The 72,089-nt window shown below is 41.5% G+C and overlaps 1 protein-coding gene across 2 annotated transcripts; it reads right to left on the bottom strand.

Annotated features, from left to right (window-relative positions):
* Nucleotides 1-36,438: 36,438 nt before the first annotated feature.
* Nucleotides 36,439-70,542, bottom strand: LOC147893561 (uncharacterized protein At2g24330-like). 2 transcript variants are annotated; one of them, XM_087386240.1, is made up of 6 exons: nt 70,227-70,311; nt 58,573-58,968; nt 43,785-43,929; nt 38,049-38,158; nt 37,396-37,816; nt 36,439-37,212 (listed from the first exon to the last, which is right to left on the bottom strand). In XM_087386240.1, exons 2-6 carry the CDS (start codon nt 58,963-58,965, stop codon nt 36,980-36,982), a joined length of 1,302 nt encoding a protein of 433 aa, XP_087242366.1. In that variant the 5' UTR covers nt 58,966-58,968; nt 70,227-70,311; the 3' UTR covers nt 36,439-36,979. The 2 variants fall into 2 exon arrangements, with proteins under 2 accessions (XP_087242366.1, XP_087242365.1); XM_087386239.1 differs by lacking the exon at nt 70,227-70,311 and adding an exon at nt 70,324-70,542 and having other exon boundaries at nt 36,440-37,212.
* Nucleotides 70,543-72,089: the final 1,547 nt, after the last annotated feature.

Here is a 72,089-nt window from a genome sequence, read left to right as displayed (position 1 = left end):
TTTGTCTATTTGGGCTTTAACTTCTATGTTTCTGTGTACTCAACCCGACTCTTGTTTATCCATATTACTACAAATGCACTCTCAATATGTTAACACTGAGCTATTGATCTTCTAAGGGACCTTCTAGGGCAATGCTTGTTGTTCTTCATCAATTTTCTTTGGATGTAGCTGAGTTGTCAATGAAGTTATCCCATGTGTATTTGATGACTTCCATTTTGATTCTTCATCAAATACTCAACAGTTGGAGATGATTTTTTGGGTGATGGGCTCATATAATTTGTATGCTTTTCTCTCTTGACTTTAGCCAATCATGATGCGCTTGTATGACAATAGTGGTCATCATGTGTGTGAGCATATGCTATGCACTCAAAAATGGGAAGTTCCCTAATCCCTCATAAGGTGTCATATCTTTGAATGGGTTTGGTGGAAAGTTGAGTACGTAATTAAATCTCTTCAATTCTTCTTCCCAATACTAATTTGGAAGATGATTCTCATTTGCCATTGCTCTAGCACTTTCTACCAAAGTCCTATTCTCCCTTTTCACTTTTGTGTTCTATCAATAAGGAGAATCTGCATGTGTGAGCTACCTTTGGATTCCATCATCTTTGCAAAATTTCATGAATGTGGAAGACTTGTATTCACCCTCATCGATCTTATCTAAAAAACTTCCACATGTCTTCCTATTTGGTTCTCTACCATGAATTTTTAGTCTAGAAACATGGCCGAAACTTCATATTTCTCTTTGAGAAATAGACCCAACAATATCTATTGTCATCATTGAAGTTAGATAGTATATTTAAATCACTTATGTTGTGGGCATGTGCATAACCCAAAACATCTAAATGAATCAAATCAAGAGTCCCTCTTGCCCTAGAATTTCTTCTTGCAAGTCTAGTTCTTGATTCTTTGTTGAAGTAGCATGCTTTGCAAAATTTATTGAAGCTACATACATTTTGGGATGTTGATTACCATATTTTAATAGGATTTTGACATCCAATCTCATTAAAACTTTAAAATGGACATGTCCATATCTCTTGTGCCATATTTCACAAAGTGGCATAAGGTGATACTCAACTTATGGCAATGCAAGTTTTGTATTAAAGCTAGCATCCTTAAAAAAACATCATTCTTTCACTACTCTTCCCACTATCTAACCTCCTTTAGATTTGTCTCAAATTGTACACTCATCCCCATCAAAGGTGATTCAATAATCATGTTCTATTATTTGTCCCATAATAAGAGATTTTTGCTAAGCTTAACAAAATAGCATACATCATCAACCAATCCTTTCGTTCTTGTGAGATTATTTGTAGAGGTTGTACCTTTTGATTTAATAAGATTCATTATCTATTCATAGTGTGGATAGCATTCTCACATTCTGCTAATGGTTTGACCTCTCTAAACCATTCTTCTAATGGTTTGATCTCTATAAACCATTCTTGGTGGCCTGAGCTCTCATATTAGATGAAGCATCAATATTGATGTACCATGGATCTTGATTAAATGATAATCACACTTGGCTATGGAACCACGGCCATCTCAATTTTATTTTCACTATGAAGTTGCATAATCTTGATCACAAGACACATTGTATTAGATTAATGGCATAATGACTATGACTATGTTGTCCTCCACGATGATTTCTCTTCCATGGAATTATTGAACTTCTTGGTCATATTGCTTCTTGCAAAAATCACTCTCATAATGTCCAAAATTATGATGATACTTGCAATATATGTTTGACATTTTGCTAGATGAACTTCCTCCTCCTTGAACATTGACAAAATATGAAGAGGGGAGAGGAGAAGAGTGGAGATGAGGAGAGAGGGCACAGCTAGAGAGCACACCACAAATGACTAACGGTACACTAGATTTAGTTGAAAATGTAGAATACATACAAACCCATTTAGGGTTATGGTTAGGGCATCTAACCCTTTCCTTTATAGCACTCTATAAGTGTTAATGCTATGCACATATAATCAGATGATGTTGAGCGTGATCTCTCAACACCTTCCCTCAAGATCAATATCATGAAGTAGGCTTTCCCTCAAGATGATGATTATGGGGAATCGAAGAAGGACTGAGCATTACATTCCATAATACCGCTTTTGTGGGAATGTCCTTCCTCTTCATCAAACCAAGATCTTGTCAATGTTTCTCAAAAATCTCTTTCCCGACTGGTTTGGTAAAGATGTCTACAACATTCTCTTTGCTATCACAATGCTGCAGTGTGATGTCACTAAGTAATACTCTTTCTCTAATGAAGTAATCTCTGACATCAATGTGCTTTGTCTTGGAGTGATATACAAGATTCTTGGCCAATGCTTGAGCCAATTTATTATCACAGTATATTGTTGTTGGCTTTGATTCATCAAAGTAATCTATTTTTGGCAATAATCTTCTGAGCCATATAGCCTCACATGCACTTGTAGTGAGTGCCCTATATTTTGCTTCAGCCTAAGACAAAGAAACAGTTGGTTGTTTGTTTGACAACCATGATATAGCACCTTGACCAAGAAAAAATGCATTTCCCTATCTGGATCTCCTAGTCTCATGATCTCTGGCTAGTCACTGCTATCACAGTATCCATGCAATCATCGATGACTTCCTCTGTATTCTATTCCAAACTATCTTGTACCTCTAATGTATCTCAGGACTCCTCTTTTGGCTGCATTCCAATGAGACTATTTTGGATTTGCCATAAACTGTGCAAGTGAACTTACTACATAACAAATATCTGACCGTGTGATAGTTAGATATATAAGAGATTTGATGAGTTGCCTGTAGTACCTGTCATTGACTATAGGCTTTTCTAAATCTTTAGTAAGTTTCAAACTCTGTTCCATGGGAATGGCTACAATATTGCAATCTTCCATATGAAACTTCTTCAAGAGACTGTCAACATATTTCAACTGACTCATGAAGGTGCTGTCTAAATCTCTCCAGAATTCAATTCCAAGACAATAGTGCATAAGTCCAAGATCTTTCATGTTGAACTCTGCAGATAAGTTTTGTTTTAGCTTTTTGATGAATCTATCCTTGCTTCTGATCACAATCAGATCATCTATATACAAAAGTGCAATAGTAATGTCTTCCCCTTGAACTTTGTAGTAGAGAGTATGATTTGCATTGGACTTCATGTATTTTAGATCAAAAAAATACTTGTCAATTCTACTGTACCAACTTGTGGGTGCTTGTTTTAAGCCATAGAGACTTTCTTGAGATGGCAAACCTGATTCTCTTTTCCTAGTTCAACATAACCTGCTGGTTGTTGCATGTAGACTCCCTTGTCTAGGTAACCATTGAGAAATGCATTCTTGACATCGAGTTGGTACACATTTCATCTAATGAGTGTCGCTAGTGATATCAAAGCCATATGGAATCCATCTTTGCTACTGGAGCATAAGTCTCATCATAGTCTTGACCATATTGCTATGCAAATCCTTTTTGCAACAACTAGTCTGGCTTTGTATCTTTGAATACTTCCATCTGGATTGTACTTCACTTTGTATACCCATTTGTTTGCTATGGCCTTCTTTTCTGGTGGAAGGTTGTATAATTCCCAACTATTATTCTTATACAACGCATCCATTTCTTCATTCATAGTAGTTTGCCATCCTAGCTTGTCTACTACATCTTTAAAGTACATTGGCTCTTCTGTAGCCATGATGGTAGCCATAAGAGCATAATTGATGGTTTCAACCTGAATTGCTTTGCCTTTCTAAGCATATGACAATCTTGTTGGTGGTCTGCTTTCCCTAGTAGACCATCTGAGCTATTGTGGCTCTGCTTGGGGTGTTTCTGGCAGTTGCTCTTCTTCATTAATCTTTTTTGTAAATGACTGAGTAATCGGTGAGTCTATCTCCTGTGTGACTGAGTAATCGATGAGTCTATCTCCTGTGTGTTTGAGGTTTTCCATTCTGATTTCCTCATCAAAGATTACACCTTTGGAGATAATGACCTTTTGGTTGATGGGATCATACAACTTGTATGCTTTGCTTTCTTCACTATAACCAACCATGATGCATTTGCGTGACTTTGCATCCAATTTCCTACGATGATCATCTTGTATGTGGGCATATGCTATGCAACCAAATATGCGTAGATGCCCAATGTGTGGCTTATGTCTAGTGAATGCTTCATAAGGTGTCATACCCTGAATCAGTTTGGTAGGAAGCCGATTAAGCAAGTAGTTTGTAGTGGCTATTGCTTCTGTCCCCGATACTAATTCGGAAGATTCTTCTCACTAAGCATTGCTCTAGCACTGTGTCCACTAAGGTACCATTCTTCCTTTTAGCTCTAGCATTCTGCTGAGGAATATCTGCATATGTGAATTGTCTTCGAATGCTGTGACTTCTGCAAAAGTTCATGAATGCTAAAGATGTGTATTCACCTCTCTATCTGATCTCATGACTTTGATCTTTTTGCCTGTCTGGTTCATGGCTTTGAATTCTTAAAATCTGGAAAACACTTTAGATTTCTCTTTCAGAAAGTAGACCCAACGATATCTATTGTAGTTGTCAATGAAAGTCAAGTAATAATGCGAACCATTAATGTTGTAGGTCTAGGCATAACCCCATACATCTGTATGTATCAAATCAAGAATACCTCATGTTGGAGAGGTGCTTTAGTTCACTTTTGTTTGCCGAAGCAACATGCTTTGCAAACTTTTCCAAGAAACTGTAGCTTAGGAATCCTAATTGCCATATTCTGATTCCTAAGATCTAGTAAGCTCTTGAAATTGACATGACCATATCTCTTGTACTATTTTGCAGATAGTGGCATCGGATGTGGTTAAGCTGACATGGCATGCAAATTTGGTATTGTAGCTAGCATTCTATACAAGCATCTTTTCTTTACTCCTTTTCCTACTAGTAGCTGAAATCCTTGACTCCTTTTCCGCGGAAATTCCCTTGATTACTGCTAGATTGACTGCCTTGGTCACATATTGCTTCTTGCGGCAATCTCTTTCATAGTGTCCAAACTTATGAGAGTGGTTGCACTGGATGTTTGACATGTTGGTGGATGCATTCCCTTGTCCTTGGAATCTTCCTGGATTGGAATGATTTCCTCTTTGCTGATTCTAATGTTGCTGAGGATGATGATGATGTTGATTCTGACTTTGATGCTGATTTTCTTGCTGATGATGACCACTTCATTGGAATAATCTACCTCTGCCTTTTCCTCTGCCTCTGCTTCTGTCTGAAGCTATGAATGCCTGATCATTAGAATGACCTTTGCGTGCATGAATGGCCTGAGTCCTAAGTCCTTCACTAAGCAAATTGACTGGAGTTCTTCCATTGTCGAAATTTGCTGTTGGATGGCAATACTCTGGACTAGATTCTCATATCCCTCTCCTAGTCCATTCAGGATGACTTGAACCATTTTTGTTGGGTCCATAGTCTCTTCTGCTGCTATGAATTGATTATTATAGTCTTTGATCCTGAATACATAAGCATGACCGGTTTCACTACTGCTATTGCAGAAACTCCGGGTGATTTGTTTTCTCAGTGTGGGAATCCTGGAAGTATTCTTGGACTTGTAGAGAGCTACAAACATATCCCATGCTTCTTTTGATGTCTTGACGGTGTTGAGCTGTCCCAGGATGACATCTTGCACATTCTACTTGATCACATGATATGCATACTTATCTTTCTTATCCCATGAAAAGTTTGGGATAGTCGTTGTTGATAGGCATTGTAGGCTATAGAGTTTTTCTATGCTTTAGTGTTGAGGGACGGCTTCTGGAGTCCTTTTGCTTGTAGTTGCAAGTGAGCTGCAAAAAAGAATCCGCTAAGGTAAAAAGCTTGCTTGCTATAGCTAGTGGACCCTTCTGTTGATGCTTGGCCATCCATCCCTTCTTCGTAGATAGTCTCTCTCTTAATAGAAACCTCTAAATCTTTCTAAATGAGGATCTCACTCTTTTTCTCTCACAAACTTTAGATAATTAGAAACTCTCTTTCTCATAGAATGAACACTCCTAACGACTCTCTCTCTCAAGCAAGGACAAAGGGATCTCTCTTAAAGATCTCACTCTTTTTCTTTCTAAATGAGGATCTCACTCTTTTTCTCTCACAGACTTTAGATAATTAGAAACTCTCTTTCTCACAGAATGAACACTACTAACAACTGTCTATCTCAAGCAAGGACAAAGGGAGCTCTCTTGAAGAAACTCTCACAAATCTAAATGAACACTCAATAGAAATCACTCATGAATCTCTCATGAAATGGATGGACGGATTCATGAATGGACGGAATTCCCTCAATGCAATGGAAGGAATCAATGGACATAAATTTTATCAAAGTGGACATAAATTTTCTCTCATCAACGGAATGAAAGAGTGAAAAAACTCGATCGATCAATCTCTCAATCACTTAATCTCTCTCACAAGGATGGCACCTTAGTGGAAGGTGGAACCATGCTCTGATACCATGACAAAATATGAAGAGGGGAGAGGAGAGGAGTGGAGATGAGGAGAGAGGGCACAGCTAGAGAGCACATCACAAATGACTAACTATACACTAGATTTAGTTGAAAATGTAGAATATATACAAACCCATTTAGGGTTAGGGTTAGGGCTAGGGCATCTAACCCTTTCCTTTATAGCACTCTGTAAGTGTTAGTGCTATGCACATATAATCACAAGATGTTGAGCGTGATCTCTCAACAAAAGTTTCTCTATTTTGGAAGATCTACCTCTATTTTGATAGTTCTCTCACCAAATTGTATGCTTCTATTGACTTGGATTTTTATGTTGATTCCCATACCTTTAAGATGATGGTCCACCTTTTCCTCTACCTCTATGGTCGAATCCTTTCTTTGCTGGAATGGATTTTGTCTTGAGTTGTTATCAAGTAAGACTAATTGTAGTTCTTCATGTGATGGAACTTACTTTGAACTAGATTTTCAAAGTCCTTCACCAAGTCCATGAAGGGTTACTTGGACTATCTCTATTTAAAACTTCATAGTTTCTCATGCAATAGCTACAAGTAGACTACTAATACCATTAACTTTGTGTACATAGGCATGAGTAGATTCATTTCTAATTGAAAAACTCTATTCAATCAAACTTTTAAGTGTAAAATTCTTGGAGTTGTTCTTGGATTCATAAAGAGTGCAAAAAAATATCCCATGCTTCTTTGATTCTTTTGACTGTTTTTAGTTGTCCAAGTGTGACATCCTGAGAAATGTTTTTTGGGCAATGGCAAGATTTGATGTGGGATTCCCAAATGATCTAATGGCATACCTATCCACATACTACCATTTGTCTTGTAGAATAAGAAGGGTCTCCATCCAATACTTCCAAATACCATAGTTGGAACTATATATCTTAGTTGATGCCTCAAGATTGAGGTTGCTAGATGTAGACATGATGCAAAAGTACTTTGAATATTAGTTAAAATGCTTCCTTTGTAAATTGTAGATTGTTTGTGAAGATAAAAACTATAGTTTAATCCAAATTTTTGAAAAGGCTTCATGTGGAGAAGGATGCTAGAAATAGCCTAGAAGGCTTTACATGCCCAAAAATGTGCTCAACATGATTGAAAAATAGCCAATTAGGATCTACAATGAATGCATGTGTATTGCAAGATGAACAACTTCCAATTTTCCCATTGATGCTATGTTTAAAAAAAATTCTAGCATGAAGTCTGGTCAATATCCTATAGGTGCTCGAGTGTCAGGACATGTGATGAGCGTGAAACTGCATGTGAGTGAAAGGAATAACTTTGATAGGGGTGAGTTCAAAGCAAGTGCTCACTTGGATTTCTTCTTCTATAGATATTCTGGTCCATGCTACAATGTCCACATATTGATAAAAGTAACAAACCTTTTTTTCTTGATTCTTTTGAAAGTGCTCTGGTCAAATAGGTCAATGAACACGGTTCGATATGTAAAAGATGTGGGAGATCAAAACAATATATGAAAATTTTAAAATTTATGTGTGACAAAATAAGCAAGCAGAGCTTAAGAAGTCATTGATCACTTTTCCTTTTTAGATTACCTAAAAATTCCTCCCATATCAAAAGTTCAAGCATGCCAAATTTTGATGAAGAAGAATGTCCAAAAGGATGATGTGGTAGTAGAGTGAAGGGGCGTGCCTGTGAGCACAATGCTAGCATGGCAAGTGTGCATATCAAAAGTTAAAACTATGCATATTCAGGTGCATTCATGTGATGATGTGGTTGTGTTTGCCTTGTGGACTACCATGTGTCTGTGTCTAGATGTCATAGCCTTGTCCTACCACTTATCACCTACAAGTTGCACTTATTTGCCATGTGTCATATTCTTCATGTCAAAATTTGAGATTTGTCTTAATTTGCCTATTTACAAGAATGTGGCCTTCTCCTTTACCACATGGCATCATCTTCTCTATCTCTTGTTTGTCATTATGGATGTGGAGCTTTATGCTGCTATGTCATGTCATCATCTATTGCATGCTATAAGTGCTGCATAGTTTCTTGTATGAGTTTCTTCTTGTCTTGTAGGTCCATACTTTCTTTTGTTGTTGAAAATAATCCACATATATTGTCTTGTCTAGCTTAGCCTTGCATATATCTTGCTTGATGCTGAATTGATGTAGAACACATCATCTTGGTTCACTTTGCTGAAGCTCGGGAGTGAGTGTTGTAAAAAAGGTGTACCATGAACAAATATAATGAGGGAGAGTATTATATTGATGAGGAGAGAGGGCATATCTAGAAATCATACCATCAATGACTAACTATACACCAAAGTAGTTGTGAAATATGAATATATAAATAATTTAGGGTTAGGGTTAGGGGTTTTGACTCTTTCTTCTTTTTAGTATTCTTATTTGTTATATATTTTTTCCACCATAAACATGATGTTGAGACGAATCCTCTACAAGACACACACACGCACGTGCATGTGCATGTACTCACACACACACACACATAGAGAGAGAGAGAGAGAGAGAAGGAGGGACAAAGAGATAGAGAGAAATAGAGAGATACTTACTTACTTACATATACATGCATGCATCCATACATACATACATATTATGTACATATGTGCATGAGTGCGTATGTATGTACGTATATACATACATACAAGGGTGGCCCTCTTTTGAGTGAAAACCTTTGAGCATCTGAGCAAATTACCTCAATACATCTTGATTGAGATTCTCTAGGGTGAGAATCTATGTATCGTACATCCAAAGTCTAGTATCTAAATTATATAAGATGGTACAAAGTACAAGGGTTTCAAAATTACCACAATGTGTTTAAGGTTCATAGAATATTTAAATTATTTGCAATTTGGTACTTTGCTATCAATATACCCTATATGGGTGTTCTAGGATGTGAGGTCTTCACACATCAAACATTGAACAACAAACAGACATTGACTGAAAACCTTTAAGCATCTAAGCAAATTAAGGTTTAAGCATCTGAGCAAATTACCCCAATACATCTTAATTGAGATTCTCTTGGGTGAGAATCTATGTATTCTATATCCAAAGTTCTGTAGCTAAACTATACAAGATGATACAAAATACAAGAGTTTCAAAATTACCGCAATGTGTTTGAGGTTCATAGAATACTTAAATTATTTGCAATTTGGTACTTTGCTATCAATATACCCTAAATTGGTGTTCTAGGATGTGAGGTTTCACACATCAGACATGGGGCAGCAAACATGTGGCTACTTTGCTTCCAAGGGTAGCTAACTTTGATTTCCACACTACCTTAGTTACATATCATGTCATCCCCTTTGTATCTCACAAAATCACATGAGGACCTCGTCAAAATCAAAGGAACCCATGAACACTCAAAAGGCCTCATGGAAGACTTATTGAGAATCAAAAAACCTCATGAAATTGAAAAACTTTGTGAGAATTGTTCAAGGATCTTGTTGGGAGTTGAGAGGATTCATAGGCTCTTGAAATCACAACCCTGCATGAGGGGCTTAGATAGAATCTAGTGGTTCATCTACAAGCAACCACCTCAAGGAAATGAGAGGTAATGACTGTGCATCTATTAAACACCTCATGCATGCTGTGTTGAGATAGCTATGGTGCTTCATCCTATAAGCATAAGGAGCTTAGATAGCTTTTTGTGCTTCATCTATAAGCAACCACCTAAGGAAAGGAGAGGCCATGACTGTGTTTATGTTCAGCTAAAATATCCCTCATTTTTCCCTTCTTCATTCATTGAAGATAATTTGGCATGCCCTATTGTTTTGGTTCCCTAAATACATGTGTGAGAAAGAGAGTTTTGTGGCCACATTTGTGTGTTTCTTCACTAGCCCATATGTATGTTATTATAATATTTAACGTGACAACGCTTTTTAATGTACTAACAAGCATTGGAAGTTTGATTATGGGCTATAGTGAAAGAGTCTGTAATGTCTCTTGAGTGATAGGTGACAATGTGTTCTAATGTCCCAATAGGAATTGGAAGGAACGTTTTTTGCTTAAGGGCTATAGTGAAATCATCTCGATTAAGGATTTACACAAACCAAGGATACTAATTGGAGTGAGAAAAAACAAGTAGTTACTAAGTTGCCAAAGAGTTCAAGGGGAAGGCACCTACACAGCCCACTAATAACCGGGCCCACCCATGGTTCTATAGTTGACTTACAATCGACTGAGGCTTCAACAAACCTACATCCTAGTTTGATCCAAGTACCACTGAGTGGCCAAGTCTGAAAGTCATACAAGTATGGGAGACATTCTACAAGCATGGGAAATGTAGATCTGACCCATGGGAGGAATACATTTTCCAAGTGGCACAGCTAACCTTAAACAAAGATCAAGGAAGAAAATTCAATGGAACAATGGAATCTATATCCCAACCATTTTACTGAGGATACGATTGGAGAATAAGAACTCAATAAGTCCAAGATCATTGTTAATTGGCTAAGCATGGAGCACCTAGCTCCCTTGCCAAGTCAAGAACTTAATCTAGGCACGATTGAGGAGACATGTATAGTTATGATAAGTGCACATTTACTTGATGATTAACTCCAAGCATTCAAAACCTTATTTTTGTAGCCTAAATATGTATTAGCGTGGATTTACATCTATAGCTTTTTTCTTAGTGGTGGACAATATGTACTCTTAACATAAGAGCTCATTAAAGTTCATCTTCCACTGGTCCAAAGAGTCCACCTCTCCGCAGTAATGAAGAGTGCAACAACCTTTTTGAGCAAGGAGCTACTCTTCATCATAGGATACCATAAAATTATTATTTTTTAGCTCTAGAAATAGTAGAAGGGAAAGAATCGGTGGACTGGCTAAGCATTTTTGTTAAACATTTTGAAACACAAATGTACAAGATTGATAAGAGATAGGTCCACTACAAATTAGATCCCCATCTCTACATGCTATTATATCACCTTGCCTTTGGCCAAGCCCCTTGGCCTACTCTCCCTCCTTAGGTGTTTGCTTGTCCCTTTGCCTCTAGTACTAGTTCTTCTAGTATCCGTAGCTATAGACAAACCTTCTATATCTATGCCTCATATCGTGCCAATTGACAAAACCATCCCCATATCTACTCCATTGGCCCCATCCCCAAACCTATTCAATGTGTAGACCCTCATTTATATAGTGTTTGAAGCCCCACAACCCAATTCAAGGCATCAACCTAGCTTGCCATGCTAGCCTAGCCCTCCCAGGTCCTGCTCGCCTTCGTACTTGCCTACCAAGCCCCTACAAGGATCCTAAAAGGAAGAAGGTGAACCAAAAGTGACATCTAGACAGCCAACTATAGAGATTACTACCACTATTGAGTAGCCATAACAAGAAGATGGCACTATCACCATGTAGTTGCCCAACAAGAACAAGGGCAAGAGTATTTCCAAGCACACCTAGTGACCAAGCATAGCAATCCCCCTATGAACTAGCCTTGCTCTCCACCCGGCACTCCATAGTTTGTGGGAGTCATAGATGCATTCTATTTTGAGGAATTCGAGCTATCTATATGGCAGATATACAGTACATCCAATATGCCCTATGCACTAAAGGAGGTAATGAATTGAGGGTGCTTCATCATATAGTAAAGCATTGTTTCCCTCTGCAAGTGTTCAAATGTGCCCGTATGCAATATGGAACTTATTAAATATTAAGCCAGATGGCCCTAAGCTAGCTTCAAGTGGAGCAAGATGCCCTGAAGGTGGCCTTTATGTCTCTCATAGAGACCTAAGAGAAGCTTCAAGCAAACAATGTAGCTAGCTCTCCAAGTCTAAGGTCATTAATCATCTCTCTCTACAAGCCACAGAGGCAAAACTTGCAAAGGCCTACCAAGTGAGGGAGTTGACAAAAAAAAGCAATGACCTCAACTATGAATGTTTCCCTTGCCTTCTCAAAAGATCATGCTCGGCTCCAAGTCAAGAATTCAAGATTAATGTCCAAGAATGAAGTGCTCCAAGATGGGTTGTGCACCCTCAAATAGATTCAATGATTGATGCAAATATGCTAGCATTGGATGAACACCATATCCAAAGGCAACACTACCATAAGAAAGAGACCCTATGGGTTAAGGATGCCACTAATCTACTATGCCAACCCCATCAACTATACACACCCAAGCTGCATCCAGAAAGACAAAGGACTCAGCAACTCTCAAGCAAGGAACCAAGCTTGTAGCAGGCACCCTACCCATTTCCAATTTAGCACTGGCTTTCAACAATAGATTAAGTGCCAAAGCATTACTCATGATGGAGTACAAGCCAAGGAACCAAGTATGCATGCACCTAAACCATTGCCAATCTAGCACCAATCTAATTCATTGACCAATCATTTCTCATGATGGAGGCTGAGCCTCACCCAACAGAGGATGTGTCTGGCCCAAGTGCTTCTCCCACTAGTTCCTCATCACTAGGTTCACCTTAATCTTTCCTACCCTTTGTCAATCCATTATCTACTACTACTGGCATCCTTCCCATGTCCATGTTCACTCCAACAAACATGTTACGAGTTATCCCAAGAAGAGAAGACTTTAGAGTTACCCAGTGTACTAGGACACAACACTACAAAATGTTCCAAATGTTTTATCTATTTCTTGGCCTTCAATTGTCAGCCACCCACAGAAGCCATCTCTCTAGATTATCTCTAAGTAAAGGTTTCTTTCTATGACTATGCCACACATGAGTTCAACCTTAATGGTCAAGGCCAAAGTAGAGCATCAGAGGGCCATTTACAAGGTAGAGAAACAAGCATTGATGATTCAAGGTTGTGGACTCTCTCGACAAGTGCTTAGACCTTGTCGCATTTTTTTTTATCTACTTTGGTTAGTTGAATGGTTGTTGGTGGTTGTAGATATACCAAAACCATCACAATGTGGTTTAATCTCTTAGAGGTGTGCCAGAGTCCAATCACCAAGTGGACAGAACCATAAGTGCACCATAAGAGATATAAGGATAAATTTGCACATTTGTGTATGTAGTCTAGGTTGATTGAGCAGTGGAAGGAAGAGTGGTGAATACATCTTGGTAAATTTTGGTAGGTGTCAATGCCTTATATCCTAAGTCACTGGTACCTAGTCATGCCACTCAAGATCTATTGGCCTTGTACCTCTTAGGCTCAGATTATGGAGCTTCTACAAATCCTCCACCCCATCTGCCACCTATTTCTCTATGGTGACAATGATTTGCCACTCAACCTACCAAGGTCTCTTCATCCTGCCAGTGTTATAGCAAAATCTAGCCTCCCAATTTTGAAGAAGTCCTTGTCCAAGCCAGTCCATGATTCTGCTACCACATCTATGTGGACACAAATGAATTTAAGTTGAGGCAAAATGTTGACTTTAGGTCAACAAGTACATAATTCAAGTTCTGATGACAGATCACCAAGGTTGGATCACTAAGGGCCAAGCGACAAACACCCAAGCTATGTAAAAACAAGATAGCAGATGGTCCAATGCATGTCTACAATTGTAGTAGATTCTAAAAACATTTAACGAGATCAATCCACCAAACCACCGAGTCAAATAAGAGGTCTTGGATTACTAATGTGCAATTCCTATAAAATGGAATCACATTGTCACTCACTCTTTTTCTCAGTTGTTGTTGCGAGTTAAGTCTTGTTCCTCAAATAGAAGTCTTAGTCTTAGATCGAGGCAAGCACCCACACTAGTTATTGCATGAGCACCATATTGTAGCTACAGCTAATTGCCATAGGCCAAGGTTCTTTTACTTGATATAATATAGAGTTGTGCTCAGCTTACATATATTCCAAGGTGCTTTGCTTGTTGTTTTGGTTATACTCTTCCACCCATCTTTATATGGCTTCTTGTTGATTACAATAGGTTATTATGACTTTTCACTAGTCTTAAATATCGATCAATTTTATAATCTTTTGGAGCCATTAATGAGAACTATTTTTATAACTTTTACAAAATAAGCATAGTTTCAAACTTTTAAAAAATGTACACATTGCTAATTTAAAGATTTCTACTTTTCACATCAAATGATAGATTGAAAAAAACAAGATCAATGAAATGATCTAATTTTCTTTAAAATTATTAATAATTCATATATCTCTAAGTGTAATACATGATTTACTTAGAATTACAAAAATGTGCTTTTTCTTCTACAAAAACTTCATCCCAATCAATAAAGCTCATCCCAGTTATTGGATTAAAGCATCTATTTGGAAGATAAGTAGGTATATGTAGTCCGTAGCCAAAGAAGAGGCTTGTTGAAATAAAACATTTTGATAGATGTAGAAATAAAATCAAATATCTGAATGGTCAAATTTTAGATGATTGTGAGTAGTACAATTTAGTGGGTTACTTTATTTTGATCTAAAGATGAATCATGAAGATGAAACAATTATCATTTTTAAAAATCATGTAAATTTGGATTCTAGATTCCACTTTGTTGAGATGAAGTTGAATGGATAAAAATTATGTTGATGAAACAAACTTTTCATTCGAAAAAGGAAATTTTCAAACATGAATGAGTGCAAATTTCATTCCATTACAAGGCAAAAAAAATCATCACGTAAAACTTTCATCGACAAAAAATTCTTTTTGATGGATTCTCTTTCCATCGATGAAAATTTCAATCCATCGATGGAAATTTATTCCGTCAATAAAATTCATGATTCCAAAATCTGGCAGGATTCCAAAATCCCAAATTCGATAGAAAAGAAATTCATCGATTGAAATTTTATTCTACTGATGAAATTTGGGATTCGAGAACCTCGTTGGATTTTGGAATCCCAAATTTCATCGATGGAATAAATTTCCATCGACAGATTGAAATTTCGATCGAACGGAAAAAAAAAATCCATCGATGAAATTTTAACATGATAAAGTTTTTTGCCCGATATTTTGTTCATTCATGAATCAAAATTCATCTTTTTTTGGATAACAATTTTGTTTTTGTTAACAAAAGTTCCCTTTTTTAATGCAAAAAATTTATTCGTTTATCAACAAAGTGGATTCCAAAACCCAAAATTTCATCAATTTTTCAAAATGACAGCTACTATCATATTTACCCTTCCAAATCTAGCCTTTTTAAACTAAAAACTATTTTTTTGCAAAGACTAGAGATCCCAATCGAACCAATATATTGAAATAGATTAAATGATAAACTTTAGTAATCATGACCACTTATAATTTGACCAATTCAATTGTTGAGTTTCTATCTAAATCTAGAGAATGTTTGCATTGAAAAAACCTCTTCTATGGTCATGGACTCCATATATACCTACCCATCTTAATATGAAAATGAGTTAAAATTTAATCATTTGATCAACTTTGTATAAAAAGAAAAGTTGTTTTTTAAGATAATGCTCTAGCCCATGCTCTAGCCCAATGTAAAAGTGTTTCATCAAATTACATTAGATCTCAAAGTAACATCAATTTACCAACTATCAAGTTGTCGATAGCATGTTATGTACAATAATTATTCTAGAAATGTAAATTGGTAAAAACTTATCCATGAGGGCAATGTTGTTTACGTATGTGGAAGTCAATTGATAAAAAATTCTTTCAACAAATGCACTTAAGGAAACATATGTTCTAGAGGTGCTTAAACAACACGACAAAAGGGGAAAAAATGGAATTAATCAATGTGTGGACATGCTTAATTTTGTAGGATGTAGAACCTATGATCTAGAGGCACTTCAACAACATGACAAAAGAAAAAAATTGGAATTTATCAATGTGCGAACATGCTTAATTTGTAGGATCTAGAAATACTTGTATATGGATTTGAGTCAAAAATATATGAGCACTTCCCATAGAAAACTATTGGTATTTTAAAGCAAAAGCTCTAATGACTCTCTTAGTTGAATGAAGCAGCTTCTTCTCCGTTGTAATTTGTCATGTTTTTCAAATTAAAGAAGAGAACACTTTTTTGAATTGATAATACTATACATTTTTGAGTTTTGGAGTAAATGTAAGTAATATTTTTAGGTAATCTTTTTTCATAAAAGTACTAGTTTGTTAGAATGTTTGACATGAAGTGTATATTTTGCCCCTATAATTTTGAAAAAAATGTACATTTCTTGGGTTTTTTTCCAAAAATGGAGTTGACTTGTCGTTTGCATGATTTTGTTGTCATTTTTTATGACTCAGTGTTCCATGCAACACCAAATCCCCTCTATTAGTTCTTCTAAATGTTCAACCCCTGCACCAACTAGGTGCATGCACCAAGCATCCTAAGGAGTCCAACAGAGGGCATCTTCACCAAGAATTGGCACTGTTTCTTCGAAGCATCAGGTACATGGGTCAGTGAGGGGTGAGGAAAGTAGGCCATCAATAGAGAAGGTCATCTATAGATTTGAGTGTCCCATTGAGATCATGTCCAGCCAAGGGGTTTCACTTCATCAATTTGATCATCATTGTAATGATGAAGAAATTCCTCATTCAGCAAAGAAATTAGCAACATAATATCAATATGTGAATGGTCATGCCAAACAAACCAACAAGGTCATCAAAATGATCCTCCACAAGATGGTGAATGAACACCAAAATAGTTCAAATCCCTTGCTCCAAACAACATTATGGGCTAACAACATTCAAGGTTAGAATGAAGCATGCCTCATTCTACCTTGCTTTCTATCTTGAAACAGTTCAAAATCATTCTCCACAAGATGGTGAATGAACACCAAAACACTTCAAATCCCTTTCTTCAAATAGCATTATGGGGTAACAACATTCAAGGTCAGAATGAAGCATACCCCATTCTAGCTTTCTTTCTATCTTGTAGCGGCAATCGTACAATGGAATTTCTTGTGCTAAGCTTATGTGTGGTTGTACAACACATGAATGGCCAAGAAGAAGGAACCAAGAAGTGATTGGATGAATCTGACCAAGTAGCCTAGATGCAAGGCATATTCCAACAAAGGAGGAATGCATGCCATAGTCACCACTTCAAGAGATGAACCCTCAAAGATGAAATTCTTGTACTTCTAAGCAATGCACCACAAGGACCAATGAAGCCAAAGTTATGGTGATGCAGATACATCCATACCAAATAAAAAATACTTCCACAATGGTACCATCATGATGGAGGACCAAAAAGGAAACAAATTTCCAAAGCAAATGAATGGAGTGAAGGCCAAATTGTTTTGGCCATAGGTGCAAATTTTTTAGGCAAAATTTATTGAGGTAATCTCAAAGTGTCACTTTGTGAACAACCCCAAAGAGCTATTACACATCAACTTAATATCAATGATGCAATTAAGCAAAATCATGATGAGGGAAAGTACCAAGATTGATCACAAACTCCCATAAATGTACAGACTTAAATGGCCACAATTTCCTATGGAAAGACCTAATTATGGAAAAGAGAGAGATGAGAGGGTGGTACAATTAACATACCATTATGGTGATAAACCATAGACACCTTCATATATAAACCCTCCAAGGAAAGGGAGCTCACTTTTCTCATTTGCCATTTGAGTAATTAAGATGCCCTTGCCTCCACAGCATCCAACCCCCCACCTGAAATCTCTAGCTCTCACTCCTCAAACCAACCCAACCCTCAAAGAAAAAGGACATGAAGGAAAAAGGTTCCTACACTAAAGAAGTCAAAGGTAGAGAAAAGGGCCCAAAAATCAATACTCCCCCCATTCACCAATGGCCAGTGGATTTGCTCAACTAGCTACAATTAATCAGCCTTGATAACTTTGTCAAATTGCCATGGAACAAGGAATTCAATTAGGGCATGGCCATCAAGTTGATCAATTCCTATAATATACATACCATGCATCATCACAATTAACAAAGCAGAGGTTGCAGAGGTATTCTAGTTGCCTTGTATCGATGGTGATTTTGTCAACCCTATTGGTAGTGTGCTATTCGACAAAGATGCATGATCACAAGGAAAATGAGAAAACACTTTCTTATGATATTCATGAGAATTAATTCAACCCAAGACATTGGATACATTTGTATAATGAATGCTAGCCAAGAAGATGACAGAAGAAGAAAGCACAAGAAGTGAACTAGGTGGAGCTCATGACTTTGCATCAAGTGGCAAAGATCCAAGCAAGGGGGGTGTGTGCCTCTTTTTGTTGGCAAGAAGCATGGAGGAAACCAAGAGTAAAACCACCACCCTTGCAAAAAAACATCTTGGATGATTCGTTCCTAGAAATTCCAAAGAGGAGAAACAAATGAGTGGCCACCCCATCAATCGAACAAAGGAAAAGAACAATGATACGATGAGGAACTGGTCACTGAATCAAACAGCATCCCCACCAGACAGAAGACAAGCAAAAGGGACAAAGCAAGCCCAAACAACCATTCCACACCATGGAGATAGGCCCATTGGAGCATCAACTAGTAGCTGAAGCTTGAGCAACATCACTATATTGTCTCCACTACAAGTCCCATGGCCTCCCTTCCAAGAATTGATGTGGCTATGTGTGCATAAGGGAAACTCTCCCAATATTGTGACACTTGTTCTCTAAAGGCTCGATAGGCGATGAACCTAATGTGATACATATTGGAGAATTTCCACCAACCAAGTCACTGAATACAAGGTGCAATGAGTCAAGAAGAGAGCAAGTTGTTGAGATCAATGTGTATCCTTTCAGGAGGATCAAAAATTAAGATGAGGCTATGAATGAAATAAACCAATGAGTAGCCACCATTCACGAAGCCAATGAAGCAAAGACTGAAGCACCATCACTACATGAAAAACTCAAAGATCTCAAGCACAAGAAACAACAAGCAACAAATGTGCGCATAAAATTACAAACCCATCTTGGCATCCTTGAAGATAATGTGAGTAGGCCAAGGACAAAGTACTAGTATGAAAGATGGTCTCATTAAAGTCCAAGCATGGCTCACTAAAGAATTCTCTCTAACTCATTGCAATGAGTTGCAACAACAAATTGAAGAACTTCTACAACTGCTCACCTGATTGCAGGTTCCCAAGAATTCCAAGTTGAGGAAAGACAGAGACCTCAAAGGCATAGGTGATGCAAGAGCCATTGGCACTCACACAACCCTAGCAACAACTTTAAAGGAGACCTCCAAGGAGAAAAGTCCAAAGCTAGGACTGCCAAGAGAAAAGTAAAGGACCAAGTAGCTAAAGGAGCTGAGAAGAAGCTCTAAGTAAAGCAAAATACCAAGCAGCCTAAAAGAAGCAAATAAGCAAGCAGCCAAAGAAGAGGAGGAGTGAGTTGCTCAAGCAGTAAAGTGTTGAGCAATCTATGAAGAAAGAAAAAATAAATCAAGGAGTTACACCAGCAAGAAAGAGCCTAGGTATTATCAAAGGAGTAACCCATTGAATTGAAGCCCTAATTCTAATTGCCACAAATGATTGTGCCTACGACTTGAGAACAAGTGATGCTTGTAGTGAACCAGATAAGAAGGGGTGGAGCCCAAGCTTGCAAAATCAGCAACTCAACAATAAGCAAGCATTGCACCAAGAAATCAAGCTACAACTCAAGAAGGCAACTACAACTAAAGAAGGGAAAGAAAATTTGGGAGGTGTGATAAATCATTGGACCTCCTTCTTACAAAAGCATGCCACCCTTTTATCACTCTAGGGCCCTAGAGGAAGACATGACTTGATCGTGGGTCTCAACATGGGGAAGGACATCTACTACATGATGCATTGCAGAGGCAGAGATGACAATTTATGAGCTCTTCATGAATGCAATGAACCCTCAATTCCTTGATGGATAGGTAGCATGTGTCATTAGTTCCACAAGTATTCAATATCTACATCCAATCCATAAGGACATGGCTTGAAGAAGAGTCAGGGCCAATGTTGAACATTAAAATAATGTTTCAAGGATTCAATTAAGGCCAAAGGCAAATGCTTGGACTAAAGAGCAAAGTCAGTGAAGTGAGTTGTTAATCAAAGAGAGAATTGGTAAAGACTAGGGCAACATGAGAGGTAGCTCCTACCTCATATCAACAAGATTCCTAATCCTCCACAGATGGTGTTACATGACAACACAAGGTGATTAAGAGCCCTAATTATTAGAATCCTTTGGAAAATGTAGCAAGCATAGGATTTGCAAAGATTAAATTTGTCAGTGCAATTTGATAGAATGTAATGGCATCTACATCGTTTTGATGGTGGGTGCAAATAGTTGTAAATGCAATGGGTAGTATCCATCACAAATGTCAAAAAATGTTAAGTATATAAAGTCCTAGAGTTCTAAGAGTTAGGGTCATTCTTGATAGAGTGTGACCTATGAACTAATTGTATTTGATTGCCAATTTTGGCTAATTAAGAGAAAGGGATAATTCCAATTCATGTGCATATACTCTCTCTCTCTCTTTCTCTTTGTGTGTGTGTGTGTGTGTGTGTGTGTGTGTGTGTGTGTGTCTGTGTCTATGCGTGTGTGTCTGTGTGTCTGTGTCTGTGTCTGTGTCTGTGTCTGTGTCTGTGTCTGTGTCTGTGTCTGTGTCTGTGTCTGTGTCTGTGTCTGTGTCTGTGTCTGTGTCTATGTCTATGTCTGTGTGTGTGTGTGTGTGTGTGTGTGTGTGTGTGTGTGTGTGCATGCGCACGTGTGGTACCTACTATTTCTATAAATCTACATCTCCACCATTCCACATTCTTAGTTAAAACTTTAAAAGGCCCTCAATAGCCATTGCCTCATCAGACTATGTTCACAATTGAGTAAATTCTTGAAGGTGCAGAAACGAGAATCATTAAGGCTAGTTCATGTCTTAATATTTCCTAGTTTCTTGAAGCTGCATTTTTAAGTTGAGAATCCAAGGAAGTAGTCTCTTAAAAATTTTTCCAATGGTAAACACTCAAAATACAACTTTTGTATTAAACAAGCTATCCTAGTGGTTCACCTTACAATTCTCACTTTAATCCAACACGTTAATGTAAATGTATACAATAAAATTTGAGAGTACTATATCTTTCATCATAAGTTATGCAAGTGTACTCTTCCAAGTTGCCAACATCCTTTGCCATACCTTGCAAATCCAATGGAGAGGTATGACAATGCACCTAGCACCACCACAACCAAATGAACAATTCATTTAATATGTGGAAGCTAGGCTTCAATGCCTACACACAATTGTTATCCATGTCACTCTATCTAGACCTACATTAGTAGAAATCTTGGCATTCTTATATTATAGAAATGAACATAAGATTGACATTTATAAATGTTTAAAATTAACTCAAGATTTATGGAATGTCAAATGTAAAATAGTGTCTTTAAAGTAAATAGGTATGTGAGCAAACCAATCAAATGTCAGAGAGAAAGCTAGAGATCCTTCCATTTACTCGTGCATGATCTAAATGAGGACTAGAAAGAGTTTGATATTCTGCCAAAGTATGAGGTTGTAGAGATTTCTACAAACAATGGAGGGTACTAACTACTGGAGCTGTTTTACCTTCAACATAAGACAAGGGTGTTAACCCCATGGCAACAAAGGCCAAAAGTGTAGTTTAGCGAAACAACGATGAGATTATTGTGTGTGTAGAGTAGCGGCAAAGCTTTGCTTGTAATATCTTGAGCATGTATGATGAATCTTAAAGGATGAGGATAGCCAAAATCCTCTCTGGAGAAGATCTAATCATACTTGCAAAATCACGATCTAGAGAGAGAGAGAAATACTAAATGCCTATACTTTTTGAGGTCCCTTCACTTCATGTAGAGGCTCAAAAGGTCCCCCCCTTTATGTAGAGACTCAAAAGGTTGTTAACCCTATGGCAAAAAAGGGCAAAAGTGCAATCTAGAGTAACAACGATGAGATCATTGTGTGTATAGAATAGCGACAAAGCTCCTCCTGTAATATCTTCAGCTTGAAAGATGGTATGATGAATCTTAAAGGATGAGGATAGCCAAAATCCTCTCTAGAAAAGATCTGATCATGAGTTCCCTCCACTTTGTGTAGAGACTCAAAAGATCCCTCCGCTTTGTGCAGAGACCCAAAAGATCCCCCACTTTGTGCAGAGACTCAAAGGTCCCCCTATTTTTGTAGGGGCTCATGAGGTTCCCCCACTTGTGTAGAGACCCAAGAGGTCCTCCTAAAAGTGGAGGGACTCTCGTCTAAAAGGTCTCCTACAAAAGAGGTCCCACCCTAGAGGTACCTACGGATTGTATAGAGATCAACATGTATAAATCTCTCTCAATGGAATGAAGCTTCCATTCTTTGGAATTCAGTGTTCAAGCTCACTATCATGTTTATGTGATTGATCTCCATTCTAGCATGCCCTTACCCTTGTACTCCTTCCTCCTCCCTCTATCTTCCTCCTTTCTCCTCCTCTTTGTCCCCATCCTCCTCCTCCCTCCTCCTCTCCTACTTCCTCCTCCCTTGTCCGTCCTCCTTAGCCCTTACCCCTTGAAGTCGCAAAGGAGACTAGCTCTCCACTCCTCAACCCTGGACTCCTCTTAAACCCTGCAAATCTCCCTAGATCTTGGAAATCCTAAATATGTCTCTCAACCCTATCCCCCTTCTGAACCCTGCAACCCCTTTCTAAACACTTGAGCTCCCGTGGAGGCGAGATCCTCCATCCGTCATTGTAATCAAGTCCTCTTTCTCACCCACATGTGCATGAGATCTGCTTTCCATGCTTTAGCCTACACCTCTCATCGAAATATGACCCGAGGCCCTATGCTACAACGAGCAATGACACAAATGTAGGTGACCAACGCCCTCAGAACTTGGACATGGGAGAGACAGTGACAACAAAGGGCTACCTTAATAATCTTGAAGGAGACTTGGAGTAGCTTCTAAAAGATCTTGCACTAAAATTCATGCCCCACAAGGGCAAGATATCATCCATATGTTTACACCCCTTTTTAATTCCAAAGGCTAAAGAAACAATAAGCAATGTATCTATAACAAAAAGATGAAAGTTTTTCTTCAGCACGTAACATCATCTTACCAAAACCAATGTCGTAGGCTTGTAGCCTATGCATTAAAGAATTTTAAGAGACCAAGAGGGCTCTAGATGGAGCTCTCTCGCTCCTTAAAGAGGGGTTCTTAGAGATGGTTGCAGAAATTCCTACAAACATGAGCAATCTTGTAGACATGTGGGATGTCATATGGGTATCAAGCATGTTGCCATGAGGACAACACTATGGCTTGCTACATAGGTAGTACAACTGGCTATCACATGGCCAATAGAGGAAGAATACTTCTGGGCTTAATTGGAGGCTAGAGCCAAGGATAGGACTAAACAATCCATAAGGGCCTCCCATCAAATAGTCATGATCCCAAACATAAGTCTGAAAGAATTAATAGCCCACCATTATCATTTTTTAAAAGAACATCAAGGTCTCCTTCTTATGATTTATAAAAGACTAGTGAAAGGACATGAGGCCAAAACCATATCCTTAAGCATAGATATTTTACCCATATCCTTAATCGTTCCATGAAATAGTGAGTAGGTGAGGGGAATAAGATCATACCTTAAACACATACTACCCACTCTTTCATTATAAAGACAAGATTCCTCTACTTAGTCCTCTTATCTCACTAGAAATGATAGACTAGCCAGCAAATGTCTCCCATTTATAGTAAAGAACAAGTAAGCTTTCCTTTGTCCTTTGTCCATGAAGAGACTTACTAGCCTTGGCATTGCTATGGGACGCTACTACTTGTGTAGTCCTTGAAGTACTCTGGCACTTCTCGAAGATCAGCCTTTAATAGTGTTGAACTAGCCTGACATGGGCTATGGGCATTGGGTGGCATAGTATCATTAACCAATTTTTTAGGCTCTTGTGTATTGTCTTTTTTGAAGTCTCAATATCAAGCACTTTTGCCACACAGATTGACAAGGGCAGTCCCTATCACATCACCTTGCTCATATCTATACCAACAATGACAGCATGGATATCTTTTCCCTTTTTCCAAGGGTTGTTATAGAGTTCTCATACAAGTGATGAAAGTATACATGATGTTCCATACAAAGGTTTCCGAAGTTCATGGAAGATAACGGAGCATGAGAGCTAGATGAAGAATTCTATAGGCTGAGTCGTAGCAATGAAAGAGTCCACCATGAAAAGAAACGAAATTCCAATGCCATAGATGCATTAAATGTCACCTCTAACGGAAGAACCACCTCTAACGTAAGCAAATGAAGGAGTGGAGCCTCCTGCAATGTTCACATGTCCAAGCAGGCCTAATGCAAGTCAAAGTATACTGATCCAGTGGCTTGACCCTCTGTATCTCAAATATGAAGGGATGGACATGCACGTCTTCCACAAATCTCTCCAACGTTGATCTCACTACTAAGCCTGCACCGTAATGCTCAATCGTACTTGAAGACCTACCTCCAGCAGACGTTGTGTTGTATCTACATATGTCTTTTGCCTCTTAGATCGTGCTTAGAGATTCTACAGCTCTTAATTTCCTATAGTATCTGTCCGTGCACAGGCTATTTACTGGCAAAAGGTGTGTGGAACTTGGTCAGGAGGGAGGTGGCGAGCAACCAATCAACGTAAGGAAACGAGCCAGCCCAGGAAGTGTCCTAAGGACCTATGTCTTCCTTGCAGTTAAGCATCAGGAGGTCTACGGTCTGTAAAATTAAGACAAGATGGAGAAGCTCCTAGTGATATAACAGCCAAAGCTTCGGAATGAACTTATTAATCTAGAGTCATCGCTTAGCATCATAGAAGGATTAAATAGTACACAACACTCGCGCAAATCCAAGTAAAAGATACGATGAAGAGCGATCGAAAGGCAAACTACACCGGCCAATGCAGCGCTAGATTGGTCTGACGCTAGTTACGATTTTACGTACTAGTCGTAGTTATTCTGCAAAGTGGGTTCTACCTACTACCTTCTCTTGCGCTAGTAGGGGACGATAGAGTCTCAACATATATCAAGGCTTTACGATCCTGAGAGAGCTGGACGTGGAGAATATGATGTGACGTGAAGAAGTGCAATGCAGCTGATGAACGACCATAAAGACTCCACAGTTGAGAAGCAACCTTTAAAAAGGTCGTTAAGTCAAAGCCTTAGAGGACCAAGCTAAACCATAAGCCCTCGATAGAGATCCATTCCAAGCAAAGGAAAATCTACTCACAGTTTTGAAATCTACAAGGTCTCTCTCCGCTTCTCTGGGACAGATTTACAGCCGATAGCGATGGAAGAAGAAGCTCAAGAAGTCCAACTCCTTTATTCTTGTAGTCCATAGGGCCAAAAAAATCCACTAAGGAGCATACATTTGATACGCTTCTCCCGAACAAATCTCAGCATTCACGATGTTAGGAGCTCATTGTCCTATGAAGATCCCGGAAGAGAGACTTATACATGTCAAAGTTTGTGATGTAAGTGGAGAGAGAGCTAGAATAAATCAGAGGAGAGATAGTTGATTCGCAATAAGATAGAACTCTAGGAGTGGGGGATAGAAGACAAAACACCAGGGCCCATAAATAAGGGTTGGAACCCCGAATACATCTAGGGCCTTTCTTTCATAGACTTGGCCTAGCAAAAACCTAGGTCCTACTTTCTAAAAGCTACTTCTACATAAAACCCAAGATTTCAATATTTTCTTCCTAAATTTGAGGCTTTGGGTACCTTTTTAGTCTTGTGGGCACTCTTTTAAAGAGGTGCCCTCTTGTCCTTCCTTGAGAGCCTTGTGGGGCCTACTTTTGGTGCTTTTCTCCCCAATCTTGGGTCCTTTTTGCACTCTCTTGGGTCCTTTTTGCACTCTCTTGGGTCCTACACATTGCAAACACAAATTCCAACACTTTCACCCATCAAAGGTTATCAAAATGCATGCATTCCTAATTCTTGGACTATTTCTAGTCCCTTGTGGGCATCCCCACAATTCTCTTTTTACAAATGCAAGGCAACAATAAAACTTATTCTTGGTTAACCAACTTCACCATTCTTTGACCAAAGTCAATTCTAATAAAGATTACTCTTTATTTTCTTAGGAGAAGTCCCAATGGTGGGAGGAGTTCCAGATATGTCCAGTAGAACTTCAAACTTAGGAAACCGAGAGCTTTTCCTCGTGTGGGGTAAAGTGAGAGATTAGAATACTGCAATTTTTTTTAAAATAGGAGGTACCATTTCAGATGATCTAGCTTTAAGGCTACGAATGAAGACAAAAGAATTGGGATTATCTTTGGATGCAAAGCATGTTTTTGAAGGAGATCCCATCAAAGTCACACCTTTGATTGGAAAGCTTGAAATTCATGTACATAACTATGTACACCACGAAGAGTTTTATGTTTCACCTCTCAAGCATTATGATGCTATGTTGTGTATTTAGTATGCCGTGGTTCCATAGAAAGGAGGTAGTTCTTGACTCTACAGCAAGAACTCTCAGTTTTGTGCATCATAATAGCCAAGGGAAAAGGTGAGACCATTCTAGTTATATCAAATATTTCCATTGCTGTGGATCAATAAAGTCTGCAATTTTTGCATATATGGTCGTTGTTAAAGAGGGTGAACCTCAAGTGGGAATAAGTCCTTTAGAAAAAGAAAAATTCCAGCTTCTAGAATCTTTCAAAGATTGTTTTTCAGATTCTCTACCAGGAGAGCTTCCTCCAGAACAACTTGAAGATCATGTTATAGAGCTCCTTCCAAGAAGTGAGCCCCCAAATCGAACATCTTATCGTGTGAGCGCAGCCCAAACTAAAGAAATTATGGCACAGGTATAGGATTTACTCTCCAAAGGACTTATGAGGCCCTGTTCTCCTCACCTTTTGTTCACCAGTGCTCTAAGTTCAAAAGAAGGATGGCTCTTATCATATGTGTGTGGATTATAGAGCTCTTAATAAAATGACTGTCAAGAACAGCTTTCCAATCCCTTGCATAGATGATATTTTATCGTATTGACTTAAAAAGTGGATATCGTCAGATAAGGATCCACCTACAAGATGTCGATAAGACAGCTTTTTGGACCACTTTTGGGCTTTATGAGTTTTTTGTGATGCCTTTTGGGCTTACCAATGCACCAGCCACTTTCAATCATATGATGGACAGAATTTTCAGATCTTATAGGCACTTTCTTTCGCCAAATATACAAAAAGACATTCACAAGTTTGTAATTGAATTTCTTACATGCAAAAAGGCAAAGTATGATAGGCACAAGACCCCCGGACATCTCATGCCATTGCCCATACCGCAAGGACCATGGGAAAGTATCGCCATGGATTTCATCTTTGATCTTCCTAGATTAAGATACGGGTATGATGGGATATGGACCATTTTATTCGAGTAAGAAAAACTATTAAGGCATACCACATGGCCAGATTGTTTTTGGCACAGATTTTCAAGCACCACGGGATGCCTAGGTCAATTTTTAGTGATCGAGACCCCAGGATGACTAGTTTATTCTAGACAACATTATTTGATAGTATGGGTATGAAGTTGAACTTTTCTTTTCATCCTCAGTCAAATGGACAAGGTTAGAATGCCAATTCCACGGTATTGGATCTTCTCAAGTGTTATGCATTTAACCAAAAGGTCGAATGGGGAAAGTATCTTCCTCTTATGGAATTTGCAGACAATAACAATGTTCATAGCTCCACAGGAAAAGCTCCATTTGAAGTTCTTTAGAACAAAGGACGCGATATTTATAGCCGACGAGTATGTCTGAGACTTAGATATAGCTTTCTCTCAAGTTCGAACAGCAATTGAAAGATCTCAACAAAAAAAAAAGAAGGCAACAGACAAGCACCAGAGAGAGATGAATCTCCAAGAAGGAGACTGGGTGCCACTAAAGTTTGAAAAAGCACGGCTCAGAAATATGAAAGGAAAATAGGAGGTATACCAAAGTTTTCTCCCATGTATTATGGGCCATTCAGAGTTAGTGAGTCCATAAATGAAGTCTCTTTTCGACTAAAGCTACCCAAGACTTGGAAGATTCACAATGCTTTTCATTTGAGTCTTCTAAAGAAGTATCAAGGCCCCAAACCCACAAAACCAGTTCAAGAAGAGCCACCTAAGGTGGAAGAGATGGAGGAGATCCTCCAATTAAAATAAATTGTATCTCATATATAAGAGAAAGGACCCAGAGGCAAGGTTATCCATAGATACCTTGTTAAGTTTAAGAACTATTCGGCACTTGATGCCAAGTGGCTAGATGAGGAATTCTTCTCAGAGTATCCTCAAGTTCTACAGTTGTATCAAAAAGCTTTTTAGTTGAGAAAAACTATTTAGAAGCTGAGGGGATGTCACCATTTGGGATTTCTCCTAAGAAAATAAAGAGTAATCTTTATTAGAATTGACTTCGGTCAAAGAATGGTGAAGTTGGTTAACCAAGAATAAGTTTTATTACTGCCTTGCATTGGTAAAAAGAGAAATGTGGGGACGCCCACAAGGGACTAGAAATAGTCTAATAACTAGGAATGCATGCATTTCGCTAACCTCTAATGGGTTAAAATGTTGCAATTTGTTTGAGCAATGTGTAGGACCTAAGAGAGTGCAAAAAGGACCCAAGATTGGGGAAAAAGGACCCAAAAAGCAAGTCCCACGAGGCTCTCAAGCAAGAACAAGGAAGCCTGAAAGCTTGGATTTTATTAAAAGTGGCTTTTAGAAAGCAAGGCATAGCTTTTTGCAAGGCCTAGCTTTTTGCTACGTCAAGTCTATTAAAAAAAAGGCCCCAAGCCTCCCAAATGTATTTAGAATTGTACTCAACTCTATGCTCTTTCAAGAGCCAGTTGTGCAAAGGATTATTCTATTGCAATAAAGACCTTCGAGGGGGTCCAGCCCTTATTTTTGGGCCCTAGCGTGGCGTTTTGTCTTCTCTCCCCCACTCCCAGAGTTCTATCTTAATGTGAATCAACTCTCTCTCCTCTAGGCTAAATTGGGATTTACTCTTGCTCCAACATCTTGTATCATTTGCATGTGTGAGTGCCCAAAGAGGGATAACCTCTTGCGATTTCTTTTTCAGTCGCCTAGAACGATTGTGAATTCTTTCCGGGAGCTAGCACTACTGCGACTTTGTTTAAAGAGTGCCTAGGACCATTAAGGTTGGTTTCACCCGCCAATAACTCATATATTTCATCAATACACCTAATAACAATCATGAATTCTACAACCCACACTTTTACTTTCCATTTCTGCAAACAAGAATAACGATCAAATGGGACTCTCATACACAAGGAAGAGTCCATGGTGCAAAGTAGGAGCACCACCCTTATTTCAATCCCAAGACACTCACACCTTCCTTTGCTCCTCAAAAATGTCAACTTCCCTACACCTTTTTCAACGAAAACTAGTTTTCTATTATATTCTGAGTTTTTGACTCTCTTTCTTGCCAATTTAGACCCTGACTGCTTCTACAAAGCTGTAGATCTCAATCTTACCTTCGCAATGATAACAAAAACTCTTAAATCCAAGTTACAAATCAAAAAATTTCACAAAAATTGTGATTGCTACTTTTTTTAGGGAGGTGTGACTACATTTTTAATCTCCATGCTCACATCCACGGGCCTATCTACCATCAATTCCACAAAAACCAGTCAATTCCTATTTTTGTGCAAACAAAAATCTAGTCCTAGCATGCAAAACATGACCTAAGGTGTACAATAGTATTAGTTCCACCTAGTTCCTATCTCTAGCAGTTCAAAATTGGGGTCCTTAAAATTTGCCTATCATTGTGTTAAGAAGAAAGGGTGATCCCATCATCTTATTGTCTCTACTACTTACCAAAACGCTGTCAAAATTTTACCAGCCTCCCATTAGGGGAGATTTGGAGTCAAAAAGGGCCCTTTACTTAAGGAGCTAATGAAAATATTGGCAATGCACCAACGAAAAGGCTCAAGAATGGAGGAAAATTTCCTCCTCTTCATTAGTGGAAGGAAATGATTGTAAGAACTTTTGCCCCTTTCACCATCGTAAAGGGAAATCATAAATAATCATGGCCATTAGATTATCCAAGAGCATCAAGGGTCCCGATTTCTCTCCACCATAACCGTTGATCACACATGATCCAACGATTCTAATAGAGTGGATAATTGCTCCTTTAGTTGTGCCAAAATTTGATTTGGACCATTAGATCTACATTAGATCTAATGACCTGATTAACTGTACAGTGGGCAGTCTCAAGATCATGCCACATGGTGTGCACAGATCCACAATCCTCTTGGACCAATGTCACATGGCGCACATGCTGCGTGCAACACTTAATGCTTACGTTCCACTTGCATGCCCTTGAATCCTTGAGGATCCAATGGTTGAGCAGGGGCACTAATCACAAGCCGTTAGCTCCTTTGAGGATCCAACGGGTGAAAAAAGTCACATGTCGTGAGAATCTATGGTGGGAAGTCAGCATTCCATGCGACCCTATGGATGACAATACTAAGAAGTAGAATCGTAGGGTATAGATTAGGCGTGTCATGCAAAGCATTAGATTAGATCAAGGTTCACCATTTGGGATTAAACATGATTATCTCATGAATCTCTATGCATTCAAATCAAAGACTATGCATCTGAATGTACCTGACACGTTTCCTCTCTTTATTAATAATAAAATCCATCCATTAAGAGTAGCTTACCATGGCCTTTTAGCTTGAGGATTAGGAAGTTTACCATTTTCTTAATCAAATCCTTATGAGGCCCGTTTTGACTCACAATCTCCCCTAATGCTACCTTTATAAAAACTTCAGTCATCATGAACATCCATTTTATGACAAGGATCATTTCCAAGGAGCAAGAAACCAAAGCACGTAATAAGACGATCTTGCGCATTGGGGGACTGAAAGATGATGCCTTCATGATGACGAGGAGAAATACATGGATGACATAATCGTATGTCCTAAGAAGCAAGTACCACAAGCTGAATGGGACAAAAACAGTATATGCAATATCAGTTAAGATGGCATACAACCATAGGTCTACTTCAAAGGGATGGCACACAAGCACAAGTTTACTTCAAAGGGCGGTTGGCACACAAGAACAAGTCTACTTCAGCAGAGGGAGGGTAGCAAGAGTTTCGGATATCTGAGGAGCTCACTCCGATCTAGCTCAAGCAAAGAAACAGTAAACTCACCAAGTAAAGGAAACATGCAAGGCAAGCAAATGGGTAGTTTATTGAGATGGGCAAGCATTGATTAGGGACTTAAATCGAAACCAAAGACTCTCACTCTTTAATTGATGTTACAAAGACCACCTTATGAAAGTATTAGAATGCAGCTAGGGCTTATAATCACAAGGGAGGAGCTGAGTCTTGTGCACTCCTTGATTCTCTAGCTATCCAAATGTAGTCACTTTTTGGTGTTTGTACTTTGACTCATAGACCCGTGAGGTCTTTGCAACCTTCCTCACCAAAGTAAAAGGCCAACTGCTAAGATCAAACCTTCACGGATTGTTATGGTTTTGACTATCTATGCATCAACATGGGACACATTGTCAAACTAGCCTCATTGTTTCTCTATAGTACAAAGGAGATTCAATGGAGAGGATCATTCTATGTAGTGAGATTGATTTTTGTTGCATGCACACTTAAAATTATAGTACAAGGGGTCACCAGGAATAACCTCAACAAGACTTTGCATTGAATCTTCAATTAGTTCTTCACGGAACCCATTCCCAACATTGACAACATGGGCAAGATGGTGTAATAGGTTAGAGGTTCTAGCCATAGGGTGCTACGGCAACAAAGCTTAGCATATGTTATCCTGAAGCAAATTCAAGCTACATCTCCATTTCAGGTGTAAGGGTAACTGATCAAAGTCCTTACTCCGATTGTACCAAAAATGTTGCACAGATTTGAACTTAATCTGTGCAAGAAACGGCAAAAACTTCAAAATGAGCTCAATTTCGCCAACAATCTATAGATATTTGTCGACCGTCAACCCCATCTAACATGCCTAGCTATTATGGCTAACGACATGCATGATCATTTAGGCCATGCAAGTTCCAACTCACCATGGTCATGGGGAGGGTGGCAAACAAGGCCTTCCTATAAGTAAAACAATCGTGGATTTTCTAGAAATTCAAGACGAGTAGTTTGCACGTGTGACAATGCACCAAAGTCATGATCGGCTCCACCTTCAAGACCAATTGTATCATCGAGGAGGTCCCCACTCCTAGCCCACTAATGCATAGATTCACTAGCTACTATAACTATTCATAATCATGGCGACTATACCCAACCCTTGTCTCTCTCAAACAGTAAACTAAAAGGTGACCATCTGACCATGGGTAATCCAAAGCTCTTTCCCTCACCCCAACTACTAATCCATCATGCGGAACATCTGACCCCGCATCATAGAGGGGGTCTATTAATCCTCTCTTACGACTGCCAAAATAAAGCCCCAAAAGGGATGGTAATTGCTCACAATGTCTCTAATAGGATCCCCCCTTTTGAGAGGAGAGAGTTGATAAAGCAAAAAAGCGAGTGAGGATTTGTTAAAGCGGTAGAAAAATCAACCAAGCAAAGAAAGAATGTAAGTGACCCATAAAATAATTGCTTGAAGTAGAAAGTAGTCAAAAGGGGGGTTATGTGTCACATTTCTTTAAATTGAATAGTCAAAATTTAAGAACGTGACCCCATTTGAGTTTGGCAATTACCCTGGAGGTCACTCATAAACATGTAACATAGCACTTTAGTGTACTGAGGGGTATCCTTTCAATGGGGAGACTTAATGCCATTTATATACATGATGGGATTTATAAAATAGCAACTTAATGTAATTTAAATATGTAGATTTATGAAGAGGTTTCACAATTTTAAGATTGAAAATGTGAACACTTACAAGGGTGAACCCCCTGGTGCTTTCTGGGTTTATTAAGAGTGAACCCCCAAGTGCAAAGGATATTAAATTTTAGCTTTTTTAAAAAAAATCAAAATAGAAAGTGTCTTCTTGCTCCCTATTATGGGAAACCTTGCTTTAAATTTAATACAACAAATCAATCAAAAATGCATATATTCTGATGCGCATAATTTTTTTAGATGGTACAAAAAGGCATGATATTCATATATTGTCATTTGATTTGATATATAACATTATGCCATTTGGATTTGACAATCAAAAGATGCAGGGATGTCCAAAACTCATCTTTTAGGCCAAAACAACCAAATTTTAATAACTTACAAAGATACAGGGATGTGAAAATGTCGCCTTTTGGACCAAAACAAGGAGCGCATTAACACGCTCTCAGTTTTAACCCAAATGATGATTTTTTCACATCCTTGCATCTTTTGATTTGCAAGTCCAAATGGGATCATATTACATATCAAATCAAATAGCAAGGCATGATTTAGATGATTATCATGTCTTATTGCACCATCGAGTAAAATTTCATGCACCAATTTATAATCACTTTGTTACATCGATTGGACTAATAAGATGTAAAAGTGAATCATTGGAGAGAGATGTTTTATTTTTTCAATAACAAAGAACATGGTTTTTGTTCCAAGAGTGAATAGAGTTAATAAAGCTAAGCATTTACATTTGCATGAAATGTAGACTAATCCATTCAAGAGGTCCTTGGAAAAGCCTCACCTCAAAGGTTGCATTGATGATCTCAATTACTATGGTAAAAAGAGAAAACTTGATTGTAGTAGAGATTATCTTTGTTACCAATGATGACTTAACAATGAAACATGCCCTCTCTCTTATGGGGAATGTGAAATTAATGTTACTATCTTTAAAGTTATATGCATATTTATCTGTCTAGCATTAAGGAAACATATGAAATTTTAAATAAATTATAATTTTTTGCTACTCAAATAGGAGATTTATAAAATCTTTAATTGTTTTGTATCACTCGCTTTTTTTGGCTCTCGCACTTTTTGGTAATCCTCTTGAGAGAGACTATCTTGGATAAGGCTTCCGTTCCTAGGACAGAGATGGAGAAGAGTCTCGTGCTGCGGTACTAACGGGACCACATCATGGCTTTGTAAAGATACAAGTTGGAATTGAGACAAGGAAGCCGAGCTATGGCCAAAGCGAGCAAATGGCCTAAGCAAGGATGGTGGGCTCTTTGAGACACAAGAAAAGGGAAGGAGTCAAAGTCAAAGCTAGGAAAAGGAAGGATTACAAGGCTGGTGGTGAGTGTGATCACCAACTACATTAAAAGGGCAATGAGAGGTTGCAAAAGGGAAGGAGGAGAATAAGGCAAAGGGAAGGGTTTGATGAGGCAACTGGGGGTGGGATTGAAGGGGGAAGGAAGGCCAAGGAGATGAGACAAATGATGGTAATAGAGGGACCAAGGGTACCTCAACCTACACAAGGCCCTAGAGGAGTCTCATCAATCGATTGGGAACAATATGCTGAGGTGTCCGAGGACGTCCTGAGGTTGGAAGAGACCTCATTCTCACTGGCTGTCAAGGATGTGCATGGCATCTTCGATTCTTTACAACTTGTTCAACTTCTTACGTTCCACACGAGTCCAATCCCCCTCGAAAGGCTTAACCCGAGGGGTCTAAGACTCGTGTTTTTGTTTGACTGTGCGGAGAGGCCTATCGTCTCTCCTCTCGACTGTGTGGGAGGCACAACTTGTATTACGCCTTCTATTTGCACCTAAGACACTGTGTTTAGTTTCCTAAAACCTTGATCCTTTGTCTAAACTCACCATTGTCCAAGGTCTCTAGAAGAAACTCCTTGAGCAAAACTCTAGGAACTCTGCAATCACCCTGCCCCACGCAACACCACCATCCACAAGGACCAAGGTTATTGTGGACCGGGACTCTTAGCACAATTCAAAGGCAAGCCTCGATGGAAGAACGAATGATTCTATATTCCTTCGAGAGCCTTGAGAAGCATAACATCACTAGAAACCTCGACACATGATGTGTCATCTCCATGTCGTCTGCCATAAAACCGTGGTACCAAGGTATGAAGAAATTGGGCTCTGCTTCACAAGGACCTTGGAACATGGGGCTCAACTCCACAAGGGCCAAGGAAGCTGGGGCTCTGCTCCACAAGGGCCTTGGTAGTGACGCCTCTGCCATGGTCACCTTCTAGTGCCAGAGTTTCCTGAATCCAGTCTCAAACTTGACTCTGAATGGGCATGCAGTCCTAAAGGAATTCTATCTACTGCTTATTCCAGGAAAGGGAGATCCGAATGGCTGAGGAGGTTGAGGGAGCTGCCATCAGAGCCCTAGTGGCCAGACCAAAAAGTCACCAACAAGATCATGATCCAAACTAAAAGCTGCTCCTTGAATCCAGTTCAGCACTTCCGAAATAGCAGCATTATGCCACCTTGAATACAGTCCAAACCTCCCATTCACGACCTGAACATCCATGCTCACAACCCTTGTCTTGAACCAAACCTTGCCTCCAGCCTAGGCCCTTAGCAAGGTTGTTTACCCGCAGCTGGACCTCTATGGAGCAAGGGGTCATCTCTCTATAAGCCCTGCTCACAGACCAAGTTGGTCAACAGGCCCTGCTCACACCCACGTCGAGCACAAATCGTCCACAGCAGAGGTGGAGGTGTGCAACGAGAAGGGCACTGCAAACAGAAGGCGCAACAGATACAGCAACCATGCTGCCACTTCACTGCTCGTTGGCACTGCTACACAAATCATCGAGAGGGCAAGGTGACTGGGCCATAGGTCTGGAGGAGATCAATCGCACTTGCAAGCAGGGGTCGATGTTGTGGCCAACGGGACAGGGAAAAGCTGTCGGGCTATGCAGATGGCTCACAGCCCATGAGCAGGGGGGAAAGGAAGGTGCAGAAGAGAAGGCCGCTGGACGGGGCCGGAAATCGCAATATCAGTTATGACCAGAGCTACCATAAAAAGAATGCCACATACGTATAGATTGTACACCAATAACACATACTTACAAACTCGCAAAAAGAATGGTGAAGTATTGAAATGAACCGTACCGAACTGTTTATATGTGTTTGATCCGTATTTAAATGTCTACATTTGTGAATATCAAGACAAAATATGCCAATATTTTAGGTTCCAATCATCATGCTTAGTTCCAGCTGCTGATAAAATGGACAGTGTCTGGACATTGTAGGCAAATACGTAGGAGTTGAATGGCAATCGATATCACTGCCTTCGCTCAAATTCATTGTTCAATGGATATGTGAAATCACCCACCTCACTCTCCTCGATTGATGCATTCTATACAGCTTTGATCTTTATTTTTTGTCATCCCAAACAGGAGGGTGGAGAGAGCAGCACACAAGCCCTTCCAAAAATCACAACACGTGAAGAAGGTGATATACGCATGAAGCACAGTTTTAAATGCATATTCACATACCAGTAACATAACATAAGAGATTCTAAGAATATCTTGCATAGAGACAATACCGATGCCAAATCGTACAGTCCAGTTTGCTTACACGTCCCCCACCAAAAGCAGCTGAGGTTAATATCAAGTGAAGAATATTGCCTAGATTTTAGAGGGAACAATTTCCACTCTGTGTTGAGCTTTTGAGTGTCCAACTTCATCCTTTCAGATGCCAAATTGAAGATCAGGCACTACCAGCAATCAGTGGGCATGGCCATGTTCACATCCCTCAATCAAAGCCACATCATTCTCTTTGTACTCTAAACCTTTCTCGGCAGGGCATTTAACCAACAGAACCAAGCCACTCACAAAGGCTTCACAAATAACCTTCCCACGCTCGAGGAAACCTCTGCTAGCGAACAACAACTTCATATCAAGGCCAAAATCAGAAGACTAGCATTCAATAAAATTTAGACCATTCACGAGACGGTAGTATTATGCCCAGGGGATCCCGATTCAGTAGCAATCCCTGTTACAGAAGCCTTCCCCAAAAAGGCATCATCTTTCAGTTGTTGAGAGCCTCCCTCCTTGGCACTTGCCTCCAGTAGATTGCTGCCTTCCCCAATATCTCCTGGTTGATGGGATCCATTCAAGGAGTGACAATGGGGACAGTAATAAGTTATGTACTGAAAATCCTCTTTTCTTGCTAGCCCTGCAACGCCATTAATACTACTTAATACCAAAAAGATAATGTTTAGGACGACCCCTTCCTGTATAGAAAGGGTCTTCCTAATGAGCGCATACACATACGTGCACACACTGAAGATATGAAATCAATATCATAATGGCGAATGGAAATACATAATAAAGAGAATATGGGAGCAACTGTACCCACCATTATGCATGTGGCAGTTCCCACATATCAAAGCATAACACTGAGTTGGGTCTTCACCAACTAGCATTGCAGCTAGACGAGCAACCCACCCTCCACCACTGGCCTTTAGTCCATGCTGCTCAACTTCCATTCCCTGCTCCCATGGACCCATCCTCCCAGGTCCCGTCATTGCCTCATTGAGTGTATGACCTTCAGAAGAAAGTACTTGACTTATGCTAGGGGTCTTTTGGTGTTTTGTCCGCCTCCTAAGTCCAGTCGAATCAGGTAGTTGTACATCTTGGCTCTTTGCCTCAGTTAAAGCAAGCCTGTTGTCATCACTGCTTGATGTCTCAAATGACAACTTGATTCCGGCATCTACACCAAGCTTTGAAGCCAGAACTCTTGCTGCAGCTTCTTTTGCTGCTGGATCAGAATCATATTTCTGCAGCCAGACAGCAATGTCAGGTGTATAAAACTTACAAAAGTATCTGTCATGGCTAGAATCCTCATTAAGACAATTCTGACACGAGTACGAGAACTATTATACATGAGTCCAGATTGGATTTATGAACAGGAAACTGTACAACAAAACTAGCGATAACCGAAAGCTCAAAGCAAGAAGCATGCAGAGATAGATAATTTAGAAGGCTTTCGCCCATGCTAAAGGAACATACATGGATGAGCTGCTGTGTCAAGTAGTAATTAGTTCTCTCTTTGAGCTCATCAATTTTAGCCTGCCTTTCATTACGAAGTCGGTCAAGGGTCCTCTGGTCTTTCCGTTCACCTGCATCAAGAGACTTAGCATATGCTCATCCTCTTTCTCCTGACAGTAACCCACACCTTTCATGTACAACAGCTATTGATGAGGTTTTCCACAAAGTTGTGACAACAATCCAAATCTTTGTATTGAAGCTTGCATTAAAAAGACGTCACACTCCTTTGTCTTTCTCTTTTCATTAGTTGACACAATCACACAAACACACTGTTGCGACATCACTCTTGCCCTTTGCCTAGGCAGTGAAAACTTGCTCTTCTCACATCACCGTCATATTCCTTGAGCCTTTCCTGTTAGAAGTCAACCAAGAAAGGGTACGCACAGCGGAAGACTGATAGAATAGCCCAGGAGCTCAAACAGTGTGTTGATGTCCCCTTTCTGCTGCTCCAGATCTGCCCTCTTCCATACCAGTTATATGCTTTGTATTTGGCACCATCTGTTGCAGTCCTTTTCTTTTGTGAGGTGCTGCCCATGTGGCAGCCCCCTCTTTCTCTCTTCTTTGGGCATCTTCCGCCCTAGGTCTCCCTCCCCCACGCTCTCCTCATTTGGGGGATTACAAATGGGGAGGTAACCTTTCCAACACCCCCTCTCACTGACACATCTCGGCCCAATGCCAACACGTCGATGACATTGCCCCAGTAGCTCCCATGATGAAACCCTCTATGCAACTGCACAAGCCAACCATCCTGGTACACAGGTCCATCCACGGTAGCACCAAATGGCACCACCACCTTCAGCCACGTTCCCGCCTTCGAACTCGAGCAATCCGGACGCCATGATCTTCCAGTTGTCCCCCTCATAATGAGTGAACAACCTAGAGCCTTCCAGGCACCATGCTCTCAAGTTCAACCTGTCCTTCCTTTGGCAAGGTCCACAAAAAAAGAACCATCTAGAGAAATGAAATCCCAAGAAATCTCACTGAGCTCTCAAGCAAGAACTCTTCTGGATTCACTATACCTTGTCCATCATCTTCTAGCAATCTGTGTCCGAGATTTGAAGAAGCACCCACACTTCCCCTTCTGCCTTCGAAGAAGGCCCATTCCTTCCAATCTCACATTACCTGAGACATATGAAGAGCGGATTCTCTCCACAGCATGCTATAAAGGCTTAAATTAAGGATCAAGTACATACCAGATTGTCGTACTGCCTGTGTGCTTGCTCTGAAAGCAAACCATCCACCTCATCGAGGCCCATACCAATAACTTATGCAATCCTATACTGTCCCCTTCTAAATTTGAAGCAACCATCTGAGCATGAAACCCTAGGACACTCATGGAATCCACCCTCGTGTCCATATCAATAGCCACACACCTAGAAGATTCCAAGCACTCCATGCTATCCTTCACCTTCACAAAGGTTTCTGACTCCCCTTCGCCCGACATCTCAATGCCAGACATCTTCACTGTGGCTTCTAGGTCGGCATATCTGACCTCACTAACACACGGCGATGTCACCAAGACCAATTCTTCGACTGCCACATTAGCTTTGGCTTTTGTGTCACCATCTAAATCTGAGTCAGACTCCTCTTTTTGTTTTTCTGATCTGCCGCCTTCTTTCTGCAATCCTTAGCAAAATGGTTTGGCGTGTCACAATAGAAGCACTTCTTCTTCTTATGCTTCCTCTTCTTGGAAGTATCCTCCTCATCTCCAAAGTCATCCTTTTTGGGCTTGCCAACATTAGACTTGCCCGTTCCTTTGCTAGCAATGCCTTGTCATCATTGTCGCTATTGTAGAGCTTCTCCCTAGCTTCTCCCTAGAGCAATAATGAACCCAACTCCTCAAAAGTCAAAGGTTTGGTCCTCTGTCTGTTGTCACAGTCGTAACGAAGCTTTTGAAATTCTGAGGTCGCCTCCTCAATGCCATCAAGGCCAACTGCCACAAGTCCAACAATAGATGCTAGTTGATCCCTCACCACCTTGACCTTCGTCAAGTCGTCATGTACCAAATCTCCTTCATCCATATCCAAGTTGTAGAGCTGATGATGAAGAAGCAAGATCCGGGATGTGTTATCTGTCTCACACAAATCCTTCGGAATAGCCCATGCCTCTACTGACGTGTCGATCATCTGGATGTGAGGAAGCACAGAGTCCGCCGTAGTCCCTATGAACAATGCCAGGGCGTGGGCACCTCTATCTTCCCATGCTTCAAGCTCCTCTCCATCTACTAGTATGAGTATCCTCCCCTTGTTGTCCACCACATCCTCCAGCTTCGCCTCCATTCCCATTGTCAGTTACAACAGTTTTCGAGCCACTAGATGACTCTGGATCTTCACCTTCCAGATAGGATAGTTAGTCCCATCTAGTTTTCCGAACTCTCCAACGTTAGGGATGGTGAAAGAAAGAACTCGATTGGGGTAGGAGGAAGGGAGAGAAGAGGCTGAAGAGGCCTCTGCTTCTGAGATCGACATCTCTACTGCTTAACCACACAACAAAATCAAAAAGCGAACTCAACCTTTTGTAGATGAGAACTCTGTACGCACCGACTGAGCCTGAGTCACCCTCCTCCTCGTAAGGGCACTGTCCTCCAGTCGTGGAAGTCAATTCCCAAGAGCTTCTGAATCAGGGTCGTCCTTCGCCAAGGTCCTTGCCTTCAAGCTCCCAAACTTGTGAGCCTCCTACTTGGGCTCTAATACCATGTTAGAAATCAACCAACAGAGGATACGCATAGCAGAAGACTGATAGAATAGCCCAGGAGAGCACACAGTGTGTGGGGGAGTGCAATCCCGCCCCCACCAGCCCTTTATCTTGGGCTGTGGGCAGCTCTCCTTGGGCTGTATGACCTATGCATTCAAGAGGGGGCCCAACCCCCTTGTTTTGTGTGCCAGCTGAGTGGCTGGCTCCCTCCAATCTCCCTATATATAGGGCTGTGGGCTGGGCCATATGGCAGACCAGATCTGGCTGACCAGCCAGCTCCATGGCCTTTTGTAAGGGCAGGGTGCTGCCCTTTTGCAGCCCCTCCCTTTGCTGCTGCCAGGCCCTCCTGTAGGCTTCTTTCCTGCCCACAGGCCGGCGTATCGCAGGCATTGCTGCCCCTTTTCTGCTGCTCCAGATCTGCCCTCTTCCAAACCAGTTCCATGCTTTGTATTGGGCACCATCTGTTGCAGTCCTTTTCTTTTGTGAGGTGCTGCCCATGTGGCAGCCCCCTCTTTCTCTCTTCTTTGGGCATCTTCTGCCCTCCTCCCTCACACTCTCCTCATTTGGGGGCTTACAGATGGGGAGGTGACCTTTCCAACATTTCCTGCTCACCAGACAACATAATACTATTCTTGTTGGAGCTAGGTGGCTCGAATCTCCACTTTAAAAATGTTGTGAAGTTGAAAAAAACATGTAACGACGCACTAAGAACAAGCATAGTAAGGTTTTCACTCTTGATGGACTCCTCAATTGCAGCAGCTCGCTTGTCATATATCACCTTCACCTTCATGACATTCTTTGTGACTGAAACCCATTCACGAAAAAGACAAGTCATTTTGAAAGTTGAAAGTTCAAGTGCCATTATATATGGCCTTCCATGTCTTCCAAGCCTCACAAGGCAGGTATTCTGCATGCGTCACATATGGTATCGTCAAAATGACAATAGTAACTTTTGTCAAAATGACAATAGCATATTGTCATTTACATCTGCAATAGCAAATTGATATATGGTATCTTCAAAATGACAATAATATCTTTTGTCAAAATGACAATAGCATATTTTGTATGTGTCACACATGGAATCGTCAAAATGACAATAGTACCTATTGTCAAAATGATATTGTCAGTTACAAGAGGAATGGGAAGACAAGGATGCATCTGCTATTGTCATTTTGACAAAAGCTACAATCATCACAATGGAAAGAGAACGATGCATCTGCTATTGTCATTTGACAAAAGCTACAACCATCGCAATGACAATAGCAGATGCATCCTTCTCTTCCCATTCCTCTCATATAAATCTAGATTCTCAAAGGACAGTGTGTACAAAGTCGGTTTATCATGTTGTCCTTCCATGGATTATAGCTTACATAGGGAAATAGGGAGAGAGGGATAAGGCGAGGGTGCATCATGCAAATATTTTCTACCAATATACACATCTAATGTATTATTCTAAAATATTCCTATATTGGCCCATAATGGGTGATTATGACCTAATTGAGAACAGCCTTTAGTGCGTTGTGAGCACCATGATATATCTACTATGTCCATGCATAATCTAAGTATACATATTACATGCTATTGAGATTGTACATCTCTACTCAAGATGATGAATTTGGGATTTGAAGGACTGATTGACCATTACTACTCCATTACACTGAAACCATAAGACGAAGCTTCTCCAAAGACATAAGAACAAACACTAGCATGAGTCTGCATAGAGAGATGAGCAAACTGAATGGGATCTGGACTAACAAAGCAAGACAGCAAACTGCCATAAACCCCCATTTTGGGTTCTATATATGGGCCCTTATGGCCCTATGCATGAGCCATCCTAAGCCTACCAAAACTACCCCAAAATCGAAGTACAAGACATATGCTGGGGGGGACTTACATGTGGACAATCTAGTACTAAGACAAGGACCCACGATGAAGCAATGACTTCTAATGGTATGTACGTATACAAACATACACACCCATGAACTAGGAAAATGCCGAAACCGATAATGCAAAACAAAGAAAGAACGATCCAGTTTAAGGTTAAAAGCACCAACTTCATCGCACAGTAACGAATAGCTACAACGACATGATCACATCATGAGCACTCCATGGTGGCTGCAGGCTATGCGATAAAAATCTGTTCTCACAGTTGCGCATAATTATACGAAGTTCTTTGAGCTAGCTTTTTGTCAAAAAGTCTGAAAGTGAAGGGAAAACTGTCATGATAAGGCTAGCACTTCAAGAGAAGACTAATAAAAAATAGTCTACATTTTGGTAAATCAAGGTTTGCTTTTCTTGACCCCAGGGCGCAAACAAAGGTCTCCCTTCATCAAAGAATACAGCTGCTTAAGAAGATGAATATTTTATTTCAGTTCCTCCCAAATAAACTCTAAGTTATGGCAATACACTGCTAGATATAAAATGAAGTATCGGACACATTTGGAAACAATTCAGTTGACGATACCTGCATGTTCACTAGGGCATTAAAACATATCTTGGTGAACCCAGAAGGCCCAAATTCGTCATGCAAAAGCAACCAAGCCGTACAGTTTTGCCTTCACTATATCTTAGAGCTCTCAGCAGATTGGTAAGTTGTTCACGGATCATCTCTCTACCTAGCACACTAGAAGTAACAAGAAACAGTCATCTGAACATCAAACAGATTTTGGGCACTAAAGGAATGAGGTGAAGATGGGAGAAGTGACCTTCAATAGTGTCTATTTATCCGTATTGGTGAGCATGCTAAGTCAAAGGTGTGACAAATTCCACGACTGTTATGAGGTGGAAATTTAAGCCTAGAAAGTGTTTAGTGTTCTGTATCCTCGTCTCGTGGCAGCCATTATTACAGTTTCTGTACGGGCATTGGAAAGTTTGTAACAAGTTGCTGACCTGATTTGCATAGAACGAGTATATCAAATATATGTTTCATATATAGATCTTAGTAAGACCATTAAATCAGATCAAATTTTAACTTATAGGAGCTTTGAAAAATAAGGCCCTTACACATCCTGTAGTAGCTTGCACAAGTGGAGTACACCAAAGAAGCCAAGGCTGGAAAAGCAAAAACAGGAAGGACCCGAACTGCCCTCATTTGCCATGACAACTCAGGTGCTCGTGTTGTTATCACTGCGAGTCCCAAGATTAAAAGCTGCCCACGATTCCAAACTCAGCTTAGTTTCTGTAAGCTATGAAAACCCACTGGTTAAACTTGAGGAGAAAACAAAGAAGCACTACATTTTACGGAAAATAAGATAATCATGCAAAAAACACAATGTTTCAGTTTAGCCTGAGAAGTAATCAGCAAAGCAAAAAATACATTTAGAATCCTTATGATAAAAGTCAAGTTTTTCAATGACAATCTGCGAGACTAGTGCTTCCTGATAATGTTCTCATAAACAGGAAGCCATTACACCTAAACTGCTGTTACGATGTTTTGTCGGACAGTCTCTATCTAAGTGGCTTCAGCACTTGATTTCCTCCTATTTAGCATAATGCACAAGGCTTATGAGCATCCAGCAAATAACATGCCCACCAGCTCATCAAGTTTAAAATGCCAAAAAGAGCAGTCTTTATGCCTTAAAATATCAATGGCACTAACCTTTGGCTCCATGGACCATCAGCGCCAGTGCAAATAGATCATTGTATAACTACTCTCTCTCTCTCTCTCTCTCTCTCTCTCTCTCTCTCTCTCCAGCGTTAAGGGGAGCGCAACAGCAGCCCATTCTCAGCCCCTGGCTGAGCTGATCCCCGGGCTCAGTTTGGGGTGTTAGAGACAGCAAAAGGGCCTCCAAACTATTCACAGGCCATCATGGAGCTCTCGAAGGCCTACATGGAGAAGAAACCTGTTATCTTGACCCCAACCTCGACCCCTACAACAAGAAAACTTTCTTTTGCTGCCATTACTGGTTTTGCCCCGACTCCCTCTCTAACCTACAGGAACAAGTCTCTTATTTACAGCAAGAACTCAGAGAGGCTAGGCCTGATTTGCCTCTTTGGAGATGAAAGTTTTCAATATGGAAAACAAAGGAAAACAGGAAATCGTATAGGAAGTTTTACATATACAAATCGAAGCAGCGCTCAAACCAAAGCTGGTAACCAAAGTCCAGGACTTAGTTACCACTCAGGTCAAATCAGTTAAACAGGAAATTACAGCAAAGATGGGCAACAAAATCAATACATGTGATGTCTATGAAGAAGTACAAGAACAGGAAAGAAGGGCTAATAATACCCGGATTACACGAGGGCTGGCATGGCAGAAAAGCTTGAGCATGTCACAGAAGCAATCCCCCAGATTGAATGGGACTCGAAAGATATGGTTGCTGTCCTCCAACAAGGGACACAAGCCCAATAAGTTCTGAAGGACAAGATAGCAAGAAGCAAAGTTCTTAAGCAAACAAATAAAGAGGTACCAAGATATGGATCTCAGAGGAGCTCACCCCGATTCAGCTCAAGATGAAAGCCACAGAATTAGCTAAAGTGAAGGAAGCTCACAAGGAAGATAAATGGGCTGGTTTACAGAGATGGAAAAGAACTCATTAGAGACTTCAGATCCAAACCCAAAGACCCTCAGTCTTAAACTGATGTAATGAAGGCCACTATTATCATAGTACTGGAATCTACATGTGTGCTATAATAACCTCAATCTGAGATGCCATGTGCACTACTCACCTCTGGATTATCCAGATGTTATAAGGCACAGTTTTTTTGGTGTGTGTTTTGTCCCATAGGCCTATGAGGTCTCCCGAGGACATTAATATATCTTTATTTTCTTTCTCTAAGTCTACACATAGGAGGATTACCTTAAGGGCTGGCATGATGGGAGTATGACAAAAAGATTGATCAGATTATAGAAGCAACCCCCCAATTTGAGTGGGACTTAAAAGACATAGTTTGTGCTACCCAGCAGGGAGCACAAGCCAAACTAGTAGCCAAACTAGTTGTCAATGATAAGATGGTAAGAAGAAGGGTTCTCAAGCAAACCAATAAGTTGAGAGGTACCAAGATATAGATCTCGGAGGAGCTCACTTCAACTCAGCTCAAGATGAAAGCCGCAGAATTGACCAAAGTGAAGGGCCTTCGCAAGGAGGGAAAGTGGGTTGGTTCCCAAGATGGAAAAGCACTTATCACAGACTTCAAATCCAAACCCAAAGACTCCCAGTCTTAACCTGATGTAATGCAGGCTGATTTTCTCTTAAACTAGATCATAGCTAACCTATAATGACACCGGAGATGCCATATGCACTCCCTAGAGACTCTCAGTCTATAACTAATGTTTGGTGTTTATTCCTTTTTGGCTTGTATTCTCTCTCTCTCTCTCTCTCTCTCTCTCTCTCTCTCTCTCTCTCTCATCCCAGCAGTTGAGGATTGAGGCAAGAATAGCTACAGGTATACCCAAGGAGCAGCAGATCTGCAGGTTATGCACCTTTGGGGAAGGTCACGACAGAAGCTAGAAGTCCCTAAATCCAAACACAATAGACCACATTTCTAAGGAACCCTATGAAAACTCGTGATGGATTTCAATAGTGGAGTGGCACCCATCAATAAGGGATGCTGATAACTGTATATGTTTGGAGGCTGATCTTGTTGTGGATCGCTGCATGTACTTGGAGTGTATGGAATTGTAACGTTTCCACAAACTGGCAAGTAAATGCATCAACAAAAATGGCATAATGAAACCGAATTATAGTGATTGCAGCGAGCTCTATGTAGCATTGCAGTGATATGAAAACTGATAAGAATGGTTGCTCCATTGCTGTTGTAACGCATTACCCAAAAGTTCAAAGAGGAGGGCCTGAGGTACTTGAAGACATAAAAAGAAGTGATGCCCTGGAACTAGACAGAAGAAATGTTTGATAAGTTTGGGTGGATGCCAATACAAAGGTAAACAAGGCTAGAGTACGTCAATATATATTAAGGGGCAGAAAGGCATACATACAATTTTAACAAATATCCCACATGAGAGGAAGGTAGAGATTTGCAGGATAAATAACTCAGGGTAGGAATTTCGTCAAAAAATAAGTCCCCTGGGTAGTTCGTGGAAGATGAACAAGAAATTTCCATGTGGATGGGTACTTTATTGAGTTTTTGAGGAAGCTTAGTGGATTTCTTTGTGCGAAATAAGCAAAAGATTCCAAAATTCCCTCTTTGGAGAGCTATTCTTCTTGTTCTTTTTTAGAATTGTCACGAATTTTGGTGCACTTTTATGCCCAGTCGTATGCCTTGATAGGAGTATTGTTGGATGAAGTAAGAGGCTCTTATGTGGTGCATTACTTAGTCATCGTTACAAAGTCAATGGTTGGACTGTAAGACCCATGCTTGTGAGCAGATTGGTGGTTGCTCAAGGTTGTACATTAATTACTCAACCTGAGAAAGCATTAGAAGGTCAAAGTCTTAACTGCAGGATTCAGCTAGGTGCACATTTTGAGAGCTGATTTGAGTGACTTAGAAAGTTTTTCTGATGCATGTGGACTACTTCGTATGAGCACAGATGTGCATAGAGCTGATGCAAGGAACTAGGTGATGGCATGAGGTGCATTACATGGTCAACAGAGCATTATTAAATGGCTGTGTAGGATTATTTGCCGAGGCCTCTGAGGCTGTTTGACTCTTGCTTTTTAAGAGATTGCAAAGAGTCTGAAATGCTTTCTGGATAGCTTGTGTTTCGAGCAGTGTGCAGTTGGTTAATGAAACCCATGGGATATCATTTAGTTGAATAAACAAAGACTAAGACATCATTCAGGTAAACCTTTCAATTGGCAGGGTTATCCTGAGTGGTGATTCACCGGATAATAGCTGAATTTTAAACTCAGTTCATCCATTGCTTTGGATTAAAAACAGGACAAGAACATTGTGTACCATTGAACTATCAATTATTCGATCCTCTGCCTGGATTTAGCGGGAGTGATACAGGGGAACTCTTGCTACACGAAGGATCAAGTAACATCGTCTGGCTAGACATGGGTATACTTTCCTATTGTAGAAGCAAGGTACAATAGTGGACTCCTTGGTAAAGGATCCCTTCAGGCGGCAACGAGGTAACTCTGGCACGAGTAAACCTTACGGACGGAATCACTGATGGACATGAAGTTGTGTAGTTGACTGAGCTTCTGTTGGAAATGGTGTGGTCACCTTTGTAGCCTGTAGGAAAGACACAATGCCCGCAAGGTGCCACTCGCCCTCTCTCGTACTAACTGTAAGCCCCCATATGAGGAGAGCATGGGGGGATGAGCCATAAGAGTGATGCACATGGCAGCACTTTGGCTGCCATGTGGGCATCATACACACAGCAAAACAACTTAGCATGGGGCTGCCACATTGGCAGCACATGGGCTGCCATGTGGGCAGCAGGTCCAAAGACTCACCTGGCAGTTTGGAGCCACCGTGGTAGACAGCAAGGGTACGGATGTGCCACGTGTCTGTCAGAGGTTGGTTTGGAGCATGATTGGGCAGGGATTACAGCCTGGAGCAGGCCACCTACATGGCAGATGACATCAGCGGATTATGCAATCTGTACAGAACTGTACAGAGGGGCTGCAGGGAACAGTGCGGACCTAGAGCAGGCCTCCAGGAGCTGGAACAGAGCCTGGCAGATGGCAGGACTGGCAGAGGAAGGAGGCGAGTGTTTGGAGAAAGGTTTGGGGCTGAAAGAAGCCCTAGATCAGGTCAAAGGATGGCCAGTCCGGATCGCGGCAGCCTGCCACATGGCCAGGCAGGGCCAACCATACCTCTGCAAATGTGCCCCCAACCAGGGCAGTTTTCAGACCAGAAAGAAAGAAAGAAAGAAATTTTATTAGAGTCTTCGGAAGACCAATGGGTCTATGAGACTGAAAGAAAACCCGATACAAATCACAGTAAGGGTGGAGCTACTAAACGAGCATCATCACCCGTGCTGAATCCTAAGTCTAATCATACATAATCAAATACATCTGAGTGTGACAATGAAAAGAAAAAAAGACTGGAGTGGAGCGGAATCCTCCGTATGTCATGTCGCCCTGGCTGGTGCATAGCCGATGATGGGATGCTGGCGTCCGTCAAGGGGTGCTGTGCGTCTCAGTCTCCTGGACGAGGCTCGACGCAAGACCAAAGCCACCGTGACTCCCATGGGACGTATCCCAGGTCTAAACAATGACGGGAGAGTGCAAATTTTGCAACATTTGGGGCTTTCAGACGATTTGCCCTCTTTTGTATGCAATTTCCCACAAGAAATTATGGCTTTTGCATTTGTGTTGCAATTTTGCAGGTAAAAGAGCATTCTGGAAGTTTGCAAGCATTTTTGGACTCAATGCAAGTCAATTTGCAGACTTTTGCCACTATTTGCAGATTTTTGGGCATTAAGCTGAGCATTGTGGTGCGTATCGAGCCTTTGATAGGCTATGACAGTATTTGTCATTGAGGTCAGATTTTCTTTGGCAGATTTTACTTGTGCATTTTGCATCCCAGGAAGAGATTTTACTTATTCAGTTTGCTGTATTTTTTAGTTTATCTGGCAAAAATGGCTCAGAACAACACAGGAGGATAAGTTGGATAGCGCCAACTACTCCTTGTGGAGTTTTATGGTTCGCAACATCTTGGTTGGCAGACATCTTTGGGATTATGTCAACGGAGATGAAGCAAGGCCAGATACAGTGGCTACACTTGTCACTCCTACAGTTGGAGGCAGGGGTAGAGGTCAAAATGCAGCACAAGTAGTTGGAGCTGCTACTCCAAGAGCCCCCACAGCAGAGCAGAAAAGATGGGATTCTAGGGATGCACAAGCTCTATCAGTGATTTCTCTCTTTGTCAAGAGGTTCATTATACCTCACATTCGGTCATGCAAGACATCAAAGGCAGCTTGGGAGATATTAGAGAGTATGTTTGCAGCAAGAAATGATGCCAGAGTTTCCTTTCTGAAGCAAGAGCTTTCTCATACGCATATGGATGAGGGAGATTCCATGAATACTCACCTCACAAAGCTTCAGGATTTGAGGGAGCAACCGCTGAATATTGATGAAGTCATTCCGGATTCAGAGATGATTACCACCACTCTGAATTCTCTTCCTAAGTCCTATCTTGGTTTCCACACCTCGCTGAATTTGTCATTTAGGAGGGCAGCAATCCTCTCTCTTTTCACAAGTTGGTAGGACTTCTGTTGCAGGAGGAGCAAACACGAAGAAATATGGCAACTCGGGCTTGCGAGCATGCCATGCTTTCCAAGTTCAAGCCAATCAGCCCGCACATCAGCATAAAGCTGATTCAGGACAGCCCTCTTATAGGGCTAAGGGTGATGCAAATAAGCATAAAAAGAAGGGCATTTATCACTATTGCAAGAAGCCAGGTCATTATATTGGTGAATGCAAGAAGCGCATAGCTAAAATAAAGAAACGGGATTCGGGTATGGCTGTGTCAGATGCATCAGCTCCTCATTTACATGATGGGGGAGATGTTACAGCCAACTTTGTGGAAGAGCACTACGCCTTTCTGTCTTGCACTTCAGACTTTTCAGTGGGTAGTTCTGATGCTACATCCACTAATGATGATGACCCTTATGCTTTCTTGACTTGCAGTTATGATCTTTCAAAGGATGCATGCTCTCTCAGTGTCAATGAGACACTGAATACTTGGTATTTTGATAGTGGTGCTTCAAAGCACATCACTTCTAAGAAGAGCCTTTTTGCATCTCTGCACCCTCCACCTACTAAAAAGAAGGTGACTTGTGCAAATAATTCTTCTTATTCAGTGTGTGAAGTGGGGGACATTATTTTCACATCCATTGATGGCACAGATTTCAGAATTTCAGATGTTCTCTATGTGCCAGGTATAAAGAAGAATTTGCTTTCAATGTCCTCTCTTAATAGAGGAGGATTTCAGGTTGTATTTGATGATGCTAAGTATGCACTCAGAGACAAAGAGAATGACTATGCTTTGATGTTGTCTGACACTTTGTATCGGGGTCTTTTTCAGCTTGATATATATGAGAAAAGATCCGATCTTGCATTATCAGTGAGCACTCCCACTGCGCGATGCAAAATGCGGAGTTATGGCATGCCAGGTATGGGCACATGAGCTATGGCAGCTTAATGACACTTCAGAAGCATGCTATGGTTGATGCATTGCCTCCTTTAGATTCACCTCCTCCTCATGCATGTGAGGGTTGCATCCTTGGCAAGATGCATAGATTTCCTTTCAAGAAGGATGGTGCACTGAAAGCTACACGCAAATTACAGCTTATTCACAGTGATGTCTCTGGTCCCATGAGGACACCTGCTTTTGGGGGTTATCTTTATTATGTTACATTCATAGATGACATCGCCAACTACACTTGGGTCTATGGTGATCATAAGTGTTTATGCATTTCAAACACTTTGTGGCTATGGTTGAGAATGAGATAGTACTCAAGGTGCAGACACTTCGCACACATAGAGGGGGGAGTATATGTCTCATGAGTTTGAGGCATTTTTGAAGAAGAAAGGCATCATGCATCAACTGACAGTGAGGCTTACACCTCAACAGAATGGCAAAGCTGAGCAGAAGAATCGCACTCTTATGGAGATGGATAGATGCATGCTTACCAATAAAAAGTTGCCACACAGGTTTTGGCTTGAAGGCCTCATGTGTGCCAACTATGTTTTGAATCGGGCTCCCACAAGGCTTTGAAGACAATCACTCCCTATGAGACATGACATGGGAGAAAGCCTTCAGTGGATCACTTCAGAGTTTTTGGTTGTGTTGCATATGCCCATGTGCCTGTGGAATTTCGACATACGTTGTCATATAAGGCACTTAAATGCATTTTTGTTGGGTATAGAGCACAAAGCAAGACTATCGTCTCTACAATCCTGCTTCACGCAAGATTTTTGTTAATAGAGATGTTATATTTTCAGAGAATTCAGCACATACACATGCTGAATTTCAGATTCCAGCTTCTTCAGATGATGTTTTTGAGGGGATGCTTCCTATAGCATTTCGTTCCCCCGTTGAGGTTCATGCTGAAAATCAGAATTTACAGCCACATGATCAGGTTCCTCCTCCTGATCCACATGCCCCGATTCAGCCACCGGTTGATTTTGTACCTCCACAAGGTGTGGATGAAGTTGTCACGCAAGAGATTCAGGAGATACACACAGCCAAAACAGTCCATTGCCTGGCAGGACTCGTAGTGCAGGAAGGCACGTAGGGGGGGCTCTTTCAATTGAGACAGCTTATGCAGGGACACTTCTTGATGAAGAGGAACCTGACTCTTTTTGTGGATTTGCCACCAGGTAAGCATGCCATTGGTACCAAGCGGGTTTTCAAGGTGAAAAGGAAGCCAGATGGGTCCATTGACAGGTACAAGGCAAGGCTGGTTGCCAAAGGCTATGCACAAAAGAAGGGCATAGATTATGAGGAGACTTTTGCTCCTACATCCCGGATGACCACCATACAGTCAGTTATTGCAATGGCTGCAAATTTTGTTTGGAATGTCCATCAATTGGATATAAAAATGGGGACTTGCAAGAAGAGGTTTATGTCAAACAACCTCCTGGATTTGAACTTTCTGGCAATGCACTTCAGGTTTACAAGCTTAACAAAGCTTTATATGGGCTGAAACAAGCCCCACGTGCATGGTATGCCAAGATAGATGCATTCCTAGCAAGTAAGGGATTACATAATAGTCCCATAGAGAGCACCCTCTACATCAAGAAGGATGGGGGGGAAATTTTGGTCATCATTCTTTATGTAGATGACATGCTGCTCACAAGGTCAAATGCGGGTATAATTGCAGATTTTAAAGCTGAGTTGAAAGCTGAATTTGACATGACAGATTTGGGCATGTTAAATTTTTATTGGGGATCCAGTTTATACAAGACAAGCATGGCATCGTTATGTCTCAATGTGCAGACGCTCTTAGATAGGTTCAACATGCATGATTGTAAGCCTATAGCCACTCCCATGGAGCCGGGGCTGAAGCTTACTATGTATGATGCAGGTGAATCAGAGGATGCCACTTTACACTAGGCTGTTGGACGCCTCATATACTTGTGCAATACACGGCCCGATATTCAATATGCAGTATCTCACGTGAGCAAATATATGGGCACAGCCCAAGGACGACACATTGGCAAGCTATAAAACGCATCTTCCATTATTTGCAAGGCACAAAGTCTTATGGCTTGGTGTTTCCCAGGGGGGGTGACTTGCAGATGCATGCTTACACTGATTCAGATTGGGCTGGAGACTATGATACCAGGCAGTCCACTAGTGGTAATTGTTTCTTTTTGGGCAAAGCTTGCATTTCTTGGCTGAGCAAGAAGCAATCTACACTGGCTACTTCCTCATGAGAAGCTAAGTACAACGCAGCGATAGTTGAATGCGTTTGGCTGCAACGTTTGTTTGCTGATCTTCGTCTCTTATTGGAGGGTCCTTCTCCAATTCTCACTGATAGTCAGAGTGCTATAGCAGTGGCAAAAATCACACGGAGCACATTAAGGTTCATTATCATTATGTCAAAAGTGCATGCACCGGAGATCAGTATGATCTATGTGTCAACACATGACAATGTTGCAGACATCTCCACCAAAGCACTTCACGTGAGAAGTTTGAGGCATTTCCCAGTGCCCTAAACTTATCTCCTTTTGGTGATTGATCACTACCTTGTACACCACATTGGCACTACAGGGGGGTGTTAGAATTATTATCATATTCTAGGCAGTGACCAATGTAATGTAATAAGTGGGTTAGGGGCACTTTTCCCTCTTAGAGGTTTTTCCCCCTAACCATAGTCTAATCCCTAACTACGATTAGTGATTAGATAGGGTTTTGTCAATTAGACAAAACCCCTCATCTCTTGTTTGTACTTTACTTCATTCAGTCCACTATTGAGTGACCTACGTTCGGCTCACTCTCTCTTGCTCACTCTTGCTCTCATTGTTTCTCACAAGTTATTGATAAGATTAATGATTATTTAGTTAATTAATAATCATTAGAACACGCCAATTTGATGGTGCAGTATCTATTTGTATTTACGAGCGATCAAGTTATGTAAATGGTACCACTACACTATGTAACATTGGCCAATGATTATTAATAAAGACGTGCACCCACATGTCTAGGTCCTAGGGGCAATAGGAAAAGGAGTGCATTAGAGAGTACTACATTGTGCTAAGGGTAGGTCTAAACAGGAAGATGGACCTTGAGTGATCTCATGAAAGGGCATCCCTATTCAGCACCTTGCATGCATCTACAATCTCTCTCACCTTCTCACCTTGCACATAGGTCAAGCAGAAATAAATACTCTCACGAGGGCACTCTTCCCCCATTGGAGGGCCCAAACAACGTCGAAATTCTGCATGCATTGCACCCATTTGCATTCTCGCAAGTCTGGTTCTTCACATTTGGTATCAAAGCAATGACAATCCACTATAGGGACAGAAAACAAAGGCAAGATCTCTTGATAAAAAGAAGAGAAAGAGAGGCAATCCACCACCGGAAGGGGGCGACACGACAGTTGCTATAGGAAATGCCCTACAGATAGAGAGTGACATGGCTATACAGCGGAGCAAGCCGCAAGGTGCAAGTAGCTGTTACGTCCGCCATAATCATGGAAGGACCTTGACAATGCTTGCAAATGTGGATTGAAAGGCTAGGGTCTAGCATAGTTGCCAACCGAAATGAAAACAGGAGAAACGAAAACGGGAAAAACCGAGAAAACGGAGTTTCCGACCCCTGCCGAAACAGAAACAGAAGAAACGGCAATATGGTACAATTTATGTCTAAGAAATTATATTTTATACATAATACAATTATCAATAGAGTGCAAATTATACATAATACAATTATCTATACTTGAAGCATCATGCATGCTTCTATGATTCTAAATTCCTATGATGATTGATCTACTTGGTATCATCTATTATCCATGAATGATGCTTTAACAATCAACATGTATCATGAACTAAGTTCTAAGTTCTAAGTTCTAACTCCTTACAACAATCTGAAGTTTGAGAGGGAGGATGGAGAGGTGGGAAAGGATGGAGAGGTAGAAGGAGTCGGAGGAGGATGAGAGGTAGGAGGAGGATGGAGAGGTAAGAGGAGAGGTAGTGGAGGGATGGAGAGACATAATACAATTATCTATACTTGAAGCATCATGCATGCTTCTATGATTTTAAATTCCTATGCTACTTGGTATCATCTATTATCCATGAATGATGCTTTAACAATCAACATGTGTCATGAACTAAGTTCTAAGTTCTAACTCCTTACAACAATCTGAAGTTTGCAAGGGAGGATGGAGAGGTGGGAAAGGATGGAGAGATAGAAGGAGGATGGAGAGCTAGAAGGAGTCGGAGGAGGATGAGAGAGAGGAGGAGGATGGAGAGGTAAGAGGAGAGGTAGTGAAGGGATGGAGAGCTAAGAGCAGGTTGAGGATGGAGAGCAACTACCAACCTACAGGATGGAGAGGATGGAGAGCAAGCTGCAGCCTGTAGGGTGGAGAGCAACCTGCAAGATGGAGGGATGGAGAGGAGAGCAAGCTGTGGGTGCCAGGGCCCAGGAATCAAAGATGGAGAGGCTCGAGAGTTACAGGATGGAGAGCAACAACATGGGAGGTGGCGAAAACGACAACAGGAGGCGACGAATATTTTTTTTACATAATACAATTATCAATAGAGTGCAAATTATACATAATACAATTATCTATACTTGAAGCATCATGCATGCTTCTATGATTCTAAATTCCTATGATGATTGATCTACTTGGTATCATCTATTATCCATGAATGATGCTTTAACAATCAACATGTGTCATGAACTAAGTTCTAAGTTCTAACTCCTTACAATAATCTGAAGTTTGAGAGGGAGGATGGAGAGGTAGAAGGAGGATGGAGAGGTAAGAGGAGAGGTAGTGGAGGGATGGAGAGCTGAGAGCATATCTTATGATCATGACATATTAATATATTTAATATGTCATGATAGATAGTGCTGCATATCGGCTAGTATCTGCTGTCAAAACAACCATGAAGCAACAAGACCAAGTAGAATTCAAACGACATCTACCAGTGGAGCAAAAAGATGGGCACAGCTATGGGTGGAGAGTTGCCTACAACTGCATGTTGTTTCTTAGAGAGATTTTTGATTTGGAGTTACCAGTCAAAATGAAATCATATACAGAAGCCGATCTACTAGCGTTTCGGGCTGAGAGTATTCAGCGTCTAATTGCTACCATTGGGAAACAACCTGAAAATATGACTACATTGCAGCATGTATAAAACCTTATCTTTATACTTGTATGCTTGTTCAAGCCTTTAATTGGGATGCGTAAATCTCATAACTTTTTTATATTTTCCTCTAAGAGGAGAAGAGACTGAGTCTAATGAAAGCATGCTATCTTTATACTTCTATGATTATTTAAACCTTTATTTTTATTTGGGATGTGTAAATCTCATAACTTTTTAAAATTTTCCTCCAAGAAGAGGAGAGACTCACTCTAATGAAAGCATGTATGAAACCTTACTTTTTAAATTTTTGCTCCAAGAGGAGGAGAGACTCACTCTAATGAAAGCATGTATGAAACCTTATCTGCTTGTTTAAGCCTTTATTTGGGATGTGTACATCGCATAACTTTTTTATACTTTTATAGCAGAAGGAGGATGTAGAAGACATAGCAAGTGAGGAAGAATACGATGTAGACTACTCTCTCAATAAGATGAGTCATGAAAATATGATTCTATTGCAGCAGATTGGAAGTTCATTCACCGCTATGTTGTTAATTCGACAACAACCTCATTTTTTTGAATTTGGTGAAGAAGAGATTTTAATCCTCTTGAATCCTAAGAAAGAGGTTAATGTCAAAGTCATTACAACCATCCTCAGGTTTGATGCAGCCTTTTCCTTGGCTTTATACTTTGCTTATTTTGATTAAACCCAAGAAGCTAATACTTTTTTTTTAAATATAGTAATGTTATAGCAAATTTTCCTCAAAATATACAAAGCGTTTCATATATGCTCGATTGTCTTATTTTGGAAGTGCTTAGTGATTTGGTTTCTCAGGGTGAGAATCCTGGATGTGTTCTTGGACTCGTAGAGAGCTGCGAGATGGAGAGCAACAACATGGGAGGTGGCGAAAACGACAACAGGGGGCGACGAATCAGAGAAAAACTGTTTAATCAAAAGAAATATCGCACTGTATGAAACCATCAGTGGACGGGTCAAGGTCCCAAGAAACATGTCAGAGGAGATCTCTAGCACGATTGGAGTGAAGCAAGGCTGTCGACTCTCTCCAAAACTACTTGGCAGATACATTGATGAGCCTCAATCTTCATTGAGAGGTTTAGTGGTTCCAAGGGGAGACCTAGCTGACATCTGGATCCCTCTCTTGCTATATGCATAGGACATTGTACTTATCTTAGATTCGGTTGAGAGATTACAGAAACACTTAAATGCCTTGGAGGAGTTTTGTGCATAGCGGGACTTACGATCAGCCTTCGTAGACCAAGGTCATGAACATCTCCACACCCACACTTTTACATACAAAAGTGGCCCTATTGAGATTATCAGCTCATACAAATATCTTGGGGCGGTTTTCAGTGGACCCAAATCATTAATGGTAGCGGAGGCCCAATAGACGTGAGGATAGCGACTCCTTGAGCGACAGTGCATCAAGTCACAGTTTAGGAGGACACAACCAAGGGTTGGCTTTTCAACACCTTAGTTACACCTTCCCTAATGTATGACGCACGGTTTTAGGGACTTAACCTACCAGAGAGGATGTGGCAAAGGATAGAGAGGCCCCTGGTCATAATGTTATGTCGCATGATCCAAGGTAAGACCGCAATATCATTTGAAAAGAGTTTACGGCACCCATGGTGATGATAGATGCTCTCTTCCAAGCAATCACTTGTATCAGACGAGTTCAACAAATGGATGCTCATGGATATCCTAGACTAGCTATGAAGTCTTCATGATGATTAGCACAATAAGGGCACCTGGTGCACCAAAGTCTTCTCATGGTTCACGGCACATGGCATACGGATGGACAGGGAGAAAATTTGTGGCCGCATTGACAACCTAAAAACTCTTTTTAGAACCAGCCAAAAAGTTGGGGGGCTACCTAAAGTAAGTCTTGGAACACCATAGCAAAGTATGCAGTTAGCTGAGCAAACCTCATGACATAGCAAGTTTTGTAAAGATTTCTCGGATGTAAAAGAACCACTATTAGTTAATAGCGCTTATCAGTCCCATGGATCCTGAAGGGTTTCAAGCGGACTTTAATACAATCATATCATATCATATTTCCCTTGCTTTGTCTCTAATTGTATGTATGTATCAGACAATACACACACACATACATACCTTTACACACACACATCTTTGTGTCTCACCTATCCAACATAGACCCATGCCTGGATTGGCTCTCAACTTTGACAAAATGTATCCATCTATCTGTTTATTTTTACCTATCTACAAAAAGGCAGAAATTTCTTTGCAAGGGAAGATCTTTGTATAAAACAAAAGCATCCAACAGATAAAAGAAATAAACTGTGCATGCTGACATATCATGGGTTTGGATCCATCATTATCTAAACTTGCAATCAGTATGTCAGCATGATGTGCAAACATGAACCATGGTTCCTATATGTATGAAGATGTGCCTTTTACATTCAAATTCAAAAATCTACATCGATAAAGATAGTTGCAATTGTCTCTATAAATGTAGTCAAATAGATTTTCAACTCTTTGACCTTCTCAAAAAAAATGCCCTCCTACAGATATTATGTATTCTTGATGCACTGCTTTATCCATGTCCATTGCTCTTTTACTTACAGAGAAAGGAGATCACCTCAATTATGATTGAATAAACTATAAGACCCCTCGCAAGTTTCCTCCAGGTCTGAGAACGCCGCTTTAGGCGAGTGTGAGCTGCTGCTTCCTCTTTGGATAGATGTTGCAACCTCTTTTCAAAATCATCCTTACTAGTCCTGTAAAATAAGTGACCCAAGATTGAAAAACTGCTTTGAATTCTTTGTATGATACTTTTCCTATACTTCTGCTCTGGTCCTTTTGATGTCAAGGCTGCTCCTGATGTGTCACTCTTGCTCTCTTCTGTACTGCTTGCGGAAGATCCTGATGCACTACTCCTGCTGACGCCATCTCTAGTACTGTATTCAACCATCTTTGCCTTTCTTCTTGATACATCACTCTTGCTGTGACCATCTTCTGAACTTTCAGCCATCCTCTGCATTGACTAATTGCATTAAAACATGCAACTCTCTCTCTCTCTCTCTCTCTCTCTCTCTCTCTCAGACACACACAGCCCACCCCGCCTCCCCCTCAGCCCACCACAGCCTCCCTCTCAGGCATGACTATGGATTATTCGATCTGGGTATTGATGCCAGTTTAGTGGCTCCACCCTTCAGTTCAGTTTCTTACAGTCTCATAGACCCTTTTTGGTCTTTCGAAGACTTTTAATGGACTTTCTTTCTTTCTTTCTTTCTTTCTACCCACGCCTCTCCCTCAGCCCACCCCCACCTCCCTCTCAGTTCACGCCGGCCTCTCCCTCAGCTACTACCGCCTCTAACTACTCCAGGAACTCCAGAAAATCCGTAAAAAGGAAGCTCCATCGACTGCTCCATAAACTCCAGGAGAAACCCGCAACAGACAGCTCCCTCTGGGTAACTTCCAGCTCCAAGAAAGAAAGAAGCTGTTCTCTCAGGTCGTGCCACACAGACCTGCTTCACGCCAGTCGTGGGTACCTTGGACCTGCTCTAGGACAGCTTACGCTAGTCACGGGTACCCTGACCTGCTCAAACAGCGCATATGTGCTCCAGTCCTGTCCTAGGCATTCACGCCTAGTGCGAGTCACTGTTACGCTCTAGCCAAGGTAACATGACCTCGGAAGAATCAGTCGACGTTTCCCTTAAAGGATCTATGTTTGTAATATAATTGTTTGCGCTTCATGTAAATGATCGGGAGGGAATTAATGTCAAGGTCCTAGGTGAGGGCTGATAGCACCAGACTAGGTGGATCTAAGGCTAAGGGCCTAATGCAAGAAAAGTGCCTAGGGGCAAAGGAAATTAAAGTATCCCAAGAGAGGGGTGAAAAGATGCATTAGGAAGGCCCTATGATGATGACATGTGGCATCTAGATCCATCTAGGGAGATGGGGCTTGTTGGAGTTAGTGAGAGAAGGAGAAGGTACTTTCATGGTTATAATTTTGGATTTCGACTCTCTGTCAGCTCTCACGCTCTAACAGGAATTGGCTGGGAGGATACTCGTGGTGCTACTCCCGTGATTCTGCTGTAGTTAGTAGGAATGTATCTAACAGTTGGTATCAGAGCTACAGGTTGAATGAGGGGTTGCGTTGGAAGAGAACGACCTGGCAGAAAGCACGAATTCAGATAACCATCTGAAGTTACAGCGCAGGACGACTCTGCTACGCGTGACGCCGAACTGACGAAATACAGAGAAAGGATCATTTCACTTGGTAAATCTGAATAAGGCCAGGGAATAGTAGCTCGTGAACGGGGAGGCCCTTCGACGCGTTTAGCGATGGTGGGATGCGGTCACGGAACAGCCCGTGGGCGAGGTGTTGGCGCTGCCCTTCATTTCTAAAGATAAGGAACTAGTTCGTGAATTGTGACGAGGGAAATCTGACGGAACAGTGAGCGCAGGCATGAGAGGGGTAAATTAACATTTCACAGAGCCCCATCTCCCTGGTCTCCGTTGGATTGCGTATCGTCGTCAAGCGCCCCAAAATTTTCGTGGAATTTTCGTGGCTTATCAACCGTTGCATATCCCGCGCCTACGCTCTTTGGCTACGTGGCTGACTGGCTCGTGATGAATTTCGACCTGCTTCCCTAACGGACTCACAGCCATAGTCCTCCAAGATCACGTAGACAGCTCTCTATTCCGTTCCATGAAGCTTCATAGCGATCAAGAGGTTCTGGTCGATCTCTTTGCGAATTAGCCAACGGAAGAACAGCTTGCAAAAGAAGAAAAAGGTCATATCGTCTGCTATAAGGGAGTTACGTGAAGACTCCAGGGGATTGAATCGGGTGGCAGGAGCGAACCACCAGGGAGCAGTCCTTTTCCTTTCTGTACAAAATTTCAATTTACAGTTCATTTATTTCTGTACAGCAGAAGGGAATCTGAAGTGAAATAATAATATTAATAATAATAATAATAATAAACTTTGTGGACAGTCTTTAAGACTATGCCTGTGCATATGCCTGTGTTCTTCACTCTGAGTTGATTTGCAAGAATTTCCCTAGTATAGGGAAAAGCAGTAATTGGATATATGCCTGTGTCAATTACCTGGTCAATATAGTTGTCAGATTGCAGGTATTCCCTAGTATAGGGAATTGTGTCAAATACAGTTTCTAACGGTGTTTTTTTTTTTTTTTTAAACACCCATTGACCTGAATGGAAGCAGAAGAAGGAGCTTCCAGAAGGGACCCTGGTGAGTCAGGAGTCTGGCCGACCTAGCAGGTGTCGCGCCTAGTAGCTCACACCTTATCTGGCAGGATTGCATTACTTGAGGATGCCTTACAGCAGTTATTAGCGCAACAGTTACAGGCCAATGCAGGGCAGTCTGAACTTAGAAGAGTAATACACAGTATGTCTGCCAGACCTTCTCGAGATGAGAAAGGAAAGGCTCCAATGGAACCGGAGTCTAGTGTCCATACGATCGACCCTAGGAAGGCTAAAGTACCTAATATTGCCAATCATAGGCCGGAAAAGTATTCTGGTCGGATGAATGACCGTAGTTCTGATGTCATTGAGACTTGGTTACACAAATGGGACGAGGCGTTCGCCATTTGTGAAATCAGAAAAGATATCAAGAAGATCCGCGAGGCCACCCACATGTTTAGTAAGGCAGCGGATCGGTGGTGGATTAAACAACAAAAAGATGGTATTGCATCCACTACCTGGGAGGGGTTTAAAAGAGAATTCACAAAACACTTCTTACCTCCTGACGAAGCATCCCGAGCTTCGGATCAGTATAGAAACCTTTGTCAGAGGAATTTGTCAGTTGCAGAATACACTGATAAGTTTCGAGAGAGCGTAATGAAGGTTGATGAACCCCTACCTCAATCAATCCAAATGAAAGATTTCATATTTGGATTGAATGATAGGATTAAAATGAAAGTTCGGGCTAAGTATGCGAACACGTTGGATGATGCAATAGCCATAGCGCTGAACTATGAAGATGCCAAAGGCAATAGGCCAAGTGGGTTTGCACAGGTCGGAACCCAGTATGGATACAAGAAGAAATCTGGGTTTAAGAAGAAAAGAATTAGTAAAGGGAGTGGTTCTCAGCCGAGTGGTCGAGCCAAGCAGGCGAAACCGGCTAAAACTCCTAAATCAAGTACCACCATTGGAGTGAAGAGGAAAGTAACACCAATGGCAGCCCGGGCTTGGTCAAGGTCTCCCTTAAACCCAGAGCAAAGAGAAAAAGCGAGGAGAGAAGACTTGTGTTTTGGTTGCCTTCAGTCTCATTAGTGGAAGGATTGTCCACGAAATAAGGATCGTCGGATGGCTGAGATGGTAGTCTCAGAATGCGACGTGGAGATGGAGGGAAGTCCCAGAGCGGAACAGATGCAGATTCAGCTAGCGCGATCTTCTCAGAGGTCAGTACCTTGTTTGTTATGTGTGTCTGTTACTAAGCTAGTAACGTGTGCACCTGATAACATCCTATCTAAGCCCGCAGCAATGGGGTATACAGCCTTTAATGATACGGAGTTAATTAAAATGAAAGGGCAAGTGGCCAATCATGATGTCATTGTGTTGTTTGACTCGGCGTCAACTCACAATGTGATTAACTCCAAGCTCGTGAAGAGGCTGAAGTTAAAGACTAGCCCATCTGACTATGCGTATGGATGTTGGTGAGACCAAGATGTAAGAAAAATGGGACAACACGTGGGAAGTTGGGATCAATATCTGCAACTACACCGGTCCCATGTGCAAACATTGCTGCACTCAATTCACGCATGTCCACATCCAACGGATGGCAGATGGAAGTTCAACTGAAGTATGGGACCAAAGGGTTACCCAGTTGGAGCTTCGTATTCAGGACTATGCTGAGAAGCTTGATTTTGAAATGACTAAGCTTGCTCATGCAGATATAGCCCTGGGTATGGCGTGGCATTTTAGGAAGAATCCAACCATTGATTGGAAAAAGCACGTATATCAATTCAAGATGAATGATGTGATTTATGTCTTACGAGGTGAAAAGATATACCTCAGGGACCGTTGGTCTCCGTGATGGAAATCCGAAAAGCTCAAGAAGAGTTTTTATTCCTTTGTACGGCATCGATAGAGCCGGTTGATGATTTTTTGGCTAGCACTGATGTTGTTCAAAGTGGTGAGATGGCCAAGCTGGCTAATCTAATAGCAGAGGAGTTCTCTGAATGTTTTAGGGATGAACTACCTTATGGATTACCTCCAGAGCGGAATGTTCAGCATAAGATCGAACTAATCCCGCGGGCAGAACCTGTAAATAGACCTCCCTATAGAATGAGTTTTACTGAAGAGGCAGAGGTGTGTAGACAACTGGAAGAATACCTCAAGTTGGGACAGATTCAACCAAGTTTCTCACCCTTTGCTTCACCAGTGATATTAAAGAAGAAAAAAGATGATACGTTTCGCCTCTGTATAGATTACAAAGCATTGAATAATATCATTGTTAAGCACAGGTATCCGATGGTTCGGATTGATGATTTGCTAGATGCATTACATGGAGCCGTGATTTTCAGCAAGATAGATCTTAAGTGTGGCTACCATCAGATCCGGATTAGAGCCGAGGATGTGCATAAAACCGCTTTCAGAAGCAGGTTCGGTCATTATGAGTTTTTGGTAATGCCCTTCGAACTTACCAATGCTCCAGCTACATTCATCATGCTTATGAACGATTTACTACGTCCGTATATCGGAAAGTTTGTACTACATTTTATTGACGATATTCTAGTGTTCAATAAAAGTATTACTGAGCATCGTGAACACTTAAGAATAGTGTTCGGTACTTTGAGGAAAGCCAGTCTTTATGTAAATAAAAAGAAATTATACTGTGTATGGTTAGGCTTGAATATTTAGGATCCAACTATTAGATACATTCCTACTAACTACAGCAGATTCACGGGAGTAGCACCACGAGTACCCTCCCAGCCAATTCCTGTTAGAGCGTGAGAGCTGGTCGAAATCCAAAAATCATACACGTGAAAGTACCTTCTCCTTCTCTCACTAACTCCAACAAGCCCCATCTCCCTAGATGGATCTAGATGCCACATGTCATCATCATAGGGCCTTCCTAATGCATCTTTTCACCCCTCTCTTGGGATACTTTAATTTCCTTTGCCCCTAGGCACTTTTCTTGCATTAGGCCCTTAGCCTTAGATCCACCTAGTCTGGTGCTATCAGCCCTCACCTAGGACCTTGATATTAATTCCCTCCCGATCATTTACATGAAGCGCAAACAATTATATTACAAACATAGATCCTTTAAGGGAAATGTCGACTGATTCTTCCGAGGTCATGTTACCTCGGCTAGAGCGTAACAGTCACTGTCAGGGGCCTACATCTCCATCCCGATCTGCGCTAGAACAAGTGAGAACTGATCAAAACAGTTCGAACTGACACCAGCACCGAGAGTGCCCTTGAAACTCATACTGGTGGCTCTTGGCTGTGCTTGGACTTACTGGTTATTGTGAGCAGGAGCCCCCTTCAGTCCACCACTTAGTGGGTGCGGCCAACCATTTTGCCAACGCCCCCGCTGCCACTCTCCTTCAGATAATGGAAGGTGTGAAGGGCTATGAGCCCTTCCCCACTCCATAATTTTAAGCAAAGGGTAATTTCTGCAAAGGAAAAAGGAAAAGAGAAATAGGAGAAAGAGAAATGGCAGAAGGGAATAAAGCTGTGAAGGAGAAAGAGAAGCCCAAGGAGGAGGAGAAGCAACAGAAACTACCCAAGATCTCAAACGCAGCAATCCAGTGGCTTACAGATCGATAGCACTGCTGCACGAAGGCACCCAGCACAACCTCTGCTCAAACAGCTTCGACCTCAACATCAGTCTCTAGATCATCATCATCACTGACATCCACTTCGTCATCCTTGGAGGTGACAGCACCTGGAATCTGGATGTGACAGCAACAGCGCTGTAGTAAGCAGTAGCATCATCATCATCACCTGCATGTGATCAGGGGCAGCCCCAACATGCCCTCTTAGCATCATCATCATCACCTGCATGTGATCAGGGGCAGCCCCAACCTGCATGTGATCAGGGGCAGCTTCGACCTCAACATCAGTCTCTAGATCATCATCATCACTGACATCCACTACGTCATCCTTGGAGGTGACGGCACCTGGAATCTGGATGTGACAGCAACAGCGCTGGAGTAAGCAGTAGCATCATCATCATCACCTGCATGTGATCAGGGGCAGCCCCAACATGCCCTCTTAGCCCAACTCTCTATGCCTTACCACAGTACACCTCTTTTCTATCACCCTTATTCCTCGGCCAGCCACCACTCCCCTCGTCAGTTAAACTCACCATATCCGCATTCCAGATGTCCCCTCATCACTCTCAGTCCCCTGGCCTTATGTCCCTACCCTCTATCACCCAGTCCCCCATTCAGGCCATATCCATACCCGCCACTCCTGGTCGCAAGATCCGGGAGCACCTCTTCATGGAGGTACACGACCTTCGTACACAAGAGTGGAGCAAGGACTGCCTTCGTACATGAGAGGAGCAAGACGGCCTTATGTATGGCCTGGGTCAGAAGATATCACAGCTCCATGAGGAGGTTACAGTGGTAGTGACAGCCCCGAGCAGTGGGGCAGCAGTTGAGGCAACAGAGACACAGATAGCCACCATGCAGTCGACCTTCACAGAGACTTCCAGATGGGTGGATGTCATGAAATGAGAGCCTGCGAAGGCCACCATTTTGAAGTAGCAGTACAGAGCCAATAAGGCTCCACAGGCATCCCTTGCACACCTGCCACTCCCATTGATGATGCGACCAGCTTCGTGACTTCCACCCTAGGAGACCAAGAGCATGGGATCGAGAGGGCCTGGCGTATAGGACGGGACCCCAACCGAGACCAGCCTCTCATCATTCGCTTCAGAGATGCTCATGCTCGCCTTGTAGAGGATGAGGACCTTACACCTCTACATGTAGAGGAGAGGAGAGGCATACCCTCATACAGCACAGCAGGATGTCAACCGCAGTGGCAATAGTCCGAGAGGGGCAGTCTTGATAGGTCCCCAACGGGTATCTGGTGGCTCCCCTACATAGGGGCTGTTACAGTACATTATGGTTAGATCCAAGGAATATCTTGGAGTCTTACATAGGTCGAGACATAGCTTTTTACACAGAGACACAATCAAATTCCAGAGCGCCCTTTGCTGGTAGTCAGTGGATACAAGTGGGAGGAAGGATACCGAGATGAGACCCGGGAGACACGAGGACTCCTGGGTCATCCCTACGGGGTGATCTCCGCCTAGAGGCGAGAAACACACCAACGCCCTTCCCGAGAGGACCTCTTCATTGCAGTTTTAATTTCCTCCCAAGACCCCACACTTTGCTCGCGACCTGCAAGAGGAGGCTGAAACTTCATCATATGCAGCCCTCTAACCAAACACCACGGATTCTCGAGCCACAGGAAGCCCTTCTTGTTGGAGACTTCAACACAAGGATAGGTACACACCAGCTCTCACAATTCACTTCTGGATTGTCGCGATGATTCTATCTATTACCAGATGTTGATCTACACAAGGTTGGGATGTCCCGGCCTAGATCATTGGCCCTCCTTAGGTGGCTTCAGTTGTTTTCCACGTGGGGGGGAGGAGGGGGGAGGGGGGGGCCTCAAATGTAGTTGACTATCTCATGGGATCTCCTACCTCCACTTCACATATCAGAATTTCTCCGTCCCACCACCACCTCCAGGAGCAGACCACACCTATATGTTTTTAGTATATCCATCCCAACGGCTTACAATGCACACCACAACACCAATCGAGCTGCCTTGATCACATGCTCACTCCATAAGGCTGCCCTACACGCTTTACACACCACCTGTTCCACACATCCGCAGCCTCTTGGCTTAGTATATATACCTTTGTAAGACTAGAATAAGTCCAATCATACAAATTTAGATTTTTTGTTTGTTCTAAAGATCAAAAATCTACACAGAAAATAAAAGAGAAAATGAAAGACACCCAGACCCTTTACACCATCACAGGCATGAGATCCCATGAGCCTAAAAACTACAGGATCATTATGATTGGACATGTCATGTCTAAGATCTATGCATCAATGCTCGACGCAAAATATATCCACTTTGCATAACTCCAGCAACTCAAACGAGCAGGCTTCCAAAGAGATCACGGGACCATAGATCACATACTCACACTCAAAAGGGGTCATTAGGAGGCCAGGGCATGGAGACAAAGGGTTTATTGTTGCCTTGTGTATTTCTGCAATGCTTTTGAGACAATGCCAAGAGATCGACTCACAACACGTTGTAGAAGTTGATCAGGAGATCACTTGGGCAGTCATGGCAATTTATAAGAGAGTCTCGGGCAAGGGGATGGATGTAGGGTGAACAGAGACAATTATAAGTACTATTAAGACTTTCATTAGAACTCTAAGGAGGGCTGGCTGCTCTGTAGCTAGATCCTTGCTCTAGATTCTGCTATACGAAGATGACGTGGTCCTATCGAGTTGAGAGGCTTTAGCTTCTCCTCCTTTCACGGATGATCTGTAATGAACATTCGGTCCCACATCAGATAGTCTTGACTGAGTTCGGAGCTTCCCACGATAGCTTGATACAGCGTTCCAAATTATCATATCTACTACACAATCAAGGAGTATGGCTCTTGCACTACGGCGCGACACAGGGTAGTGTGGTTGGCCCTAGCCTCATAGATGGCTTTGGTAGCTTAGGGTGACTAGAGGTGCTGGTATGCACATACATGTAGATGGCTTGAGCCTAGGACTCGACATTGATAAATCCCTTCCAGTACAACATTGAGGCCCCTCCGTCCCCCTCCTGTATCATGAGGTGAGGATCCACACATTCAAGACCTGGTTAGCACTCTGCAAGCTTCTTGTGAAGCTCAGCTTCTACAGAGACCATTGCTTGCGCGGGCTCCATTGATCCATCAGTATACACATGGATCCATCTCCCCCACTCCTTGAGGATATCGATTGGGCAGTCCATGCTCCATCACACCGACTTCGCATTGAGAGTGGACGAGCAGAGGGCATACCAAGAGAGGGTCACATTTGCAATTTATGTGAACAACAGGAGATCGAATAGAAGGAGCATTTCGCTTTCAAATGCCATGTACCAACGGTTATAGGGTATTTACTGATGGTAATATTTACTCAATTTCCCGCATGTTTCCTGCTCACAAAAAGCTTGCGAGAGCTGCAAGCATTCTTCATTCAGCAAGATTGTAGTCCATAGCTCCTCCACCTAGCGTTTGGTAAGTTGGACCACAGTTGCACTTGTGCAATGCCACCAGCCTAGCCTAGGTATCTCTGAACTATATCACCAAGGGCTGGTCTCTGGTGGGGTCGCATCCCGCATGTCATGTCTCCCTTGATCCCATGCTCTTGTTTCGTCAAGGTAGAGGTCACAAAAGTAGTAGCATTCATGACGATGGAGGAGGTGGTGCAAGGAATCCCCTGAACTCCTTACTGACTCTCTGATGCAATTGCACTTGTGCAATGCCACCAGCCTAGCCTAGGTATCTCTGAACTATATCACCAAGGGCTGGTCTCTGGTGGGGTCGCTTCCCGCATGTCATGTCTCCCTTGATCCCATGCTCTTGTTTTGTCAAGGTAGAGGTCACAAAAGTAGTAGCATTCATGACGATGGAGGAGGTGGTGCAAGGAATCCCCTGAACTCCTTACTGGCTCTCTGATGCTACCCATGTAAGGTGGCTGAAATGGCTACCTACACAGGCTCTCGTTTCCTCCTCATGGCTACTACTAGACTGACCTCTAGGTTTGGGAAAACAGGTAAGCTCGACGGAAGCAACTCCCATTGTGGAAGGTGAAGATCCGAAGCCAACTGCTTGCGTGAGGTAGAGGCCCTTGCCATTATCATTGGCATGACTGCAAATTCAGTCCTTCCGCATATTCAACTTGCACATACAACGTTCTCAACATGGACCATGATGAGGAATATGTATGGGATCAACAATAATGCGAGGATTCTCGATGCACATGGATGAGTGGGACTCACTTCACAAGCACATCACCAAGATGAAGGTGGTGAGGGATCAACCTTCCATGGTTGGTAAAAAGACGGACTTGGCAAGGATTGCTTGGCATGCTCCCTCCTGATGATAGCATACTTCTTTCACCTGCTTCCAAGAAGCACCAAGTCTTCCCTCTCTGTGTTCCAAGAGGCTTTCACCCTCCAATCTCTCATTACTTGGAAAACATGCATCAAAGTTTCTGCCCATAGTATGCTACTAAGGTCTAAATGAATACACAATAAAAATATACACCAGTAGATCCACCTATTTTGCTCGCTCTGAAAACAAGCCATGTACCACATGAAGGCACTCACAACTACCCTATATAATCCTTAAGTGCTTTCTTCAATGTTCCAACTTCCATCTATCTCCTAATTTCCTTTCAAAGAGACTTTCCTCATGCCAAGGATATCAACATTTGCACTCAGAGCAATCTAAGCATTTTTTGATGTCCTTCATCTTCACAAAGGTTGTTGGTTCCTTCCAGACCAGATTTCAATTTCGAACATACATACTAGTACACCAAGGTCTGCAAATGTTACGTCAGCAACACTCGGAGTTGTTATCAATGAAAGCTCCTCTGTGATTACCACAATTGTTGCTGGTTTTGACTCTTTGATTCCTGATCGGACTGCTTTCGAGCTCATCTAGAGCTCATGGTCCAAGTTTTCTGGAGATACACTTGGGCTAGGAGCTCTATGTGGGTCAGCCCGTGGGATCTCATTGCTCAGGTGGGTTAGATACTGAGAGAGTGAAGCCAAGTTGAAATAGACCTTGGAAGCGCAGTGCTTGGAAGACTCCAGGTTGTCCTTAGATTATGAAAGGAACAGCTGAATGATTGTGTACAGGGGCTTGCACAGGACCGAACCTAGAGAAGCAAGAACCGCAAGTTGAAAGACCTAACAATAGCCCCGATCAGCGAACCCAATCACCTTCCTCCATCTTCAGCATGAAGATCTAATTTTAGAGTCTTAGAATCTGATTCGCATTAGTTGTCTAGTACATGTCACACAGCATTGTCCAATACTCGGATGCACGCACCACTGCACAAGCACTAAATTTGTAGTTGTCGATATAATGGCTGAGAGCACATTCTTGAGCACCCACTTTTTGATCGCATCTGGATCTGCAGATTTAATCAGATTGCCCATTTAATCTGCAGGCTTCTTTTTCACTCCTTCAGTTATCTCCCACAAAGCACGTGCGACCAGACGGGTACAGATCTTGACCTTCTAGATCAGATAGTTTTTTCCATCTTGCCAAACCCTACCACAGCAAACCCTCGAAGTGAAAGACAAGAGGCAATGAACGACAGCGAAACCATACCTGGGAAAAGAAAAGGGGATCGGAAGACGAGCGGCCAACAAGAAGACTGCAAAGGCCTCCAGCACCGAAACAATGCAAGCCACCGGATCGAAAACGAGCTAGAGAGAAAAGCAGAGCGAAAACGAGAGGAGAGCTAGAGCGAAAATGAGCTCAGAAGGCGAAAACGGACGCTACCAAAAAAGACAAAAACGAACTAGATCCGGCCAGGTAGCTTTTGACATTTTATTCGAATTTCGTAATTTTGATTACTTGGCCAGCACTAAAGCTTTTTCTCAAATTCTTGCATCCTATGAAGCCACGTGGATAGCTCCCTTGTATTATTAGGTTCAATTCTTTTGGCCTGCCATAGGAGGGTGGAGATGATGAATTGAAAGCCATGAGAGAGAGAGAGAGACTCTAAAAGTGTGGAGGATATCTAGAGGAAACAATCTTGTTTTCACAAGTGGCGTGCATTTAATCAAAGGCAACCCAAACCACATAAAATCCACAACTAAAAGGCCATAGTTTGAAAACAATACGTGAGGGCAACTCCAAGGGAATTTTTATTTTAAGGTGATTGGTCCAAGTATGCTCCTTGTAAGAGGCTTTCAATGCATGCATTTAGTGACTTCATCTTCTTTGACTCTCTCTCTGTCTCTCTCTCTCTCTGGGCCACATGAATGAAATTCATCTTGTTTAAACTTCCAAGACATTTTTAGCGCATTGTACATAAAAGTCCCACAGTTTCAAGTTTTTGAGTCCAGCTTTGAAGGTTTCAATTATAACCTTGATCAGCTACAATCTAAAAGGTAAGCTTTCAACCAAGCTATAGATCTTGTTTGAAAAGCTCTTGCTCGTTGGAAGAGAGGCATGGCTGCGAAAGAGAGTGTCGGTTTGAGTTTGCAAACTTTTTGGTCACTCGAGTGAAACCGTGGAGGACTTCATTAGTACGTGAGTTCATAGGAGCTTGTTCTTGCTCACCTCAAAAGGTGTGTGAGCCGCCGACTTGTGCCAAGGAATTCGCCAAAGCAGCCTATGTCGTTGAGACATGCTTTTGAGAGTCTCTAGCATGTCTCTGGTTACGTGCAGGATTTGCTGGTGAAACTATTCCAATGCGAGTAGCATCAAATCAAACTTGCCATTGTCCATGTTATCCAAGGCACTGCTATTGTAGGATGCATTGGTGATGACCCTGTCGATTTCCTCATGGACACCTTGAATCTAGTTGAGCAAGAAGCTTTCGGGCCTAAGAATGGTTCGCAACAGCTAGAGAGGTGGGATTGAGATCAACCTCCCTCGGCAAACTTTCCTAATGACCTAACAAAATGCCAAAATTAATTACTGTCTGCAGCCACATGATTGATCACAATGCCCAGTGAAAGTCCTACATCATCTTTGTTCTACAAATGTAAAGGTAGGTTTGGCATTAGCTTCAAAATAGTGCCACTCTGAACCCTCTCTTGCAATGTAGGCTGGATAGTGTAGCAGTTTGGTCTAGGCAGAAGCAACTAAGCAGAAAATCTCCACGCATCGCCCTTGTCAAATTTTTTACAATTTTGAGATAATGATGAGGATGGGCTAAATCTTTAGATTGCAATCATTAGTTATCATGTTATCAATTCTGCAACCAGCTCCCAAACCTACAGGTATGTTTAGGTGTAGAAATTTGGAGACATGTGGGTGATTGGAAGATAATAATTGAAGATGCATGTTGCTTGACTTGCACCATCTATATTGAATCTATATTGAAAGGAAGGTTTCAAGTTCCGATACGAGCAGCATATCGT

This window comes from Dipteris shenzhenensis, chromosome 15, assembly GCF_047967505.1.
Source record: "Dipteris shenzhenensis isolate YYH24624 ecotype China chromosome 15, Dip_SZ_1.0, whole genome shotgun sequence".
In the NCBI taxonomy this organism is placed as follows: domain Eukaryota; kingdom Viridiplantae; phylum Streptophyta; class Polypodiopsida; order Gleicheniales; family Dipteridaceae; genus Dipteris; species Dipteris shenzhenensis.
Note: the sequence above shows the minus strand (reverse complement) of the source record. Positions and strands in the feature narration are given on the sequence as shown.

Coding starts and splice junctions, on each gene's coding strand:
- LOC147893561 (XM_087386239.1), bottom strand. CDS start 58,965: ATGGCTGAAAGTTCAGAAGATGGTCACAGCAAGAGTGATGTATCAAGA. Junction 38,159..43,784: donor TGCAAGCTACTACAGGATGT/GTAAGGGCCTTA, acceptor CTCTTGATGCAG/GTGAACGGAAAGACCAGAGG. Junction 37,817..38,048: donor TGACACAGCAGCTCATCCAT/GTATGTTCCTTT, acceptor GTCTGGCTGCAG/AAATATGATTCTGATCCAGC.